Here is a 61,067-nt window from a genome sequence, read left to right as displayed (position 1 = left end):
TTTATTCTTAACCAGTACCAGACTGTTTTATATGATCACTGCTATATAATATAGTTTCATTAATTTTCTTGATATTCTTAACCTTTTGTCCTTCCAGATGATATTCATTATCTATTTTTTCTAGTTCTTTCTAAACATTTAGTAGTTTTGATTGATATGGTGCTGAATAAGTAAATTAATTTAGGGTAGAATAGTCATTTTTTATTGTATTAGCTCAGCCTTTGTAGCATACAAGGCATATTAGCATCTTGGAAGTATGGTTGATGTATTGATATTGTCTCCTGTATATTCATTTACCAGACACATGGTCAGATCACTTAATGTTCATTGTTGGAAAGGACAGTCCAAAGGACTAGCGCAAAGGACTAGCAAATTCCCGGGCTGGGCGTTGACAGCCCACAGTGTCCTGGCTCGGACTACATTCCCTTACAAAGCTCGAGTTGTATTAATCTCTTCCTCTTTGAATCAATCATTGTCAATTCTACCAATGTAAAAACCTATATCATGTCACATATTCATTAATCACCTCCCAACTTGACATTCCTATGGTCCCCAATAAAGACTGGGGAACATATGCGAGCCTTCTCTCCTCTTACACCTCTTGCTCTCACAGCCCTTGCTCTTGCTCTTGCTCCTTGCACCTCTTAATCTTGCTGTGGCCTATAATGGCCTCTTCATGTCTGACTGACTTATGCAGCACAGCTGCCCTGCACATCTCCCATTAATCTCTTGACCACCTGGTCCAAGGGATGTCCCGGAGTTCTCAACTCAATGCATGTGCTCTTGTTTCTCATTCTTATAATTTTGCCACTCATTATCTTCCACTAGAGAGGTATCAACGGAGGAGCTCGCAACTCCCCAGGTGTTTTAACTTGTGGTCTCTGAGTCTTTATTCCTGCGTCTCTTCCTCTGACTGCCTTATCTATCTTACATCCATATTCCTCTAGCTTCCAATTTCCTTCTCAGGTCACCCCCACAGATAAATTATATAGGAATGGCTGGCAGATCCTATAGCCTTCCCGTAAGTAATTAATATTTTCCCAGTTTTTTAGATCTGCCTTTTTTGTGCATGAAAAAGTGTTTTATAATTTTGTTCATAAAATTCCAATATTTGTCTTGGCAAGTAGATTCCCAAGTATTTTATGTTGTCTAGAGTTATTTTATTTTATTTTTATAAAACCAAGTAAGAAATTTTATTAGTATTTTCTTATTATTAGCTTAGAATCATCTTTTCTCTTGCCTGATCTATAATGTCCTTTGTAGCTAAATTAGAATACTTTCCACCTTTTAAATGGCATTATATTTTTCTTATAAAATGCATTGTCTGATTTTCTTATCTATTTGCTTCAAGGAAACCCATGTGTATAATATGCTTCCTTGAAGTTTGGCCCATACTAATGGATATTTAATACAAATATCTGGACTGCAAATTGAGCTGCTCCCTTAGGTGAAAGTAGAGTTGAATAGCCAAGACCCCGGAGGTATTGAAGTGAGGACCATACATCTTGAGCTCTCCAATCAACTGACTACTGGACATGCAACATTACCAGTCATCACTGATCCCAAACTATGGCTTGTGCCAGCTACTGCCACAAACACAGTAGGAACACCATCTTCTTCACTCCCTCTTTAATCTTTTGGGTTTCATCTAATGTGCAGATGCTACTTGAAGTTCACAGGAAATTCCATCACTTCCACAAACCTTCTTAATTTTTTCCTAATGACCAAGGTCAGAAGTAGAGCCCATCAATACCACAACACTGCATGTTCTTTCTATTTTCTAAAGTAACTCCACTCTTTCTGTAACCCATTCAAAGGTTTTCCTCATCATCTGGAGACCTTCAGAAGGATTCACTGCCTTAAGGTTCCAAACTGATTGTTGTCTTCCTGTTGGACTCAGTCACCAGATGGATGGCCAGAGCCTCCAGGAATCACTATCAATAACATTAGCAAATACAATTTCTTTTGTAGTTACATCAATTCTAAATTCCATCTTCATGTCAACCAGTGTACAGTTCTGAGGTAACCAGGACTTTTCCAGCATTTCAAAAATAGCGTGTGTAGAATGGTTCATGATGTCCATTTCAGTCTGACCTCTGCTGATGTCCATTTCAGTCTGACCTCTGCTAAGTCCAATCAAGCACCGTTTTGCAGCAATGAGCTGTTCTTCAGACCACTGTGCACCATTGTCAGCATCATCCTTGAAATAAAAGGTTCTCTTTAGGTAGATAGAACTTATATCCTTCTTTGAGACCAGGATGTCTTTTGAGAAAAGAACCAGTCATAAATTTTCTACATATCCATTCAATTGGCATCATTTTGCACTGAGGTGCAATGAAGTTGCCTCACCACATTTTTTGGTGAAAGCAGTTTTGATACCTGCTTCCTGTAACAATGGAAATTCTGCTTGAGATTGCAGATTTTCCTTCTTTTTCTACCTGTGCTGTTTGCTTACAGTAATCTGGTCTTTAGACTGCAAGAGAACTTTTACAGGACTATCCAACATTCCAGACTTCTTTTGTTGTACTCTCATAGAGTTTCTTATCAATCTGTGGTACTTCTGCAGTTACCATTTCCCTGGCCATGTTGGGAGCATTGACAGATAATGCAAGGACTGCAGAAGGGGGAGTGTCTACAATAATTTTAAGTGAAATTTCTCCTTCTATCTCCTATAGAAGGAATCTCCTTGTATTTTTGCTGTTGAACTTTGTTAGTAATATTCCTTTTTGCACTCAGGTTTTCTTTCTCTGTATTTCCAACTCTGTTTCCTGTACCATATTTTAAAGGTTGTTTTAAGCTGATGTTTTGTGTGGGTTTATTTTGTATACTGCAACTTTGCTAAACTATTATTTCACTTATTAAATTTAGTAATTAAAATATTTATTAAATATTTCATTATTTCAATTAGTTTTTTGGTTGATTTTCTAGGATTCTCTAAGTCTACTATCATATCAACTGCAAAGAGTAATAGTTTAGTCTCCTCATTGCCTACTTTAATTCCCTTCAATTTCTTTTTCTTCTCTAATTGCTAAAGCTAGCATTTCTAGTACAATATGAAATAATAGTGATGATAATGGGCATCCTTGTTTCACTCTTGATTTTATTGGGAAGGCTTCTAACTTTAAAGATGATTCTTGCTGATAGTTTTAGGTAGATATTACTTATCATTTTAAGGAATGGCCCATTTGTTCCTATGCTTTCTAATATGTTTTGTTAAAACCCTTACCTTCCACCTTAGAATCAATACTATATATTGGTTCTAAGGCAGAATAGTGGTAAAGGCTAGGCAATGGGAGTTAAATGACTGGCCCAGGATCACAAAGCTAGGAAGTGTCTGAGGGCAGATTTGAACCCAGGATCTCTCATCTCTAGGCCTGCTTTCTAATGTGTTTTTTGTTTGGTTGTTTGTTTTTTATAAAACCCCTTACCTTCTGTCTTGGAGTCAATACTGTGTATTGGTTCCAAGGCAGAAGAATGGTAAGGGCTAGGCAATGGGGGTCAAGTGACTTGCCCAGGGTCACACAGCTGGGAAGTGTCTGAGGTGAGATTTGAACCTAGGACATCTCTAGGCCTGACTCTCAATCCACTGAGCCACTCAGCTGCCCCCTCTAACATTTTTAAAATAGGAATGGGATTGTATTGTGAGGAAGGCTTTTCTGTAGGATCTGTGATTTTCAATGAGGGCACTTCTGCCACAGATTCAGCCAGTTCCCATTTTCTTTCTCTTCCTATTGCTTTCCTCTCTTCCATCTGTCCATCCATCCTCTTCTTCCTTTTATCATCTTCCATTCTTCCATCTATCAATCCATCCATCCATTCATTCATCCTCTTCTACCCATTGTCTCCCATTCTCCCATCATCTATGCATTCATCTATCCTCTTTCTCCTATTGTCCTCCACTCTCCATCTATCATCCCTCCTCTCTTTCTTCCTCTTCCTCTTTTTATTCACATAAATTCATCAAGTTATAAGGGACATTAGAGGCTATCTAATATATTTTTTTTTCATTTTGCAAATGAGGAAACTGAGGCCCAGGAAGTTTAAATAATTTGTCTGATGTTATTCAAGCAGTAAGCATCAGAGATAGGATATAATAATAATAATAACTAGTATTTATTTGGGGCTTTAAGATTTGCAAAGCACTTTGCAAATATTACATTTTACACTCATAATGACCCTAAGAGGAAGGTAATAATATTATGATCACTTTACAAGTGAGGAAACTAAGGTAGGCAGCAGTTAAGTGTCTTATTCAGGACCACACAGCTAAGAAGAGTCCAAGGTGGGATATGAAATTTGGTCCTCCTGATGCCTGATCCTACCTTCTACTCACTGCACCGAGTTACCTATTTGCACTCAGGTTTTCTTTCTCTATACTTCCAACTCCTTTTCCTGTATCCTTTAAACATTTCTCAAAATGTTTTACATATATTAACTCATTTTACTGTCACTGCTTCCAAGTGATGCAGTGATACTTCAGGTATTATTATTTTCACTTCATAACTGAAAAAACTGAAGATTTCTTCCCCAGAAAGAATCTGGGCATCTAGGCTGAAATCCTTTATTAATTGCTGTGAGAACTTCAGCAAGTCACTTAACCTCTCTATTTGCAAAATGAAAGGGTTGGACTAAGCAACTAAGGTTGCTCACTTGTGGAGATGCTGTAGGAATGATGGATGGAAATTATAGAGAGACAGATTTAGGTTTTATATAAGGGGAAGATGTTCTAACAATGAGAGCTATTAAATTTTTGAATTTTGAAATGGCTGCCTTAAGAGGTAATGGATTCCGCAGCACTAGAGTCTTGGATGACCACTTACTGATGATATTGTTGGCTTCTACAATTCCTTCTATCTCTAAGTCCTATGTGTTATAAAGAATCCAAAGAGGACTTAGAAAGAGTCACAAAATGCAAAATAAATAATCTGGAATACATCAAATTAAAAAGGTTTTGTACAAACCAAACCAATGTAACTAAAATCAGAAGGGAAGCAACAAATTGGGAAACAATCTTCATAAAAACTTCTGACAAAGGTTTAATTACTCAAATATACAAAGAACTAAATCAATTGTACAAAAAATCAAGCCATTCTCCAAATGATAAATGGGCAAGGGACACGAACAGGCAGTTCTCAGCCAAAGAAATCAAAACTATTAATAAGCACATGAAAAAGTGCTCTACATCTCTTATAATCAGAGAGATGCAAATCAAAACAACTCTGAGGTATCACCTCACACCTAGCAGATTGGCTAACATGACAGCTATGGAAAGTAATGAATGCTGGAGGGGATGTGGCAAAGTGGGGACACTAATTCATTGCTGGTGGAGTTGTGAATTGATCCAGCCATTCTGGAGGGCAATTTGGAACTATGCCCAAAGGGTGATAAAAGACTGTCTGCCCTTTGATCTAGCCATAGCACTGCTGGGTCTGTATCCCAAAGAGATAATAAGGAAAAAGACATATACTAGAATATTCATAGCTGCACTCTTTGTGGTGGCCAAAAATTGGAAAATGAGGGGATGCCCTCCAATTGGGGAATGGCTGAACAAATTGTGGTATATGTTGGTGATGGAATACTATTGTGCTAAAAGGAATAATAAAGTGGAGGAATTCCATGGAGACTGGAACAACCTCCAGGAAGTGATGCAGAGCGAGAGGAGCAGAACCAGGAGAACATTGTACACAGAGACTGATACACTGTGGTACAATCGAAGGTGATGGACTTCTCCATTAGTGGCAATGCAATGTCCCTGAACAATCTGCAGGGATCTAAAAAACACTATCCACAAGTAGAGGACAAACTATGGGAGTAAAAACACCGAGGAAAAGCAACTGCTTGACTAATGGGGGGAGGGGATACGACTGAGGAGAGACTCTAAATGAACACTCTAATGCAAATACCAACAACATGGAAATGGGTTCGAACCAAGAACACATGTGATAACCAGTGGAATTGTGTGTGGGCTATGGGAGAGGTGGTGGGAAGGGGAGGGGAGGAAAAGAAAATGATCTTTGTTTCCAATGAATAATGTTTGGAAATGACCAAATAAAATAATGTTTAAAGTGAAAAAAAAAGAATCCAAAGAGGATAAGAATTTCCTGTTGATTGTAAGGTCAATTATATTTTCCTGGTTTCAGATAAATAGTGCTGATTGCATTGAGTCTATGAATCATACAGGACAACTCAATAATATCCTGGACTGCTCAAGAAAGATCATTCTCACCTAACACTGCTCTTAAAAAAAAACAGATGGATGAAGAATGCATATTGGCTGAGTCTATATCATGTAGTTGGATGGGAGATATCTCTTTATATATCTGTATTTATCTTTGCCTCTATATCTATCTCTCTATCTCTATGGCTATCAATTTATCTCAAAATCTTTATCTCTATATCTTTATATAGATATCTCTATCTTTATATACATAGATATCTATATTTATATAGAAAGAGATCTATCTATCTATCTATCTATCTATCTATCTATCTATCTCTCTCTCTCTCTCTCTCTCTCTATCTATCTATCTATCCATCCATCATCCATCCATCCATCCATCCATCTATCCATCCATCCATCCATCTATCTATCTATCTATCTATTTATCTATCTATCTGTCTGTCTGTCTGTCTGTCTGTCTCTGTCTGTCTGTCTGTCTATCCATCCATCCATCTATCTATCTATCTATCTATCTATCTATCTATCTATCTATCTATCTATCTATCTATCTATCTATCTGTCTGTCTATCTTTCTCTTATCTCCTGTATCTAGTGCAGTGATTGACATATGATAGGTGTTTAATAAATATCTGTTGATTGAGATTTCCAAGTCTTTTAAAGGAAACTTTCGATCTAGCTTCAGAATAGCTGTGTGACCCTGGACCTAGGACAATGGCCTCCTCCTTACTGCTCTCCTGCCTTGGAGTCAATACTTAGTGTAAATTTTAAGACAGAAAGTAAAGGTTTAAGAAAAAAAAGGAAACTTGCATAACCTGGGAATTCTGGCACTCTAACAGATATGCTCACTTGACTTAAAAAAATGGGAGATATGGCAATGGTCACTGCATCCTGTAGATGTGTTGGTTTAAAAGTTGGTCAAGGGGCAGCTTGGTAGCTCAGTGCATAGAGAGCCAGGCCTGGAGATGGAAAATCCTGGGTTCAAATCTAGCCTCAGACCCTTCATTGAAAGTAATTTAACCCCAATTGTCTTGCCCTTACTCTTCTTCTGCCTTGGAACTGATACTTTTTATAGATTCCAAGACAGAAGTTAGGGTTTATAAAAAAAGATTTTGTCAAAAACCTCTTTAATGGACTAAAGAAATGAAACAAGCACTTATCAAGTACCTTCTATGTGCCAGGAATGGCCAAATGCTTTACAAATATTATCTCATTTGATCACCATAATAGCCTGAGAAGGAGGTGCCATTATTATTCTCATTTTACAACTGAGGAAATTGAAGCAAATAAAAGTTAAGTGACTTTTCTGGGGTTACCCAATTAGTAAGTGTCTGAGACCAGATTTGAAATCAGATCTTTCTGACTCCAGACCCAGAGTTCTATCCATACTATCACCTTCACTGCCTCTCCTAATAACAGTATCCTAGTCCTCAAGTAGGCAGCTAAGTGGCACAGTAGATAGAATGCCAAGTCTGGAGTCAGTTTCCCCATCTGTAAAATGACCTGGAGAAGAACATAGTAAACCACTCCATTATCCTTGCTGAGAAAATAGTTTTCTCACAAAGAGTCAGACACAACTGAAATGAAATGAATGAAGTATCAGCAGATGTGCTACGGTGGAAAACACAGCACTTAGTAGGTTATTGTCCTGGTTTTTCCAGGCTACTTACTGGCTATGTCCTTGAGCCAGTGACTGGAGCTTTTGTTTCCTTATGTAGAAGATGAAGGCATCAGACTAGATGATCATTAAGCCCCAAGTCTCTCCCACCTATGAGATCTTGGAAGCCAATGAGGAAGGGGGAAGGTGGATTCTGGCCAGCCCCTTCTAACCCTTCCTTTTTATAAAGGAGTTCTAATCTTTTCCCCTGATCTTTCTTAAAAGTCAGTTTGGGGAGTGGGTGGTGGAGGGTTAGTCATTATAGAAATTTTTGTGTCACTCCTGCCTAATTATTATGTAGAATAAGCAAAACAAACACTATAATTAGATCTTTATATATCTTTATGATTATATCTATAATTTTATTTTTTTAGAGGAAGGGTTATTTATTGGGAAGTGACAATGATGTTGAAAAAGAAAATTTAATTTTTAAAATTTAAGTGGGGAGGGGCAACTGGGTGGCTCAGTGGATTGAGAGCCAGGCCCTGGCCCAGAGGGGAGGTCCTGGGATCAAATCTGGCCTCAGATACTTCCTAGCTGTGTGACCCTGGACAAGTTACTTAATCCCCATTGCCTAGCCTTTACAACTCTTCTGCCTTGGAACCAATATATAGTATTGATTCTAAGGTGGAAGGTAAGGGTTTTTAAAAAAATTAAGTGGTGATTATGATTACTGGAAACTGAGGTGCTTGGCTGCACCTACTTGTAGTGGTAATATCATTACACCAATTTTCATGATCATAGAGAATACTCAATTCTTTATCTGTCCATTGGAAGGACCTGCATATGGAAAATCACATTGGAATATACCAAAGTTATCAGAATAGTTTCTCAGTAGGATTCATATTTATCTTAGCATCAGACTCTCTTCTTTTCTTTTCTTCCATTTTGTCTTCAATTAATTTATTATTCACAAAGCCTGGTTTTTCTCAGAATCAGAGTCTTAGAATCACTGACTCATAGTCTTGCCATAGTGGAGAGAGGATTGGTTTGGAAGCCAGGAAGTCCCTAACATCCTGGGCAAGTCATTTAAACTCTCAGTGCCTTTGGAAACTAAGAGTAGAACATGTATTTTTAAGTCTATGGGAGAAGCATAGGGATTTCCTTGGTAGATATTTCTTACCCAGAGTTCCCTGTATCAATGAAATCAAAGGGCTAGTCCCTATTCCACAGACTCTTAGAACTAGAAAGATCCTTAGAGATACAATAAAGTATTGAACTTAGAGTCAGAAGGTCCTAGGTTAATATATAGTCTTAGAAACTTATTAGTTGTGCAATCCTAGATGAGTCACTTAATCTCTTATTGCCTTAGTTTCCTCATTTGTAAAATGAGGATAATAATAGCACTACTTTGGAGAGTTGTTATGAGGATAAAATGAGCTAATATTTGTAAAGTGCTTTGGAACTCGTAATGTGCTATATAGATGATATTATTATTGCTACTATTATTATTACTATCATCTCAAATAAGGACTACATTGGACAAGGCATTTGTTTTGTAGTTATCTAAAACAAGGATAAATTGCTTGCCTTCTCAATGAGGTTGGGAGGAGAGAGAATGAGGGGGATAATTAAAACTCAAAATTTGAAAAAAGAATTTTAAATATTGTTTTTACATGTAATTGGGGAAAATAAAATATTTAATTTAAATGCAAACACATAAGGAATGGCCTGGATGGGAAATGGGGTGCATTCACACTGGGACTGGCTTGGTCAAAGAATGAAAAAGTAATTGGTGTCTTTGTACTCTTCCCTAGTCAGATAGCATCTGGAATATTGGGTCTGGTTCTGAACATGACATTTTAAGAAGAGAGACCCCCAAAAGTGAAAGGTCTTGAGTTCTTGCTACACTAAGGTTGGCTGAAGCAACTGGGAATATTTGACTTGGAAAAGAGAAGATAAAGGGAAGACATGATAGATGGGTTCAAATACGTGAAAGCTGATGATCATGGGGCAGATATATTAGATTTGCTTCCCCTGATGCTAGAGGGGAGAATAGAAAAGTAATGGAGAAGTTATAGAAAGGCAGATCTGGGGTTAATGTCAGCAAAAAACTTCCTAACAATTAGACTGTTACCAGAAGGAAGAATGAGCTGCCTTAGTAGACAGGGGAATCCTCCTCAGGAGAGGTCTTCAAGCAAAGCACCAACTATGTGCCAGATACTATACAAATATTTTCTTATTTGATCATAACAACTACCCTTTAATGTAGGTGTTATTATTACCCCCATTTTACAGCTGAGGCAAACAAATTAAGTGATTTGCTCAAGGTCAAAGAATATCTGAAGCCAGATTTGAGGCCAGTTTTTTTTACTCCACCTTTCTGCCTAGTTGCCACATCTACATTAGCTGAAGTAACTGAAAATATTTAGTATATCAGCTTGGGGAAAGGATAGCAGGAAATGGTAGTTGTCTTTAAGTACTGAAGAGCTGTCTCATGGGAAAATGATTCGATTTGTTTTGTTTGGTCCCAGAGAGCAGAACTTCAAGCAAATCAAAATTGCAGAAAAGATAATTTTGGTTTGATATAAGGAAATATTCTATAATAATTAGAATTATCCAAAAGTGAAATAAGGTTCCTTTAAGGGGTGGTAGATTTTCCTTCACTGGAAGTCCCTGGATAACTATTTTCTGGACAGGATATAGAGAGGATTTTCTTTATTGTAATAATAAAAATAAATGTAATATGTAATAATTAAAATGCTACATGTAATATTTAGAAATTGGTTTTGTTAAATAATGGTAATAAAATAAATTGTTGTGGTCGCCATTTGCAAAATTAACTCTTAAGTCATGAGGATGATAGTAGATTTTAACAATTTAATATTAATATAGTATAAGAAAGAAATAAGGAAGTAGAAAATTATTTCCTAGCCTACCACTCCAATGTCTGATTCATAGAATTCCAGCTCGCTCCCTGACAAGGTTCTGATCTCCACTTAGAAGTCTCTTCAGAGCAAGAGTCCTACCAGCCCATGAGGGTGTCTTCTGCCTGAGCCACCAATGCCGAATGGAGTAGAAGAATCAATCCTAGAAAACTCATGCCCAAGACCTCCATCTCCTCTATGCTCTCATCTTTTATAGCCCTTTTCTCCACATCCCTTCCTGTCTTTCTGAATTCTATCTCATCTCAGGAACCAATCAAAGTGTTTCTGACCCAGACTCATAACCCTTAGTTCCAGGTCATGTTCCTAGCCTCACTAATGAGATGGGTTGGATGAGAAGAAAGTTCAGGACCCTGGGAGGAAGGGGTTCCCTTTACATGTTGTTAAGACTTGACTTAAACTAAATAATTTCTTATATTCCACCTAACTGTAATGCTGTGAAAAATCTGATGCTAATTAGAGTCTATTTGTGGATGGGGATGAGGAACCAAGGAACAGCTCTGGACTGATCAGGCTTCTAGGAGTTCTGGCTGCTGTGGGGAACCAACCCCAGACTGAGATTCCTTGTTTTTTGTCCACATATGTATGTGGCTTTGGGGTTTCTCCTCTCTCTGCCATCAGCAGTGGAAAAGTGTCCTTTAGAACACTCAAAATAGGAAGCTAATTGGCCAGTTGTATGGAATGTCCATAATAGGAAGTTGGCCTTGGTCACTTCTAAGATTCTTTTCCATTCTAAGAGTGTCTGGGGTGGGAAGTGGTTTTGAGACCCACAACCATGGAACAAAGAAACAGAGACCACAGAACATTGATGTTCATCACTTTATTGCACGTTTCTGGGGATAACTTGGGGGACCTTCAACTCTCTAATTCATGCCCAGTCACAGCAAGAGCAAGAAGCATCAAAGACAAGGCCTGCCTGGCAGTGTTCCTGATAGGTCCTTCCATTCACACAGTTGTAGAAGGCATTCTTGTCGGTGGGGTCAGGATACAGGCCACTAGCCCTGGAGGCACAGAACCCAGTGCCGCTGGGACTGCCACCAGAGCTGCTGCCACTGCTGCCACTGCCGCTGCTGCCACTGTCACCACTTCCTTTACTAGGAGCTTCAGTGATGGGAGCAATGGGCTCAGGAGGGGCCTTGCAACCTGGAAGGGAAGGAATGAGGTCATTAGTCTTCTCTACTCATGGTCCAAGACGCCCGAGGTAGGGGGACTCCCTCTAAGGTGCTGCTCCGGGTCATTCCCCACTGGCCTGGGCATCCTCTCCTCATGGCCCCATCCTGGATTGGCTGATCTGTCTCTGACACATTCTCTAAAACATGTTCAGTTCCCATCTCTCCCTGAAGCCTTCCTTTACTACTCTAACCTTTATTGACTTCCCCCTTCTACAAACTTACAGAATTTATAGTTCAAACCACATATTCACCATTTAATCATATATCACCAAAAGCAAAACTACCTGTACTGTTATTTAAATTTTTTATTTAAATATTTAAATTTAAAAGTTATTTAAATTTTAATGTATGTATGTGATATCTCAACTGGTCTGGAAATTAACTGAAGGCAGGGATTATACAGTTCATGCCTCTTGGTATCTACTAGTGACCTTCACATTTTTTCCCCTTTAGGGTACAGGGATTGTTTGTTTGTTTTTTCCCCAGGGCACACTCCTGGAGAATCAGGGGCTTCATGTGATTGCTAATGTACATCCCCCCCAAATTCCTTCAAGATCTGACCGACCAGGCTTAATCTGGGAGAATCACTTCTCTGTAGTATCTAGTAGAATGCTGGGCACTTAGTGTTTATGTTCATATTCATTCAAAGAATGAATAAATGGATTAATGTTGGATGACACAAGGCTGGATCCCTAATTAGCTACGCTGACCCACCATTTGATGACTAGCCATTCAGGGCTTTCCCTTAATTCGAATTGAACAAAGACTCCAAAGATCCTAATTTGGCCAGATTCCATCATATCCAGTGGTACTGTGGCACTTCTCTGGTGGAACGCAATTAAATGTTAAGAGCATTTGTTTGAGTTCCTCTCCCTCCCTTCACTCCCAGATTCCAGGGATTGGAAGTCCTTCCTTGTTCAGTGCTCTTATTGCCCTTCAAATATTGAGGAAGGGGAGGGGAAATGGAGAGGGCACACCCGCAGTTCTACTCACTTGCACTCTCCAGACCCAGAGTTTTCTTCAGGGTGTTGATCAGGGGGAATTTTCCCTGGTTACAGAAAGTCCCAGTGAAGTCATCCAGATCAATGGCCCAGACCATGGCACCTCCAAAGTTATTCTTCTTCAGCCACTCAGCCTGTGGGGACAGGACAGATGTTTGCTCCAGGCACAATCTTGGGCTCTCCCAAGGCTTTGGACCACAAATAAAGATGAACTGGCTCAGGGGAGCCCAGAGAAATACTCTACCTTGATTTGGAAGCTCTTGGGATTGTCATAGCCAACCCACTCATTGCCTTTATAAGCATAGGGGACATCCTCAGAAGCCTCCCACACCTCAGTAGCACCATTTTTCAGGAAGGGGCAGATCTGAGAAAAGAAAATGATGAGATTAAGAGGCTGACAAGTTTTTGGGAAAGATATCACTCGATATCTTAAACTTAATATCTAAATTATTGATATCTAAATATCTATAAATATAGATTAAAATATCTAAACTTAAAAACATTAACTTTTTTTATTATTATAATGGAAATAGGTTTTGAGTAATATAATACATGTATAACCCAATGGAATTGCTTGTCAGCTCCAGGAGTGGGGAAGGAAGAGGAGAGGGAGAGAACATGAATCATGTAACCATGGAAAAATATTTTAAAAATAAAATTATATTAAAATTTTAAATTATAAACTTTATAAACATAAACATGAGAATTTCCATTTATATAATAGTACAGTCATTCAGTCAATCAACACCCTTCCTGTGTACCCACTAGGTGCTATAGATTTAGGGTAAAAGAAAGGTAAAGGCTAGTCTTTGCTCTCTAGGAGCTTATAAAACCCAAATAAGAGCCCAACTTAAACAAGCACACATACTTCTTACCTTCAACCAGAAACATCATTTCTTTATTTCAAGGATCCTCAATTTCACTTATACAAGTACTTCTTCTGATACAGATGAGAACCCTTGCATGCCTTAAACAGATCGTTTCAGGAACTGCTCTGGCCAAAAGTCATCATTGCTCAGTGGCCAGCTCTTTGCTGAAGAGACTCTGAGAATTTCAGTATTTAGCCAAGATAATTTTCTTGGGTCCACTCTAAAAGTTTTTCTAGATTAGCAGAGCTTGCCAAAGTTTGCTCTCTACTGACATGGTTTGGAGAGCTCCGTATCACCATCATATCATGACATCAGATCAGGCTAGGACTTTGGTTGAAACCCTCCCTTCTGTGAATAATCCCTTTGCAATATCAATTTTTTAAAGCTCCAAATACTAATCAAGTGAGATGAAGAAGAAAAAAAAGTGAACTTTGCATTTTGATCGACAAATGGAGAGTCACAAATAACCTTTTATCATCTTTATAAAACTTTCTAGCTACATACCTCATAGTAAGCCCAGAAACCAGACTGCCTGGTGTAGGGTCCAGCAGGGCCAGGGCCAGTGGTGGGTGCACCGATGCCGTGGTTAGCGGGGTTGCTCAGCATGAAAGTATGTCCATAGGCTGGGAATCCAACAATGAGCTTCTCAAGGGCTGCTCCATGATCTTTCCAGTAGTTCATGACATAATCCTGGAAGAGAGGCACATTAGAGAGATCTGGGCTCATTGTCCAGTAAGTACCTTCTGCCTTTTGTCCTCCCTCTATCCCCACTGCCCCAGTGTGTAAGAGATCTTGCTCTCACTTGGTCTTATGACACCATGTATTTCTGTTATGCACTTAATAATTTCTACTTATTGTTATTCATGTCTATGGCTTGTCTTTGAACAGAGAGATGATGCAGTGGATAGAATCAGGAAGACCTGAGTTCAAATACAGCCTCAGATGCTTACTAGCTGTGTTACCTTGGAAAAAAAAATCACCTAACCCTATTTGCCTCAGTTTCCTTATCTATAAAATGAGCTGGAGAAGGAAATGGCAAACCATTGTAGTATCTTTACAAAAAAAAAAGAGAATCCCAATGGAGTCATGAAGAGTCAAACTTGACTAAAGAACAACAAATGCCTTGTCTTTCCTGTTAGACAGTGGAGACCATACCACGACTTAGCCATCTTTGTATCTTCCATAGTACTCAACCCACTGTATTGCCTTTGAATGTTTGAATCCCATTTGCTAAAATAGAATGGAATGCATGGCCATGTACTAATCAATAGGTCCTCCCATGAATTAAATTGGTCCCTAGGTATCTTTCTCTTGTCCTAACTGATAAGGATGTCATAGTATTTTTAATTATTTGTGTATTGATCATTTTCCTACTAGAAGTAGTGAAGAGAGCACCAGACCTGGAGTCAGGAAGCCTGAGTTCAAATTCAGACAATAGATATTTTCTAACTGTGTCCTGTTGTCCTGATTTTATCTCAGCACTATCTCTTGCTTATTCTCTGTTCTCTATGCACTCTTCCTGAACCACCCTAGCTCATACCTGTACCCTTCTAATTAGTCTTGTCTTCTACACTCAGCCCTCTCTAATATATTATTTTATTAAAATCCAAATCTTACCTTCTTTCTTAGAATCAATATAGGTATTGGTTCCAAGGCAGAAGAGAGGTAAAGGTTAGGCAGTGGGGGTTAAGTGACTTGCCCAGGGTCATATAGCTAGGATGTGCCTGAGGCCAGATTTAAACCCAGGATCTCTGGTCTTCAGGCTTGACTCTCCATCTACTGAGCCATCTTGCTGCTACCTATAGTACTTATTTTTAAACCTTGTTGTGTGATTCTGCAAACAATATGGCAACTAAGTGGTGTGCTGGGCTTGGCAGAAGGAAGACTTGAGTTCCAGTCTCCCTTCAGATATTTGCTAATTGTGAGACCTTAGGTAGGACTCACAATCTTTTTGATAATCAGTTTCCACACTGGTAAATTGAGGATAATAATAGTATTTAATGCACAAGGATAGTATAAGGATCAAATGAGAAAATTTCTGTAAAACTTTGTAAACCTTAATGTGCTTATATAAATGTTAACTACTCTTATTTATTATTATTATTACTGTTATTATCATCAGCTCCTCAAAGGTATTTTTTCACATCTCAACCCCAAGACACCAGTAAAGTTCCTTATACATAGTAAACAATAAATGTGTGTTGAATGTAATTAAACTTTCTCTCAGCTATTTGCTCCCTTGATGTATTTTGGAACCCTAATTGATGAGCCCATTTTTCTCTAGTTCTCATGGCATGCTGGGGACTCACTTACCACATTGAGGTAGGCATTGCTGCCGGTGTCACTGGGGTTTTTGTACAGGGGGCTGTTCTCTCCGGTGTAGCTCTCCCAAGAGCCATGGAGATCGTAGGTCATGACATGGATGAAGTCCAGATACCTGGGAAGGAGAACAGGATTGGAATTGAGTCCTAGCCAGTGCTTTCTCCCTAATTCTGGAGTCTCTTCACCAAGGGTTCTGAGCAGCATGGTGGATTGAGGATTGGCTTTCCCAGCACAAATGGCAGCCGATGCCTAGAGACATTTGAAGGATAAATCGTGGTACTCACTGGGAGAGCTGAGGGATGTCATAGCCAGACTCGATGTTGGAGATGCCGGCAGCCACAGCAGCAGTGATCATCAGCCTGGGTTTGTTGATCTGTTTAGCTTCCTGCTCAAAGGCTTCAAGCATTTCCTGTGGGTGAACACAAGAGGGAGAATGGACCGCAGCCCAAAGTTAGATTTCTTTGGCAGTTCCCTGGACTCAACTAGCCTCTTCCATTGATGACCTTCAGGGTGCATCACCAATTCAATTGAGTTCATAGGATCATGGGAGCATAGATTCTTCCTTGGTACCCAGCATGATAATAAGTTGAAGCCAGATTGTGAAGGGATTTAAATGCTAAATAGAAGAGGTAGTATTGTTTGTCTAGAGATAATAGGGAACCACTGAAGTTTATTGAGTAGAGGACTAATGTGGTGAGACTCATTCTTTAGAAATAACCATTTGGCAGTTGTGTGGATAATGGTTTCAGAAGGGAAACTTGGGGGATCAATTAAGAGACTATTGCAGGAGTTGCCAGGCAGCTCAGTGGATTGAAAGCCAGGCCTAGAGATAGGAGGTCTTGGTTTCAAATTTGGTCTCAGATACTTCCTAGATGTGTGACCCTGGGCAAGTCACTTAACCCCCACTGCCTAGCTCTTACCATTCTTCTGCCTTGGAACCAATGCCCAATACTGATTCCAAGATGGAAGGCAAGTTTTTTTTTTATGTGTTTTTTTAAAGAGCATATTACAGGGACAACTATGTGGTTGAGTAGTTAGAGAACCAGGCCTAGAGGCAGGAGATCCTGGATTCAATCTGATGTCAATCACTTCTTAGCTGCATAACCCTGGGAAAGCCACTTAACCCCCAGTGCCTAGCCCTCACTGCTCATCTGCCTTATAACCAATATTCAGTATTGATTCTAAGACAGAAGAAGACAAAAAGAGAAGTATGGGTAAAGGGGAGAGATGAAAGATATGTTATAGAGGTGAGATCAAGAAGACTTGGAAGATGAATGATTCAATTAGGGGTTTCTATTTTGACTACTGGAAAGGTCAGTTTCAATTTAGAGTCAAAATCAGTTTAGAAGATTGCTCAAGGCACCTCAGTTCTCTGCTTTGCCTCAGTGGCATTGGCTTCTTACTTCTCAACCACACTCAGATATGTCCAGCTCACCTTGATCAGGACGGTGAAGAGGTTCTTGTCCTGAGGAGGGCTGCCACGAGACCCAGGGTATTCCCAGTCAAAGTCAATCCCATCAAACTCATACTGGCGCAGGAATTTGATGACTGACTTGATGAAAGTCTGGCGGTTCTCAGGAGTGGAGACCATGGTAGTGAATCTGAAAGAGACAGAAAGAAGATGGAGTGAGGAGATTCACATGCAGATGGCACAACTCTGTGTACCTTTTCACCTTTCTAAGTAGGTTATCAATTATGACACTAATCTTAAGGAAAGACTTACGGGGCAGTTCCAAAGTTCCAGCCTCCAATTGCCAGGAGAGTCTTCAGCTCACTGTTCCTATGGAGAGAATAAAGAGAGAATGTTAAATACTGCATGCTATTACTAGTTTGCAATGCCTTCATAGTGACAGAGATTGGCTGGGTAGTTCAATAGGAAGATCTGTTGAGACACTGAAGGACTTTTTTTTAGGTTGTTATACTCCATTTATTTATACATTTCTGGTGCAATTAACAAGGTCAGTGTTCTCTGGCCTCTTGGTAATATATGAACACAAGGATATAAAATTTCCCCTAATTATTGCTTTGGCTACATCCCATAGATTTTGAAAGGATGTCTCATCATTGTCATTTTCTTCAATGAAATTATTAATTGTTTCTCTGATTTGTTCCTTAACTGACCAATTTTGGTCAGTTAAGAATTATATTAGTTAATTTCCAATTAATTTTTTATTTCTCTCTCCAGGTACCCTTGCTAATTATTATTTTTATTGCATGGTGATCTGAGAATGTTGCATTTATTATTTCTGCTCTTTTGCACTTATTTGCAATGCTTTTATGCCCTAGTACATGGTCAATCTTTGTGAATATACCACATGCTGCTGAAAAGAAAGTGTGTTCCTTTTTGTCCTCTCTGGCCTCTTGGGACCACTACTATGATGTTTTCATTCTCAAAAACACCAGGCACCGTCAGCATCTTTTGAATACTTGCTAAGCACCTACTTTACAAACATTTGTTGTTGTTTGATTGTTTCAGCCATATCTGACTCTTTGTGACTTCATTTGGGGTTTTCTTGGCAAAGGCACTAGATTGGTTTGCCATGTCCTTCTCTAGCTTATTTGACAGATAAGGAAATGGAAGCAAACAGGGTGAAGTGATTTGCCCAGGGTCACACATGAGGCCAGATTTGAACTTGGGAAGATGAATATCCCTGACTCCAGGCCAGACACTCAATCCACTGTGCTACCTGGCTGGCTATTGCAAATATAACTGTCATTATAAGGGGATGTGGCTTTGTTCCACCAGAGGAAATTGCAAATCTTGGTGTGGATAGGGACTTTAATGGTTCTCTACTTCAACCACACCCCATTCATTTTTGGAACAGAGAAACTCTTAGGTTCAGTGATTTCCTCTTTCATCTGCGTAAGTTGGAATTATGAGTCATACGAATGGAATTTACTTTCTCATGGCATTTGTAGGTAAAAGGGACCTTTGCAATCAACTGATCCAACTACTTTGGGCAGCTAGGTAGTGCTGCACCTGGAGTCAGGAAGACTCATCTTCCTGAGTTCAAATCTGGCCTCAGACACTTCTAGCTGGGTGACCCTGGGCAAGTCATAACTCTATGAGACAGGGAGTATACATATTATTTATTATCATCATTTTACAAATGAAGGAGTGGTTCAATGACTTGTCCACAGCCACACATAGCTATTAAGTGTCCAAGGCAGTTTTCCTGCTTCTCCCTACCATCCTCTTTCCATTACAGCGGACTACCTCTTATTGTACCAAGCTGAAATTCCAGTAGCTGTCACCAAAAAATTATTTAAAAATACACTTCTTTAAAACTTCCAAAGAAGACAAATGGTGCTTTAGAAATATTTGCTGGCTTTCTAGCTGCATGGCCCTGGGCAAGTCACTTAACGCCCATTGCCTAGCCCTTACCTCTCTTTTGCCTTGGAACCAATTCACAGCATTGATTCTGAGATGGAAGGTAAGGCTTAACAAAAAAAAAAAAAGAAATATTTGCTGGGCTGGATGGGATGCCTTTATGGGATGACCAGTGAATATGGGCAGTTCTCTGATGTTCTAAAGATAAAGTGAACTCCTAGAGGTCACTCTCCATGCTAGCCTCAAAACTACAAGAATATATAAAAAATCCGCCTCAGATACTTCTTATCCTAAATAGTAAATAAACTGGGTTTATTATGTTTAGTATGGAAATGGTGTTGTGGAGTCTGGTTTGACCTCCCTCATTTGAGTCTAAGCTCTTCCAAGGAAGGATCTGTCTTTTGCTTCTTTTTTGTAACCCCAGCACTTAATATAGTACCTGGCACATAGTCAGTACTTAATGTTCATTGATTATATTGGTTGATTGGTCTTCATTTGATTAGTTTGAGGAATTCTAGCCCAGGGTCAATACACTAGCCTTTCCCCCCTCCTTACTTGTTTTTCAGACCATTGAAGGATTTGTAGAGGGTGACATCATTCCATTCGATGGTAGAGATCTCATTGTTCCTCATCCCAGCAAAAGCATAGATCAAGTGAGTACAGAGGCAGGGGTCGATGTTCTCTGGCTTGAAGCGCCCCAGCCCTGGTCTGTACTGGGCCCAGTTGGTGAAGTAGCATGTCAGGTGGTAGGCAGAGCCTGTTGGCAGCAAGGAGCAAAAGTCATAATGAGTGATATCAGAAGAGCCTCCTCAATCATTCATTCAAGAAACATTTGTTAAGTACTTACTATGTGCCAGACACTGGCAATACAAGGACAAAAATGAAACTGTCCCTGCCACTAAGAAGCTTGCATTCAGGGCAGCCTGGTGGATTCAGAACCAAGCCTGGAGATGGAAGGTCCAGGGTTCAAATCAAGCCTCAGATACTTCCTAGCTGTGTGACCCTAGGCAAGTTACTTAACCTCCATTACTTGGCCCTTGAATCTTCTGCCTTGGAACTGATACTAGTATTGATTCTAAGATAGATGGTAAGGGTTTTGTTGTTTGTTTATTTTTTTAAAGAAGCTTACATTTAACTGGGGAAATAAATGAATATAGGTAAATATAAATTGTATGTACCAACTAGATATAAGGGAATTTGATATAAGGGGTAGAGGAGAACACTAAGAAGTGGGAGTAAGAGAGTAGAGAGGATCAGGATAGATCTTTAAGATGGAGAACTTAAGCTGAGTTAAAAAAAGAAAAAAATATAGCATTTATAGATCATTTGAGGTTTATAAAACATCTTTCCCATGCATTATCTTATCTGATCCTTATAACAACCCTGGGCAATAGGCACTATTATCTATCTATCTATATTCCACTATATATTATTTTGGTTGGGCAAACTGAGGTAAGTGACTTGTCCACAGTCATAAGTTAGTAAATGTTTCAGGCAGGAGTTGAATTCAGATCTTCATAACTCAAAGGCCTATGTTTCATATGTCCTCCCCATCAAACTGCTTATTATAGTAGCTGGAGGTGAGAAGGAAGAGCATTTGGAGCATGTGCCAAGATAGACAGAGATGGGAGATAGAGCGCCATATTTGAGGAACAGTCAACTTGTCTCAAACAGAACATGTATACAGGGGAATAACCTGTAACAAACCTAACAAGGTAGGCTGGAGCTGAACTGTAGATAGTTCTGTCACCAATTCCCAGTATGGCTTTGAGAAAGTCAGTATCTTCATATTTCCACTTCATGGTGTTTGGGGATGTGACTGGTAGTGCTAATCATCTTTCTTTTTTAAATTCTTACCTTCAGTCTTAGGATCAGTACTATGTATTGGTCCCAAGACAGAAGAACTGTAAGGGCTAGGCTTGACTAAGAGTTACAAATGATCTGAGGTCAGATTTGAATCCAGGATTTCCCATATCTAGATATTACTCTCAATTCACTGAGTTACCTAGCTGCCTCCATGCCAATAGTTTTACAGAGAAGTTCAAATATCTATACTTGTATACTTTGCAACCAACTAAAGAAATGTCCATTAGCCCACTTCTTTATAAAATAGAATTGCTTTGGACTGTCAATCTGGAATCTGGGGGAAGATCTGAGCTCTTATTCTCTTTTGGAAAAAAAAGCTGAAAGAGCAGGCTCCCAGAAACCTAATAATGCTCAGTAGGGAATGTGTGATAGCCTTGGATGATCCGACAGAGGGCAGCTTTTGTGGGGATAATCCCCAAGTCTTTTCCATTTGACTTTGGGATTTGAATAGTAGAGTAACTTCTCTGAGTCAGGTATCTTCAGCTACTCCAGCAAGTTGTCCTTCTCTGAGCTCATGTGATATAATAAGCAAAGAAATGATCTGTACTTGGATACTGGAGAAGGTGAAGAGGACAATGAAGATACTGTAAAATGAGATGAGTCAGGGGCAAAAGCAGGAGCCTATGACTTACCCAGTTGGGCAAACAGCACCAGGGCCAGACCTAGAGAAGAAAAAAAATCAAAATAAAACATTTACCAATAGATATTTATTAAGAACTTTACTAGGTACCAGGGATACATCAGAAGCTAAATATTCCTGCCCTCCAGGAACTCATGTTCTATTAGAGAATGTTCTAGTTGATCCCAATAGTTTTCGTGCCCTATTTTGTGACTTAAGGTCCAATTTATCTCAGAATATGATGTTTTAAGTGGGTTTTCAGGGAAACTTAAGATATTTCATGGCAAAAAGTGAACCTTAAAATTAATATATCTGTCAAGGTGGTAAACTCTCCTTCATGCAGTAGGTTGCTATCCCACAAAAGCACAGAACTCCAAAGTTGAAGGGTCCTCAGAGACCATCAAGTCTAACCCATTCATGAATAAGAATTTTCTCTATAAGATCCTTGACAAATGGTCATATAGCTTCTGTCAGGAGAATCACAGGAAAGAAGATCCTACAATTTTAGCTAGATAGAGCAGTAGATAGAATATTGGACTTGGGATCAGGAAGATCTGAGTTCTAATTCTGCCTCAGATATATGCACACACATATATATGCATGTTTTTATATATACCCAGATATGTATCTATGTATGTATATGTATGCATCTATGTTTCTCTCTCTCTCTCTCTCTCTCTCTCTCTCTCTCTCTCTCTCTTTCTCTCTCTCTCTTTCTCTCTCTCTCTCTCTCTCTCTTTCTACCTTTCTCAAGAAAGATATGAGTTCTGTGACTCTGGGTGAGAGAGAAACTTAACCTATCTTCAGACCAAGCTTGCTCCTCTGTAAAATGGGGATAATAATAGCACCTACCTGTCCAGATTGTTGATATAACATCTATAAAGGGCTTTACGAACCATAAATCATTATTAAAAAGCTTGCTATTTTTTTTTCCTGAGATAGCTTATACCGCTTTGGAGCAGCTCAAATTACTAAGAAATTTTTGCTCAAAATGAGTCAGTCTACCTCTCTGCAATTTCTATCTTTGGTACCTAGTTGTGCCCTCTGAGGTCAAGCTGAACAGGATTAATCCTTCTTCTACAAAACATTGACATAACTGAAGACTGCTCTCTGTTTCCTTCCTAGCACAGAGCACAGCAGGAACATCCCCTGCAAGCTTTAGATTCTGTCTTCCCAGAGCAGAAACAGACTCTTTAGGAGCCAAGAGGTCAGACCTAGAAGGGCAAGAAGCTTGTTATCTATGAGAGAGCTTTGGTACAGGCTTCCCCAGGATATTGTCTAGAGACCACCCAGAGGGTCTGTCTGCAGAGTGGTCCCTCCCCTCTGCTCATCATCTACCTTGGCCTGGGACCAGTCATCCAGCTGATTAGTATCAGATCCTATTGATCCTAGGAGAATGTGCAAAAGGGGCCTTTCCAGTGAATGCTAGAACAGTGTCAATTCCATGGTGCATGCAACCAAATGAGTTGGAATAGTATGTAAAAGAGAAGTCAATTCTGGGAAAAAAAGTGTATGTGGGAGCAGCTAGGTGGTACAGTTTAGAGTAACAAGCTGGAGACAGGAGGTCCTGGGTTCAAATCTGGTCTCAGACACTTCCTATCTGTGTGACCCTGGCCAAGTCACATAACCCCAATTGCCTAGCCCTTACAGCTCTTCTACCTTGGAGCCGATACTTAGTATCAAGTCTAAAACAAAAGGTAAAATTTTTTAAAAAGTGGCATGTGTGTATGTGCATGCACGTGCGTGGAAATCATTGACTTGCTCTCTCTGTCCTGCTTTCACTTCCATAAAGGATATATCATACACAGCCGAGCTACTGAATCATCCTGGACCCTCCTTCTCTACTACACATACTTTTTTTTCTTTTTTAGATTTTCTTTTCTTCTCCCTGTTAATTTAATTGAGTTGGCAAATAAAATCAATAGGAATCAAATGGATGTACCAAAGGTGGTAACTGGAAAAATAGGAAAAAACCTAGTGGGGAGGTAAAGAAGGAGGTAGGAGCATGGATGAGGCCAGCACATGATTGCAGAATATGGCCATGCCAATGTCAGGACCAAAGAGAGAAGAGGTCTTGAGACAAGTACGGAAAGCCAGTCATGGGACCACGAAAACCAGAAGTTGAATGAGCAGGACATTTTAGGACCCCGACTGTCATTCATTTCAATTCAACAAGCATTTTTTAAAACCCTGTATCTTTTTCTCCATATTAATTCTAAGACAGAAGTGCAGCCAGGGCTAGGCAAATGGAGGCCACATTAACAAGCATTTATTAACTGCCTACAATAACCCCTTGTGCAAATAGTAAGAGTCACCATTTGTGTAGCACTTTAAGGTTTGCAAATCATTTTACAAATATCATTTCATACTGTCTTCAACAACTCTAGGAGATGAGTACTATTATTATACCCATTTTACAGATGAGGAAACTGAAGCAAGAGAAATTAAGATATCCGCACAGAGTCATATAGCTAATAAGTTTCTGAGGTCAGATTTAAACTTAGGGCTTCCTGACCCCAGGTCCATGCTGTACCCACTGTACTATCCAGCTGCAGAAACGATTTCATTTTTCTCTCTATTCCCTTCAGCTTACACAGTGGTTCCTAACATTTTTTGGTTTTTGAACCCCTTTCAATAACAACAATATTGTGAACACTCAGGGCAATTGAATAGACTGCTCATAATATTCTTATTACATACTGTTCAAGGCACCATTGAAGAATTTTTAGCACAAACTCCTTGGATCATCGTCATACCCCCCTCCCCCCAGTACAATGTCTGGCACAAATAAGGGGCACTTAATAAATAATTGAATCCAAGATACTGTGCTAAATGTTGAGGATATAGATACAATGAAGCAGATGTTACCTTGGAGGAGCTTACGTTCTAGAATACAAATAATTAGCGTTTTTGTCTCATGGATTTCTTTAGCCATCTGGTGAAACATATAGACTTTTCCTTAAAATATTTTAAATGCAAAAATGTCAAAACATCATTTTTTAAAAAAGTCATGGAACCCAGGTTAAGAATTTCTGTTCTACATGAATCTTATAATCATAGAAAAATATTCTTAATTAATTAATTTAATTAAAAAAAGAATTTTCATTCTAGAAGGATGAAATCATAGAATCATAGAGCTAGGGCTGGAAGTGACTTCATAAACCATTTAGTCCAGTTCCTTTCCTGCATTTTACAGATAAAGAAACTGAGGCCCAAAGGAGGTTATATCCCCTAGTAATAATAATTATTATAACATAATAAAAATTATAATTAATCCCCTAGAAGTAAAGGCATCAGAAGTACAGTAGAAGAATGGAGAGTATAATGAGATTAAAATAGGAAGAAATGGAGGTATGGGTAGGAACTGAGCTTGGAGATGAGAAGACTGGGTTCAAATCCCACCTCAGACACTAGGGAACTTGGATGAGTCACCTAACCACCCTATGTTGCACTTTTCTCATCTCTAAAAATAAAGCACTACTCTCTTTATGTCTCTAAATCTCTGAGTTAGTTCTCGTATCCAATGATTCTCTACAAAGGTCTCAGAAAGAAAAGGGAAGGAAAAAAGTCACCGGAGATTGAGTTTCTCCTAAGAGCACTGACTCAGCAGCAAGGAGGATGAGCTTTGCCATGGCTGCAATCTGTACTGGTCTGCAGCAGTTGTGCTCTGACTTTTATACCCCCTGACCCAAGTCTTTGTCAGGAGGGTTCCTAGGTAGGGGCATCTAACTGGGAAGTTCACAGGGCTAATCAGTAAATCAACAGATGTCCCTCCAATTCTACATAGTAAAGGGAATATAATGAAGTGACCCCATCCAAAGGACAGTGATGATGGCTCCATGGGAGAACCAACTTAATAGCTCTTTGGGTGGTTTCCAGAGCTGATAAGGCTTTGGAGAGGGAGGCTAGTTGGGTTTGGGGCTCTGGATTCAAAGTGTGTTTGTGCAATATAGAAATATCTGAGTCTTTGAAAAGTAATCACTAGATTAATAAATGAATTCTCTATGTGCAATTATTTAGCCTGAGTTAGTCTAACTCCTCCAGGAGGTAACTATTGATTTCTATGCACTATAGACACATCTATTCTTTGGAATTAACTTCAAATCATGATTTTGTGATAAAGCTATCTAAAGATAACTAGTTCTCAAAGTTCTCTGAGTGTTCCATCTAGAACAGAAACGAAATACTCATGTGTTCTTCCTTTTTTTAACCCTTACCTTCCTTCTTAGAATCAGTACGGTGTATTGGTTCTAAGGCAGAAGAGTGGTGAGGGCTAGGCAATGGGGGTTAAGTGACTGGCCCAGGGTCACAAGGCTAAATTTGAACCCAGGACCTCCTGTTTTTCAAGCCTGGCTCTCAATCCACTGAGCCATCTAGCTTCCCCCTATGTATACACCTCCAATAAATACTGGTTGATAGCAATGAAAATTATAGTCTCTTTTGTTGCTTTTTACAATTTGATGAGGTCATTTTTTGTGCCTGACTTGAATTTCTTCCTTCTTGCCTCCCCAAACTGACCCCTTAGAACTCTTTCCTTTCAGGACCATAATTAGGACAAGGGCTTTGTCCCAAGATACCCCAAATTTAGAACACCCTGCGTGCTGCTTTACTTTCTAGAAACAACTTATTGTTGTTGATAATGGGAGATTTCCCAGACTGTATAACTAATGCCAACCATTTGTCCTGATAGACTTACCCACTCAAAAGAAGAAAGATATTGAACGAGAAAGGCTTTTTTTGGTTGAGCAAAGAACCAGGAAAAAAGGAGACTGAGTGTTGTTAAAAGTGAATTTTTTTTGTTATCTATTCCACAGACACCATTTAGAAGAGTTGTATGGATAAATAAAACCAGAGAGGTGGAGAATTTTAGGTCTGTTCCTCTTTGAAATGATGGACTAAGATCTAGAATAAGACTTTTTTTTGGACATAGCCAGTATTTAAATATAACTTGCTTAACTATATATATTTGTCACAAGCATTTTTCTTGCTTTTTTCACTGGGGTTGGGGATAAGAGGAGGGACAGAGATAACACAGTTTTTGTTCATTGAAAAAAAGATATAATCATTTAAAAAAAGAGTAAATCTTAGCACAGTAACCAGAAGCAGGTTTAAAAGTCTTCCAGTGTATTTTGAGAGGATAAGCAGACATTAAGATCTCTTAGGACCTTGGGGGCTTGTTTCTTAATACTATCAAACTTTCTATATTCTCTGGAGACACTGCCCTACTCAAATGACAAGACTTTTGAAATAAAGATGAAGAAGACACTCATTTGGAACCTTATTCCTCCCTTAGAATCTGGTCTCCATGAGGCTAGGGGAGACTGCCCTTCCAAGAATATGGTTTCCCAGAAGGCTCAAATTAATTGTTAAAGGGATATTCCATGGGAAAAGTATTTTCTCCTGGGGAGGTCCCTAGGTCCCCCCTCCAAACTCAATACACTTCTTGACTTACTATCCTTCCTTGCCCAGGTTCATGGACTTACTGGCAGTGATGGGTCAAGGAGGGTACCTGAATCTAATCATGTCAACCTATCAGTGTCAAGCAAGAGTATAGCTTTGAAGAGATAGATTGATTCTGACATAGAGATGGCTTTCCAGCACTTCCTATATCATAGGACAAAGAGGGTCCAGATAGGAGCAGAGTCTCAAGGTAGGACTCCCCTCCCCTTACACTGTGGAAGTGGGAACTACAATGTTTCCATGATTTTTCCAGGCTGAATAACCTCATGGAATTTAGCTCCAGCTATAAGGTGGGAAGCAAGTTAAATGAAGAAATTAGCAGGAAAATCAGAAGAGTAAAAAACTTAAAAATTCTGGATGGTCACTTACCAATGAGGAGAGTGAGTTTAGCCATCTTTGCCTCCTTGGTGAATGAATGCTTGCTTCACCTGTCTTTTATACACCATCCTTCCTCCCCGTGACCTCCTTGAGTTCTTTTTTTTGTCACACCTAGCTCCAAGGTAAATGTTGATATTTGTGACTATTACAATACTCAGTTCTGTTTAAGAATCCATTCTTGATACGGAAACAACACATCACAGTGTTCACTTTCCAAGAAGAAAGGACTGTGCTCAGAAAGTGATGGCAACACTGATAAGTACTATTATTATGCAACAGTTTATGTAACCACAATTTATGATACTGAGGAGATTATATACATCTGTGTTTGGGTAGTTCTGTAGCTAACTGGACTTTGTTCCTCTTATTCATCCTTTGAGATTTTCAAAAGCATTGGTCCAATGGACCTTCACTGTGATTATTCATTCTGGACAAAAATTGGACTCCAGGACTGTGATAACTCTTGGGTAATCATAGGCTCAGATTTTAAAGAATCATAAAATCTTGGAAAAATCACTGATAGGTTGCTCTCTGAACTAATGGGTAGAGTATCCTCCTTGAAGAAATCATGGGCCTATTAAAGTATTATGAAGCATAGAGTTGGAAACTGATGACTCTAGAGTGAGATCCTCAAAGTGTGGTCTTAGAAACAATATGTGACTCTGAAACTCTTTTAGAGGGTACATGAGTTCAAAATGTTTATTAATAAGATATTTTAGCTTTAATATAGTAAATATTTATAGACATCACTCACATAAAACAAAAGCTCTGGGAGGAGTCCTTGATACTCTCTAAAAAGCAAAGAGGTTCTGAGACCAATAAATTTGAAAACTGCTCATTTAAAGGATTGATGAATATTAAAATTTTAGAATCCTTTCTACAAGATCATCTATTCTCAACTTCAAGACCAGTTGACCACTAATGGTGACAAGAGGAAGCTAGCCCAGTCCACTATTGGTGATTTTAATTGTTGGGAAATTGTTGACTAAATGGAGTCAAAACTTGTCTTTTTTATAACTTGCCCTTTGGTCTTTATCCCCAAGACCAAAGAGAACAACTTTGATATCTTCTCCTTGTGATGATATTTCAAATTTCTGAAGGCAACTCTTACTTGCTTTCTAAATCTTCCTTTCTAGAAGGTGGCAGGTCTTTCTCTCAGCCCATCCTCATATGGCACATTTCCCAGGACTCTCTTCATTCTGGCTGGTATAGATCTACTTCGGCTTGTCATTGACTCTTCTAAAATATGTCATTTGGAACTGATTGCTGTATTCCATATGGGACCTAAGTGAAATGGGGATGGTTGAATTACTCTTATAAATATGATGATAGGTGTGTGTGTATGTGTGTGAGATATTTTAAAGGTGTGGCTTACTATGTGTGTTTAGAGTGAATGAAATAGTGAATAAGTGAACAAAAAGTCATTTATTATGTTCTTTGCTATGTGCCAGGCATTGTGCTAAGTGCTGGGTAGACAAATAAAAAGAGAAATCATTCCCACTCCAAAGAGCTTACCTTCTAATAAAAGGAGCCAAATTGGTGATCAGGGAGGAATGTCTCAGTTTGGGAAGTAACAGACCTGCGGTGCAAATGACATTCTGTTCCAGAAATAATGGAAAGAGGGGAATAAATATTTGTATAACACCTATTATGTGCCAGGCCTTCTGCTAAGCACTTTACAAATATTATCTCATTTGATCCTCAGAACAACTTTGTGAAGTAGGTGCTATTATTATCTCCATTTTTACAGTTGAGGAAATTGGGTCAAATGGATGATAAGTGATTTGTCCAGGACCACACAGCTAGTAAGTGTCTGAGGCTGGATTTGAACTCAGGTTTTTTTGACTTGATGCCCACTGCTATATCTGCTTTACCACTTAGTATTGGAGAGGAGGAAGAGACTGGAAGCAGGGAGACCATTGGGAGGCTATTGCCATAGTCCAAGTGAGAGCTAACAAAAATCCTGACCTAGAATGTTCTTGATATGAGTGTAGACAAAGAGACAGATGAGAGAGTAGTTGGGGGTGTAACCAGTAAATCTTGGCAACTTCTTAGATATGTAGAGTAAATGAGAATAAAAAGTTGAGAGTAACTTCTAGGTTGATTACCTGGGTGAGTGGAAAAATGAATGGTAATGCCCTCCAAAGAAATAAATTTAGGAGAGAAGGGAATGAGTTTTAATTTGGACATGTTGAGTTTGATGTTACTTTAGTATATCCAAGTGAAGATGTCCAACAGGCAGTCAGAAATGTGGGACTATAGCACAGGAGAGAGATATGGGCTGGATGTGTATGTCTGGGAGTCACCTGCATAGGGATAGATGAGATCACCAAGAAAGAAAAAAGAGGGAAAAGAGGTAGATCAGGCACAGAGCCCTTGGGTGCATCTGAGAACAATTGGTCAGACAGGTAGGAGAAGAGAAATTAATGGCATAAAAACTCAGGAAAGAGAGAAAACTCAATGTCAACATTATTGAATACTGCAAAGGAATCAAGAAGAATGAACTTTGGAAAGGTCAATGGATTTATCAATAAAGATTTCATGGTGGAAGGCAGATAGATGGCTCAGTGGATTGAGAGTCAGGTCAAGAGATGGGAGATTCAGATCTGGCCTCAGATACTTCCTAACTGTGTGGCTCTGGGCAACACTTAACTTGCCCAGGCCTTACCATTCATCTGCCTTGGAACCAAGACATCGTTTCAATTCAAAGATGGAAAGTAAGGGTTTAAAAAAAAGAGGTCATTGATGAGTTGGAAATTTTCACTTAAATAGTTTGAATAGAAGTAAGACTGAAAGATTTTGAGAAGTGAGTTGGAGGTAAGAAAGTTGAGAAGATGAATAGAGACAGATTTTTCTAGGAGTATAACTATGGAAGGGAACAGAGATAGAGGAGGACAGTCTGAAGGGATGGCAAGATCAAATGAAGGTATTCTTGACTGGGACATAGGGGATTTGAGAATGTTGGTGTCTAGGAAAATACAGTGGATAAGGAAATGTTGAAAATAGGGAGAAGAAATGATTAAAGAGGAAATCTGCCATGTAGCATCTGAAGCAACACACTAGATGAGGGGATGAGAGGAAAGGGATGAAAGGCACAAGCAGAAAGATAGATGCCAGTAAGATCAAAGTTCTATCTTATCCACCAAGACTAGCAAAAAGGAGGCAAGAAGGAGAGGTGACATTGAGGTGATTAGAAATGTGAAGTTGGTAAAGAGAGGAAACTTGTGATAAATGGACTCATTTGTCAGTCAGGTATCAGGAGAGGGCTTCTCTTGAGAAAGAGAGGGAATGGGTTAAAATAGGTGATTTGCATAGAGAAGAGGAAGTTTGAAAAGAGTCTCTGGAGAGAGAGTATATCTGGAAAAAGTATCCTGGGCAATCCCAAGTGAGGTAGAAAGCGTAAACTTGTGGTAGATCTCCTAGCATGGTTGTGTGGCAAGGAACCTTAAATCTTGATCTTTTAAAGATTTCCTTTATTCTTTCCACCATATTGCTCACTAAACCTCCATCAATTTTGGCTTTCCCAGTTAGGAATAACTCAAAGAAACATGGATTTCTCTAAATACTTCAAAGGAGTTTGCATAACTCCAGCAAGCACCTGCAAAGAGCATATTTGCTCTGTAAACAAATTAAATCTAATTTACACTCTGAATATAGATCTTTGTACATGCTTAGTCATATACCTTCCTCCTGACACACAAAAACATTGACTTTTCCCTGGTCCTTTTATTTTTTAAACTCTTACTTCTCTCTTAGAATTGATACTGAGCATCAATTCCAAGGCAGAAGAGGAGTAAGTGGTAGACAATTGGGCTTAAGTGACTTGCCCAGGATCGCACAGCTAGGATGAGTCTGAGGTTACATTTGAACCTCCAACCTCTCGTCTCTATCCACTGAGTCACTTGGTTGCCCCACTGTTCCTTCTTAATTATTGCTGAAATACAAATCCCATATACTGCTGTTTGCAGTCCTCATAAGATCATTGGAACTTAGGATATTCTTGATTGTGTTTAGTCTAAGCTCTTGCCTGAGATTTCCTTTATTGTCCAACTTTTCTGTATAGGTGATTTGGCTTATCTTAGGTTTAGCTTGGCTTAGAATCTACTCAATCTTTCTTCCTGTGGTTTTCTGTCACCTGTCTTGCTCCTTTTGTCATCCATCCAATGAACCTTGTTGTGTCTGTCCCAGGATAAAGGACCCCCTTTCCTCTCTTCCACCCATCTCTGTGTGGTAATAGGTTTAGAATGACATAGTCTTATAAAGCCAATAAAATTATGCATCAACATTGAGAAGACTTCTTTCAATTTCACAGTTAAAAAGATGGGAAAAGCATGATTACGCAGCAGTTTAACTGGAAAAGATCTGGGAGTTTTAATGAACTTCTAGTTAGTCAGGAATGTCATGTGATTGACAAAAAAAATCTAACTCAATCTTGGAATTCATTAAGACCATCAGACAGTTTCCAGGAATAAAGGGGGAGATGGTCCTTCCATACCTTCCCTTGGTCAGACTACATTTATTTAACTCTGTTCAATTGTGGGTGCCATATTTTAGAAAGGACTTTGACAAGCCAGAAAGTGTACACAGGATGGCAAATAGCCTTAAGTTCATGCTATAACAGCATCTTAAACACATGCTATAATAGGATTAGTCCAACAGTTCAGCCCTAGGGATGTTTAAGGGGAAAAAAAGCCTTTGGGAAGAGGTCAAAAAAGACAAAATGGAAATTTTCATGTATTTGAAGGGCTAAGAGGTAGGAAAAGAATTTGACGTTTTCTGTTTGATCCCTGAAGACAGAGGTAGGGAAAATCTATGGAAGCTGTAAAGAGGCTAATTTATGTCTGATGTCAGGAAGCGCTTCATTATGACATTCCACTGATATTCTAATCACATTGACCGTCCTAATCACATTCCCAACGACAGCCCATAACAGTCATAGGTTGCCTGCAGAAGTGGGGAATTCTCCCTCCTTGGAAGTCAGAGAGGCTGCAGTGGAAATTTCTTTGGGAGCATATGTTGCTTTAGATGACTGCTCAGCTCTCATCCAGCGTGAAATGTCTGTAGTTCTATGAGTCTTTATGGTTCTATGACAACAGCCTTTGGTCAGGCTTCCTGGGCTACAATTCATAACCATTTTATTCCTTTGTCTGCTGTAACACAGCATCCTATGGATGCTAATCAGGGTCCTATTGGTATAAACCACTCCATGGCTCTTCCTAGCCAAGGGCAAGAGCAGGAGTTTGGTGTTAAAAGACCACAGTGCTACCTCTGCTGCTTACAACTGGTGTGACCTCAGACAAGTACTTTAACTTTCCTGGGCCTCAGTTTCCTTATCTATAAAATGTGGGAGGTTGGACTAAATGGCTTCTAAAATTCTTTTTTTTTTTAACTCTGGGTGTTAAGTCCTCTGAGCTGAAAAATTAGAAGTTTGGACTAGACCAGAGTTCTTAATCTGGGATCAACAAACCCCTCAATTGATCCATAGATATGTTTCAGAGGAACCATGACTTGAATGGGTTCCCATAAAGGTTTCCCCTTCTCTCTTTCCCCCCTCATCAGAGGGAGGAAGGAAGAAGAGCTCTGGTGAATTCTTGCTAGTTCAACATGGGAGATTATTCCTTATTTTGAAAACCTCTGAGCTCCATTGCCTGAGGCCTCAAGAAAGCATGGATGGCTGATCCTACCCAATTTGTGTTTTGTTTGTTCCAGAGGAAGCTTTCAATGGCAGTGATGAGGAAGGACATTTGTTCTCCATCATGGAACAGAGCCAGATAGCCACAGCAGTGGAAAAATACAGGTTCAAGTCATACTACTGTGCTTGAACTTAGGATAGGGGGAAAGAGCTCTGGATATGGGGTCAAGAGTTCTGAATTCTAGTTCCAGAGGCTTCACAAACTCATCTGTGTGAACTTGGAAACTATATTTCTATTCTCAGACCTTCAGTTTCCTTAACTGTCAGATGAGGAGAGGGGTACTAGATCCCTCATTTTTTCTTGCTCCAATTAGCAATGTATCTAGGACAAGTGACAAACTCTCAATCTCAATATCCTCATTTATCAGATTAAGAAGTTGGATTTTCTGGTCTCTAAAGTCACTCTGGGGGCACCTAGGTAGTGATAGAGCACTGGGCTTGGAATCAGGAAGACTCACCTTCATAAATTTAAATCCAGCCTCAGACACTTACTAGCTGTGAGGTCTTGGACACAACCCTATTTGCCTCAGTTCCTTATCTGTAAAATGAACTGGAGAAGGAAATGGCAAACTACTCCAATATCTTTGCCAAAAAAACCCCTCTAAAATGGGATCACAAAGAGTAGGACATGACTGAAATGGCTGAACAGCAATAAAAAGTCCTTTCAAGTTCTAGGAGTCTAATTGAAATATTAGTGGGAATGGAAATCTTTGAAGCTGTGGAGTCCTCCCAGAAGCCAGTGCAACTTTTTTTTTAAACCCTTACCTTCCATCTTGGAATCAGCACTGTGTATTGTTTCTAAGGCAGAAGAGCAGTAATAGCAAGGCAATGAGGGGTTAAGTGACTTGCCCAGAGTCACCCATCTAGGAAGTGTCTGAGTTCAGATTTGAACTGTGAACTTTAGATTACTCCATCCTACTTAGTCTAACAAAATCAAGAATGTCTACACCCATATTTAAGGATTAAGAATCAGAGGATGGCCTTTGATAGCCATGTGCTAGCAAATGACAAATCAGAAACAGCTGACAGACTCCTGGGCTGTCCTAAGTTAAGCTTAAGCTACCATTGGTACAGATGAGATGCAGGAACGTGATGTAAAATCATCTATATTTTTGGCATCACTTCCTCTCTTGGGGTTCTTTCCCCGGAGAGGTGGCTCTGGCTGGCAGTGTGCTGAGCGTTTTGGCATCTTGATGTGGTGGCTGCTATTGTCCAGTTTGGTGGTGAGTTTCCCTTGATACTATACTGGGAGAAGCTGAGTAGCTAGTTCAGGTTCAGGCATCTTAGCTGAGCTCTCTTGGAGTTCAGGCTGATTCTTTCTCCTTTACCTTCCAAACACTATCCTTTTAGAGAAAGCATCTAATCTTCCCCCTGGCACAGGCCAGACAGGAGAAATCTTACACCTTTTCTCTCTCCCTTCTCCTTAATTTCTTTCCTCTAGTAGTAGTCTCTCAGTAACCGAGGATGACGATTGTCTTTGTGTGTTTTCATCTATGGTGTATGGGGTTAGGATAGATGAGTGTGCGCAAAGACACTTGTGCATGAAGGATATTTAAGTGGAAAAGTCGATGCACAGAGACAGTCCCACTCTCTTGGCGTTAGAAGCCTGGGTCCAGTGGTACGAAAAGTTGTTACACCTGGAGACTTCCTCAGCCACATTGGATGGCTGTGTTGTCTTTTGTGCTCCAACACGTCCTAAGCGCTCCACAGTGCTTTGCTGTGTCGCCATCTCAGCCGTTGAACCTTCTTATTGGTTTTTTCCATCTGTTCAGCCGAAGCAGTCTTCACATGCTGGGTGAGCAAAGCCCTGGTTCACCAGGGGTCAATGACCCGATGGCTACCCTCACAAGGTTTAGCCAGCCAGTTGAAGTCGTTGCCCAGGGTGTGGCCTCTGCCACATGCTAGCAGCTACTGGGAGCCACAAGTGAGAGCTGGGTGTCAGGTGGGGGTCAGAGACTGGAGAGCTGCCCTAGAAGGGCACGACAAGCCCTCCATACCAGAGATACTGCTCCTCCCTGAACACCCCATACACCCCTATATGGAATAGGATATTCCAAAAAACAAAGTAATACAGTTTGCAACCCAAATAACATCTTGAAAAGCTGTGGCTAATCATCAATTTTAAAAAACCCAAATGAACAGTAGATAAGGGGCAGATAGGTGGTTTAGTGGATAGAGAGCAAAGTCTAAGGATGGGAGGTCCTGGGTTCAAATCTGACCTCAGACACTTCTTGTATGTGCAACTCTGGGCAAGTCACTTAAGCTGTATTTCCTAATGCTAGGTAGGGTTTGTTTGTTTTTTAAGATAAATTATCAAAGAGAGATTTGAGGCATTCCTTGAAAGAGAATCCTCATAGGTAAGCAGGACATTTGACTAATAAACATTCCAAATGAGAAGTGCAAGAAAGTAAACAAAAGGAAAAGTATTATTTAAAACTAAGCAATGAAATGAATTCTTTCATATTTATAGCCTACTGGTTTTTTTAATCCCTTACCTTCTATCTTAGAATAAATACTGTATATTGGTTCTAAGGCAGAAGAGTATTAAGGGCTAGGCAATGGGGGTCAACTGACTTGCCCCGGATCACACATTTAGGAAGTGTCTGAGGCCAAATTTGAACCCAGCACCTCCTATCTGTAGTCCTGGCTCTCAATTCACTGAGTATCTACCCACACCCTAAACTATCATTTTTTAAAAAGAGAAATTGGACTTAGGAAAAAGAGAAAAGACAAAGAGGACATATTTTAGGGACAAAAAGGAATCTAAGGCACTAAAGATTTAAAATCATAAAAAATTATGAGATGGGAAAGAAGAGTCAAATAAATATACTGTGACTCAAATGCCAAGTAAATATATTCTAATCAATGAATATATATGTGTATAAATGAGAGATAAATAAATATAGAATATATAGTGTGCACATATCTATGTCTCTACATATTTATATCTTTATGTGTGTATTACATATAACAATACTATCTAGACCCATACATGTATGTACATATATGCACATGAAATATGCACATATATTATGTATGTCTATGGTATATGTTAGGTGTTATTTTGTGTTTGTCTTTGTATCTTATAACTAGCATGTTTACTTGTACATACAGTTACTTAATACTTGTGGAATTGTGTTGAATCAGACATTTTGATAGCCCTTTATAGCTTTTGGAGGGATTTCACAAATATTTTCTCATTTGATCACTATTATATAATGATGTGATATGTGAGGCAGATATCAACTTTTTCCCCAATGTGTCAGGTATTAATATTCCCATTGGGATATGAGAAAACTGAGGCTCAAACAGTTTAGTGACTCACTCAAAACCATATAGCCATTGAAAGACAGAGATGATTTGAGTTCCAACCATCTAACTCTTAAATTCAATGTTCTATCTACTATTGATGCTAAGGAATGGAACGATATATTTTCCTCCTCGCTCCCCATTTTAAAATCCTAATGGAGAAATGGTTTAAAAGGTACCCATCAGATGGCAGTGAATATTAATAAAAAGGGTTGCATTGTGTATCTTGACAGAACATTATGTGGAAAGAATTGCTATGAGCAGTAAGACTTCCAGGATACTTCTGTTCTTATAGGGTTATCTGGTATCAGTCAAGAGAACGAACAGGGAATTTCACCAATCACAGGATAACCACAGAGCCTGACTGGGGAATCCCTCAACCACAAACCATTGACTGTGTCCATATTTAGTTCTCTATGGCCAGCATGGTGCCCACTCTCATTCTGGTTGAATCCCAGACAACCTTTTCCCAGAGAAATTATAGGATAACCAAAAGGACAGAAAATAAATAACAGCTGAAACAACTATTGTGGGATAGCAATTTGAGGTAGAAAAAAATACCAAAGAAAGTATGGTGCATCACAATGGAAAAGACATCAAGGCTGTGACAGTTCCTTGAGATCACTGTTCGGAAAAATTCTCGGTATTATGGCATGGTATTTGCTTCTGTCATTTTTTAAATTTTTATTTTTTTATTTTTTTTTTAATTTTAAACATTATTTTATTTGGTCATTTCCAAACATTATTCACTGGAAACAAAGATCATTTTCTTTTCCTCCCCGCCCTCCCTCCCACCACCTTTCCCTCTCCCATAGCCGACACACGATTCCACTGGTTATCACATGTGCTCTTGACTCGAACCCATTTCCATGTTGTTGGTATTTGCATTAGAGTGTTCATTTAGAGTCTCTCCTCAGTCATATCCCCTCAACCCCTGTAGTCAAGCAGTTGCTTTTCATCAGTGTTTTTACTCCCACAGTTTATCCTCTGCTTGTGGATAGTGTTTTTTAGATCCCTGCAGATTGTTCAGGGACATTGCATTGCCACTAATGGAGAAGTCCATTACCTTCGATTGTACCACAGTGTATCAGTCTCTGTGTACAATGTTTTCCTGGTTCTGCTCCTTTCACTCTGCATCACTTCCTGGAGGTCATTCCAGTCTCCATGGAATTCCTCCACTTTATTATTCCTTTTAGCACAATAGTATTCCATCACCAACATATACCACAATTTGTTCAGCCATTCCCCAATTGATGGGCATCCCCTCGTTTTCCAATTTTTGACCACCACAGAGCGCAGCTATGAATATTCTTGTACAAGTCTTTTTGTCCATTATCTCTTTGGGGTACAAAACGAGTAGTGCTATAGCTGGATCAAAGGGCAGACAGTCTTTTATCACCCTTTGGGCATAGTTCCAAATTGCCCTCCAGAATGGCTGGATCAATTCACAACTCCACCAGCAATGAATTAATGTCCCTACTTTGCCACATCCCCTCCAGCATTCATTACTTTCCTTCGCTGTCATGTTAGCCAATCTGCTAGGTGTGAGGTGATACCTCAGAGTTGTTTTGATTTGCATCTCTCTGATTATAAGAGATGTAGAACACTTTTTCATGTGCTTATTAATAGTTTTGATTTCTTTGGCTGAGAACTGCCTGTTCATGTCCCTTGCCCATTTATCAATTGGAGAATGGCTTGATTTTTTGTACAATTGATTTAGCTCTTTGTAAATTTGAGTAATTAAATCTTTATCAGAGGTTTTTATGAAGATTTTTTCCCAATTTGTTGCTATCCTTCTGATTTTGGTTACATTGGTTTTGTTTGTACAAAAACTTTTTAATTTGATGTATTCCAGATTATTTATTTTGTATTTTATAACTCTTTCTAAGTCTTGCTTGGTTTTGAAGTCTTTCCCTTCCCAAAGGTCTGACATGTATGCTATTCTGTGTTCGCCTAATTTTCTTATAGTTTCCTTCTTTATGTTCAAGTCATTCACCCATTTTGAATTTATCTTGGTGAAGGGTGTGAGGTGTTGATCTAAACCTAATCTTTCCCACACTGTCCTCCAATTTTCCCAGCAGTTTTTATGAAATAGTGGATTTTTGCCCCCAAAGCTGGGATCTTTGGGTTTATCATATACTGTCTTGCTGAGGTTGCTTGCCCCCAGTCTATTCCACTGATCGTCCTTTTTGTCTCTTAGCCAGTACCAAATTGTTTTGATGACCGCTGCTTTATACTATAGTCTGAGATCTGGGACTGCAAGGCCCCCTTCCTTTGTGTTTTTTTTTCATTATTTCCCTGGATATTCTTGATCTTTTGTTCTTCCAAATGAACTTTGTTATGGTTTTTTCTAAGTCAGTAAAAATTTTTTTGGAAGTTCCATGGGTATGGCACTAATTAGATAGATGAGTTTGGGTAGGATGGTCATTTTTATTATATTGGCTCATCCTACCCATGAGCAGTTAATGTTCTTCCAATTGTTCAAGTCTAGTTTTAGTTGTGTGGAAAGTGTTTTGTAGTTGTGTTCATATAGTTCCTGTGTGCTTCTGTCATTTTTGCTGCGTCAAATGGGCAATAAGGATGTGTACTGGGCTCTCTTTCTTCCCTCTCCTCTCCTCTCCTCTCCTCTCCTCTCCTCTCCTCTCCTCTCCTCTCCTCTCCTCTCCTCTCCTCTCCTCTCCTCTCCTCTCCTCTCCTCTCCTCTCCTCTTCTCCCTTCCCATACTGTAATAAGGAAATTAAGAAATATATTGATTAAGTATTGATAAGATAAGAACTTTAGGAAAGGGGTCTCTGAGGCTGCAGGCATGGCAGAGTGCTGTTTGTGAGATCAGAACTTGGAAGGAGGGAAACAGGAAAGGTTCTGACAGTTGGTCAGGGCATCTGGGAGTTATTCTTTCTCTCTCTGGCTTCTGGTGAAGAAGACAGAATTCAGACCTTGCTCTTTGCTATATATAGGGGAGAGAGAACTCTAAACCATCTGAAGAGGTTTTTCCTACCTTCCTTACTGTGAGAAATCATCATGGAGAAGAATCTATAATATCTGCTTTGTTGGAGAAAGATTTTTTAAAATTCATTTTTATTTTTTATTTGAAATATTTTATTTAATTAATTGATTTAGAATATTTTTCCATGATTCCATGATTCATATTCTTTCCCTTCCCTCCTCCCACCCCACTCCCGTAAGCAGTTCCACTGGTTTTTACATGTGTCCTTAATCAAGACCTGTTTCCATATTATTGATATTTGCACTAGGGTGATGGTTTAGAGTCTATGTTCCTCAATCATATCCCCATTGATCCATGTGATTGAGCAGTTACTTTTCTTCTGTGTTTCTACTCCCACAGCTCTTTCTCTAGATGTGGATAGCATTCTTTCTCATAGGTCCCTCATAAATATCTTGGATCATTGCATTGCTGCTAGTAGAGAAGTCCATTATGTTCAATAGTACCACAGTGTTTCAGTCTCTGTATACAATGTTCTCCTGTTCTGTTCCTTTTTTCTCAGCATCAATTCCTGGAGGTCGTTCCAGTTCAAATGGAAAGATCAAAGGCCTGTTTGCTTGCACTCTGGGCCATTTCAGAGTTACCCTCTAGTCAGCCAGACTCTGCCATATTGGGCTGACTGACTCCATATTTATTTGGAGACATTTTTGACAATATTAAGTTAATTTTAATAAAGATTATAGTTAGGTTTTAGTCAGATAGCATTTTGGAATTTTTAAATAAGTACTAAGCAGTTTCAGAGTAGCATGAAGAAACAGAAGAGTTTGCCATGAGGCAAACATAGAAAAGTGGGTGGATATAGTTCCCTTTTAGTGTTAAAGCTTTCCTTGTTACTAATTCTTATACATATATCTGTTAAATATAAATAAATAGATTTTTAAATAAATATATAGTCTCCAAGTAAGTTACATACTAGCCTGGTGAAGGGAAGTCACTACTGACTCCTTCTGAGGGGAGAGCTAAAAGATACTTTTGTGGACATCAACAAAGCATTTTACCACAGCATCCTCCTCAATAACATCAATAATAATCTCCAATATTTCAATATCCTCCCTCTATTCTCTTCCCTTTCCTTCCCCTTCCTTCCCTCCCCTCCTTTTCCTTCCTCTTCTCTTCTCTTCTCTTCTCTTCTCTTCTCTTCTCTTCTCTTCTCTTCTCTTCTCTTCTCTTCTCTTCTCTTCTCTTCTCTTCTCTTCTCTTCTCTTCTCTTCTCTTCTCTTCTCTTCTCTTCTCTTCTCTTCTCTCTCCTCTTATCCTTCTTTCTGTTATGATTTCATCAGCTTCCTGTGCATCAATTTATTGCGTCTAAGCAAATGACTACATGACTTCTTCAGAGTTTAATTTTTCTCCTGAGGTCTAATGCCACATCACCAATTTTGGAAATGTTCATTGGTATTTCAAGTGCACTATGACCTAAAGAGAACTCATTACCTACCATCAGCTACCATTCTTTCAGTCACTCTATGTATTGCAACCAAGGGCTCACTCTTGACTTTCTTCTCTTCCCCATTCTCAATATGCAATCGATGGCCAGGTCTCATCAAGGCTACTTCTAGAATGTCTCTGATTCATTCTGCTTTCTATTTCCATTTTGGAGGTGAATTAATCTTATTTGCCTTCAAAGTTATAGATACTAGTTGAATATTTACATCCATTCTATTTCTCTATAATCACTCTAGAACTTCTTGCCTTCTTTCTACTCACATGGTCACTCTGGACTCTTATTATTTCTATCAGTTAAACCTTTCATATTATAGATGAAGAAACCAAAACCTAGAGGTTAAATGATTCAACCAGGTCACTCATTGGAATGCTGAAATTTGATCCTAAGTGTTCTGATTTCCATCATGCCACAGATGCTATCTAGTAATACATTCAAAAGCCAAATAGAAATTATTTTTTGTGTAATCTATCATTTGAATTATCCAAATCAAGGCTCACCTTTTATTTAATCGATTAAGAGGAGAGCTCCTGAAAATGGACTTTCCTAACCCCCAAAAGAAGATTAGCCAGGGAAATTATAGCATTCCTTCAGAAGCAGAAAAGTTTATAGAGGACATCCCTTAACTCTATCCTCTTATATAAAATAGGGAGGGCTTTTATTTCCTGAGCAGCATGTACCCAAAATCTAGCATTCTACCTAAAGCAAGGAGCTTTCTTGTATAAATCTCACCTTAGATGTTGCCTTGTTGGGTAACCAACCCAAGTTCCTTCAACCAGGTGGGGCAAATCATTGGGCTACTAGACAGAATTGTCAGAAGTTCAGCTCATCACTATTACTTTGGAAAGAGGCAAAGTATATATAGTCTCTGATCTAACTTCTGCTACTCAGAGCACTGCATGGGTGACTAAGTGCTATGAGGAAAAGCCTTAGCACTCTAGAGGCATAAATAGGGATTAAATTCTCTCTAAAGAGGCAGCTAGGTGGCTTAGTGGGTAAGAATTAGACCTGGAGTCAGGACAACTTGAATTTAAATCTAGACTGAGACATCTACTAGCTGTATGAACTTGGGCAAGTCACTTAATCTCTATCTGACTCCGTTTCTTCATCAGTAAAGTGAAGATGACATCTATCTTCCAGAGGTACGATGAAAATAAAATAAAATAATGTTTATAAAGTGCTTTGCAGACCTTAAATATATATATATATATATATATATATATGTGTGTGTGTGTGTGTGTGTGTGTGTGTGTGTGTGTGTGTGTGTATATATATATAAATGCTAGCTATTATTAAGGACAAAAGGGGATTTACTTTCCAGTGTACTTATTGGAAGAAAGAAAGTTCATTCATAAAGTTCCTATAACTTAAGGATTAATATGGGAGAAAGGGACTACAAGAGATCATGACCATGCCACTACCACCATTATTATAGTGGCTTGCTTGAATATTCCATGTCTAATGGGAAGGTTGTCAACTATCCAATAGCCCTCAAATATTCTTCTATTGTGGTGGGGGGACTTAAATTACTGGAGGTACTATAAGTGTGGGAGGTACTGTATAGATCGGAATGTTGCCATAGGGGAAAGTCAAGATCAGAGAAACTACTGAGACTGCTTTACATGTTTTACATTCTTTGTTGTTGTTATTATTGATAATGATGATAATGGCTTCCTATAAATTCTTTGCCCCACTTATATTTTCTGTGGCATGAAATAAGTACTGCCTTCTACTGGTATGCACTTTTATTTATTTATTTATTTATTTATTTATTTATTTATTTATTTATTTATTTATTTATTTATTTATTTATTTATTTATTTATTTATTTTTGAAACCCTTACCTTCCATCTTGGAGTCAGAAGAATGGTAAGGGCTAGGCAATGGGGGTCAAGTGACTTGCCCAGGGTCACACAACTGGGAAGTGTCTGAGGCCAGATTTGAACCTAGGACCTCCCGTCTCTAGGCCTAGCTCTCAATCCACTGAGCCACCCAGCTGCCCCCTGGTATGCATTTTTACCTTAGATGTTTCTTTTTTTTTTTTTAATATATTTTATTTGATCATTTCCAAGCATTATTCGTTAAAGATCATTTTCTTTTCCTCCCCCCCACACCCCATAGCCGACGCGTAAGTCCACTGGGCATTAGATGTTTTCTTGATTTGAACCCATTGCTTTGTTGATAGTATTTGCATTAGAGTGTTCATTTAGAGTCTATCCTCTGTCATGTCCCCTCAACCTCTGTATTCAGGCAGTTGCTTTTCCTCGGTGTTTCCACTCCCATAGTTTATCCTTTGCTTATGAATGGTGTTTTTTTCTCCTGGATCCCTGCAAGTTGTTCAGGGACATTACACCACTACCAATGGAGAAGTCCATTACGTTCGATTATACCACAGTGTATTAGTCTCTGTGTACAATGTTCTCCTGGTTCTGCTCCTCTCGCTCTGCATCACTTCCTGGAGGTTGTTCCAGTCTCCATGGAACTTCTCCACTTTATTATTCCTTTTAGCACAATAGTATTCCATCACCAACATATACCACAGTTTGTTCAGCCATTCCCCAATTGATGGGCATCCCCTCGTTTTCCAGTTTTGGGCCACCACAAAGAGCGCAGCTATGAATATTTTTGTACAAGTCTTTGTGTCCATTATCTCTTTGGGGTACAGACCCAGCAGTGCTATGGCTGGGTCAAAGGGTAGATATTCTTTTGTCTCCCTTTGGGCATAGCTCCAAATTGCCCTCCAGAATGGTTGGATCAATTCACAACTCCACCAGCAATGAATTAATGTCCCTGCTTTGCCACATCCCCTCCAGCATTCATTACTTTCCTTTGCTGTTATGTTAGCCAATCTGCTAGGTGTGAGGTGATACCTCAGAGTTGTTTTGATTTGCATCTCTCTGATTATAAGAGATGTAGAACACTTCTTCATGTGCTTGTTAATAGTTTTGATTTCTTTATCTGAGAACTGCCTATCCATTTCCCTTGCCCATTTATCAATTGGAGAATGGCTTGATTTTTTGTACAATTGATTTAGCTCATTATAAATATGAGTAATTAAACCTTTGTCAGAGGTTTCTATGAAGATTTTTTCCCAATTTGTTGTTTCCCTTCTGATTTTAGTTATATTGGTTTTGTTTGTACAAAAGCTTTTTAGTTTGATGTAGTCAAAATTATTTATTTTACATTTTGTGATTCTTTCTATATCTTGCTTGGTTTTAAAGCCTTTCCCCTCCCAAAGGTCTGACATGTATACTATTCTGTGTTTACCCAATTTACTTATGGTTTCCTTCTTTATGTTTAATTCACTCACCCATTTTGAATTTATCTTGGTGTAGGGTGTGAGGTGTTGATCTATTCCTAGTCTCTCCCACACTGTCTTCCAATTTTCCCAGCAGTTTTTATAGAATAGTGGATTTTTGTCCCAAAAGCTGGGATCTTTGGGTTTATCGTATACTGTCTTGCTGAGGTCGCTTTCCCCCAGTCTATTCCACTGATCTTCCTTTCTGTTTCTTAGCCAGTAACAAATTGTTTTGATGACTGCTGCTTTGTAATATAGTTTTAGGTCAGGGACTGCAAGGCCCCCATTGTATGTGTTTTTTTTCATAATTTCCCTGGATATCCTTGATCTTTTGTTCTTCCAAATGAACTTTGTTATGGTTTTTTCTAAATCAGTGAAGAAGTATTTTGGTAGTTCAATGGGTATGGCACTAAATAGATAAATAAGTTTGGGTAGGATGGTCATTTTTATTATATTGGCTCGTCCTATCCATGAGCAGTTAATGTTTTTCCATTTGTTCAGGTCTAGTTTTAGTTGTGTGGCGAGTGTTTTGTAGTTGTGTTCATATAGTTCCTGTGTTTGTCTTGGGAGGTAGATTCCTAGGTATTTTATTTTGTCTAAGGTGATTTTGAATGGGATTTCTCTTTCTAGTTCTTGCTGCTGAGCTGTGTTGGAGATATATAGAAAAGCTGATGATTTATGTGGGTTTATTTTGTATCCTGCAACTTTGCTAAAGTTGTTGATTATTTCAATTAGCTTTTTGGTTGAATCTCTAGGATTCTTTAAGTAGACCATCATGTCATCGGCAAAGAGTGATAACTTGGTCTCCTCCTTGCCTATTTTGATGCCTTCAATTCCTTTATCTTCTCTAATTGCTACTGCTAGTGTTTCTAGTACAATGTCAAATAGTAGAGGTGATAATGGGCATCCTTGTTTCACTCCTGATCTTATTGGGAATGCATCTAGTTTATCCCCATTGCAGATGATATTAGCTGTTGGTTTTAGATATATACTGTTTATTATTTTTAGGAATGACCCTTCTATTCCTATGCTTTCTAGTGTTTTTAATAGGAATGGGTGTTGTATTTTATCAAAGGCTTTTTCTGCATCTATTGAGATAATCATGTGGTTCTTGCTAGTTTGCTTGTTGATGTGGTCAATTATGTGGATGGTTTTCCTAATGTTGAACCAGCCCTGCATCCCTGGTATGAATCCTACTTGATCATGGTGAATGATCCTTCTGATCACTTGCTGGAGTCTTTTTGCTAGTATCCTATTTAAGATTTTTGCATCTATATTCATTAGGGAGATTGGCCTATAGTTTTCTTTCTCTGTTTTTGACCTGCCTAGTTTTGGAATCAGTACCATGTTTGTGTCGTAAAAGGAGTTTGGTAGAACTCCCTCTTTGCTTATTATGTCAAATAGTTTGTATAGTATTGGGATTAACTGTTCTCTGAATGTTTGATAGAATTCACAGGTGAATCCATCAGGCCCTGGGGATTTTTTCTTAGGAAGTTCTTTGATGGCTTGATGGATTTCAATTTCTGATATGGGATTATTTAAGAATTCTATTTCCTCTTCTGTTAGTCTAGGCAGTTTGTATTTTTGTATATATTCATCCATTTCTCCTAAGTTGGTGTATTTATTGCCATATAATTGGGCAAAGTAATTTCTAATGATTGCCTTAATTTCCTCCTCATTGGAGGTGCTGTCCCCCTTTTCATCTTTAATGCTGTGAATTTGCTTTTCTTCCTTCCTTTTTTTAATTAGATTGACCAGTACTTTGTCTATTTTGTTTGTTTTTTCAAAGTACCAGCTTCTTGTCTTATTTATTAAATCAATAGTTCTATCACTTTCGATTTTATTAATTTCTCCCTTAATTTTTAGGATTTCTAATTTGGTGTTCTGCTGGGGGTTTTTAATTTGATCGCTTTCGAGTTTTTTCAATTGCATTTCCAATTGATTGATCTCTGCTCTCCCTTGTTTGTTAATATAAGCTTTCAGGGATATGAATTTGCCTCTGATTACCGCTTTGGCTGCATCCCAAAAGGTTTGAAAGGATGTTTCGCCATTGTCATTTTCCTTGATGAAATTATTAATTGTTTCTATGATTTCTTCTTTAACTAAACGGTTTTGGAGTATCATATTGTTTAATTTCCAATTGGTTTTAGATTTGGTTTTCCATGTACCATTACTAATCATTATTTTTATTGCCTTGTGATCTGAGAAGGCTGCATTCATTATTTCTGCTTTTTTGCATTTGTGTGTTATGTTTCTGTGACCTAATGTATGGTCAATTTTTGTGAATGTGCCATGTGGTGCTGAGAAGAAGGTGTATTCCTTTTTATCCCTATTTATTTTTCTCCATATGTCTATTAATTCTAATTTTTCTAAGATTTCATTCACTTCTTTTACCTCTTTCTTATTTATTTTTTGATTTGATTTATCTAAATTTGATAATGGTTGGTTTAAGTCTCCCACTAGTATGGTTTTATTGTCTATTTCTTCCTTCAATTCTCCTAGTTTCTCCATTAGAAATTTGGGTGCTATATTATTTGGTGCATACATGTTGATTAATGATATTTCCTCGTTGTCTAGAGTCCCTTTTAACAAAATATAATTACCTTCCCTATCCCTTTTGATCAGGTCTATTTTTGCATTGGCTTTATCAGATATCATGATTACCACTCCTGCCTTCTTTCTATCATTTGAGGCCCAGAAGGTCTTACTCCATCCTTTAATTCTGACCTTGTGGGTGTCAACCCGCCTCATGTGTGTTTCTTGAAGACAACATATGGTAGGGTTTTGGATTCTAATCCATTCTGCTATTCGTCTACATTTTATGGGTGAGTTCATCCCATTCACGTTCAAAGTTATGATTGTCATTTGTGGACTCCCTGGCATTTTGATTGCCTTCCCTAATTCTAACCTTTTCTTCTTCGGCTCTACCTTTTAGTCCAGTGATTTACTTTGAATCAGTGCCCCTTGTCCCCTCCCTTGATGTTTCCCTTTTTAGTCCCTCCCTTTTTCTTCCCTCCCCCTCCCCCCTCTCTTTCCCTCCCTTTTTGTTCTCCCTCTCCCCCTCCCCCCCTTGGTTTTCCCTTCTCCTTACCCTTGTTGGGTAAGATAGAATTCAAGATCCCAATGGATCTGGATGTTTTTCCCTCTCAGAGTTGATTTCCCTGAGATTGAGGTTTAAGTAACCCCCCCCCTTCCTCTCCTTCTTATAGGAGTTTTCTTCCCCTCCCCTTCCCATGTGAATCTTTGTGTGAGAACGATTATTCTATTTGGTCTTTCTTTACCCCCTATTTATACATTACATTTTCCCCACATATTAGCATACATAGATTGATATAAATGTAGTCCTTATAGAAGAGAGTTTGAGTAAAAGAAGAAGATAACATTTTTCCCCTTTCCTTAATATTTACCTTTTCAGGTATTCCTTGCTCTTTGATTTTCGGTATCAAACTTTCCACAGAGCTCTGGTCTTTTCTTTGCAAAAAGTTGGAAGTCTTCTATTTTGTTGAATGCCCATACTTTCCCCTGGAAGTATATAGTCAGTTTTGCTGGGTAGCTGATTCTTGGTTGGAGACCCAGCTCTCTTGCCTTTCTGAAGATCATGTTCCATGCCTTACGATCATTCAGAGTAGAACGTGCAAGGTCTTGTGTGACCCTGATTGGCATTCCTTTATATCTAAATTGTCTTTTTCTGGCTTCCTGTAGGATTTTTTCTTTTGTTTGAGAGCTTTGGAATTTGGCAATTACATTCCTGGGAGTTGTCTTTTGGGGGTTTAGTGTAGAAGGTGTTCTGTGAGCTCTGTCAGTGGCTGTATTGCCCCCTTGTTCTAGAATCTCTGGGCAATTTTCTTTGATTATATCTTGTATCACCATGTCCAGTTTGGTGTTTATTTCTGGCTTTTCTGGGAGTCCAATTATTCTTAAATTTTCTCTTCTCCCTCTATTTTCCAGATCTATCACCTTGTCGGTGAGATATTTTATGTTCTCTTCTAATTTCTTGGTGTTTTGGCTTTGCTTTATTAGTTCTTGCTTTAAAGCCTGGTTTTCTTTTACAGTTTGGTCAAACTGGTTTTGTAGATGCATGAATTTCTTTTGCATTATTTCCCACTTTTCCTCCCAGAGGGCTTCCATCTTTTTGGTCATTTCTGATTCAAATTCTTCATGGGTTTGTGGAGAGTTTCTATTTCCTTTGGAAGATTTTGGAGAATTTTCTTGTATATCTTCTTCTATCTGCTCTGTATTTTGTATTTTGGCTCCATAGAATGTGTCCAAAGTCGCCCCTTTCTTCTTATTTTTCTTGGTATTTTGGGGCTTCTGTGCTTCTGTGGAGTTTGTCATCTCTGAATGTGGAGGATTAGCTTTTCTTATCTCTGGTGATCCGAGGCTTTAGTCCTGGGCAGATGTTGGTTCTATGAGCTTTCCCTGGGTTAAACTGAATATGCCTCACTGGAACTGGAATGGAAGGGTCAGACCACGAGGCCACACTCTCCCCCCAGCTCGCTTTCAGGAAGTTGCCTTCAGAATCGCTGGCCGTGAGGCTGTTTCGTAGGCCTGCGGGGGGGATGGGCTGCAGCTTTCCCAAGCTCTAGGGCAAGGACTTTCACTGAGACTTGGATAGCAGGATCCAGCCCGTGAGGCTGTCTTGCCCGCCCTGAGGGTTGCTGTTGTTTAGACCAGCTCTCTGCAGCGGAAGCCCCAGGCAGTAACTTTCACCGGACTGTTTGGGTAGAAGGCCCTGAGGGTTGTTGTTCGGAGAACCCTGCTCTCTGAGCCCGGCCGGGCTGCGGCTTCCGGGAGCCTTGGACTCTGCGCTCCTACCCCTGAGGTCCGAGTGATCTTGGGTTCTGTCTTTTGAGGGGAGCCGTACCTTTTGAACCGGGTCCAGGTCCAGGAGGAGGGTTCCCAGGGTCAGTGCTGTTGATCGTTTTGAATTTCAGCGCCTTAGGAGCTTATAGTTTGAGATCCGTCGGGAAGGGTTTTCCGGAGATCTGAGCTTTAGCTTTCTCTAAGCCGCCATCTTAACCGGAAGTCCACCTTAGATGTTTCTATAAGAACTAAGGCCTCTTTTTTTTTTTTACCTAAATCTGTTTAAACTTAGATATGAAATATATTAATATATTTTCCCAGAGTGAATTCTAGGCCCCAAGTTAATTTAGCCAAAGGGAAGATGATCCATCTGGGTCAGTTCCAGGATGAAAACCAGTCCATGTGAACCCAGAGTCTGGAGAGGGCCCTGGAATATGGGTTTACATTTTGCATGTATTCTGTATTCACTTCTCTATGCAAATCTTCTCCAGTGGAATGTAAGCTCTTTGTGGGCAAGAATTAGTTTGGTTTTGCCTCAGTGTCTGGAGCATAGCAAGTGATTAATAAATACTTGCTGTATAGGATTAAAACTCCATGGGAGAACAATCATTTTTCCAGTGGTGTGGAACTCTTTGTGACTCTTTTGGGTTTTACTTGGCAAAGATACTGAAGTGTTTGCCATTTCAATCTCCAACTTATTTTACTCATGGAGGCAAACAGTGCTAAGTGACTTGCCCAGGATTATAAACTGAGACCAGATTTCAGCCTAGGAAAATGAGTCCTCCTGACTTCAAGTCCAGGAATAGTAGAAAAAATAGAAGTTCTAGCGGCAAATGCAACTCCTACTTTCTGATCTTGGACAAGTCTTGTAATCTCCCTGTGACTCAGTTTCTCCATTTAAAAATGAATGGATTGGACTAAATGGCTTCTGAATCTCCTTCCAACTTTAAAGCTATGATGCCCCATAGAACACATAAGTGAAAGTGGATTATATATGCTAAAATTTGATTCAAATGTGTTCCTTATCCCAACCAGGTGGAGAAAATGCTTTGGCCAATGGGCAGAGCCTTCAGAGTATCAAGCCATTGCAGATATCTTAGAAAAAGGTCAAAAAATAAGTTCTCATCTACCCCCTTCTGCCAAGGGTGACAAAGTGCCATGGGGTGGTGGGGGAGAAGTCTTAAATCCTTAGCTAGGAATTTTGTCACCCAAGATAAAAATAATTTGATATGAGGGTTGGAGCCACCAGGTGGTTGGTTGGGCACTTACACAAAGGATTTTACAAGGATGATGTATTTGGGCTGAGAGAAGGAAATTTGCCCCTCACCTCTATAAACATTAGAAGGAAATATGTGATGTCCCAGAGAAAAAGACAGAAGGTGAAGGATGGGGGATAGGGATTACTATGGAAAGAAAGTCTTCATCTCTCTCTAACTTTCCCCTCCAAAATGTCGGTTTCTGAAGGCAAAGCCCTATTTTGTGTTATGGTAATTATTATAGTGTCCACTGCCATCCCCTGATGTTGCGGGTCACTAATGCCCAGACACCTAATTCAGCAAGACAGACAATTTGGGAATCAGTTGCAAAGTATATCTTTAATGATAATTTCTTCATGAAAGCTTATGACCAGTTACAACATGAACAGCTTGTGTCAAAGACTAGACCAGCCTGGCAAGCCTCTTCATAGGTCACTCCATTCACACAGTTGTAGAAAGCATTCTTGCTCTTGGGGTTTGCATAAAGACCATTGGACTTGCCAGCACAGAACCCACTGCCTCCTGAACTACCACCACCAGGGGCTGCTGTGACAATGGGAGCAATACTGGTGCCCAAGGTAGAGGTTGGCACTCGGCAACCTAAGGAAATAAGCATTTATTAAACATCTACTAAGAATCCAAATCCTTTACAAACATTATCTCATTTAATCAACACAATGACCTTGTGAGATAGGTGCTATTTTTAACCCTATTTTAAGGCTAGTAAATGTCTAAGACTGGATTTGAACTCAGGTCTTCCTAACTACAGGACCAGTGCTCTGGGCACTATGGTTCCACCTAGCTTCCTAAAGTGAGTAGATGGAGGCATTACCCCTACGTTCTCCAGGGGGTTCCTGACCAAGCATCAATCAGTAAACCCTCCCAAAGGCTTATGGTCCTTTGTAACTTGGTCTACATTCAGGGAGCTGTCCAGCAGAAGCAAGGCTCCATCATTCTAGATCCTCTCCTTGAGAATTAGTTTTCTCCCATAGCTTTCTGACACTTATTACTGTCATCTTGCTTAGCCTAGAAACTGATTCAACCAGCTTAATTCTATCCCTTACTTCCTGAGCAGCTACAAACTGATCTAGAGGGCCCATACTGCTTCCCCTTCCCTAAACTTCTCTGCTTTGTTCTAATCTTATCATCCCCCTTTTCTCTCTCTTTGATTTTTCTTGTCTCCTCATCAATTCCAGTGGTCAGTGGCTGAATTGGAAGCAATTAAAGTGTAAGGGGAATGATTTTTTCCCCATTTCTCTACCTCAGATCCTATATCTGCTTGCCCTATTTTGTTGAAGCCCATTTACCCATCTCTGCTAGAGGAGAACATTCACCCAACAAGCTTCAATCTTATAAGACTTCCTTGGTCTTCTGTTGACAGTTCCAGGATGGATATGCTTGGGTAAGTATAAAATGGGATAAAGTCTTTAAAATAAAATCAAGGTGAGAAGAGTTTCATATTGATATTTTTCCTCATTAACAACCTCTCTGCTGTGGAGTTTCCTGAATGATAGAAATGGAATAGGATCACTACTTACTGGGAGTGGAGACACCCAAGGCAGATTTGATGGCATTCATGAGTGGGTATTTGCCTTGTCCACAGAAAGTGCCAGTGAAGTCATCCAAGTCAATGGCCCAGACCATGGCTCCACCAAAATTGTTCTTCAGCAACCAGTCGGCCTGTTAGGGGAACCAGAGACATGTAGAGGGTATAGTCGATGGAGATTTCTCAACAGTCAAAGCCTTCGGGGTTACTATCTTAAGAGATGTGAACTGAAAAATGAGAAAAGAGAGTGGAGCTGAAAGATAAAGGTAGAGGCTAAGCCAGTGAGGTGCCATAATGGATAGAGTATGAGTTTGGAATCAGGAAGTCCTAAATTCAAATCTTGTCTCAGACGATTATGTGATCTTGGACAAATAACATGGTTGAATTTCAAGCTTAATTTTGTCATTTGTAAAATGAGGGAGTTTGGCTCAATGACCTGTAAGGTACCCTCTAAGTTTATAATTTTGTGAGTTAGAGAATTTATCTCCCTATACCTCCAGGTTCAAAACAGAGAGAGATAGTTTGAGGGCAAGTGAAGAGAAGAATGCATGAAGAGAAGAATCCAACTTTAAATGGATTAATGGAGATTTTTAAAACAAGAAAGTCTTGCCAAGGAAGAAAAGGAGGAAATCCTGTATCTAAAAGCAGAAATTTATTTCTTAACTCTGACCTGTTATTGAGAATGTTCTCTGAATGACTCCTATGGGCCCTGGGATTCCTGGTGGGATTATACTATGAGAGAACTAGAGTATCTACCACAAGGTGAAGGTAGAGAGTAAGGGTGAGAATTATGCAACCCAAAGAGTAGAAAATGGAGCTGAACTTGCCTCTTTTTGGGATCTTGGCAAATATACAACAAGATTAATAGGCAGTGCTCACCCTATATTTTATCATACCTGGGACCCTAAAGAGCTTTCTCTTCTCTTCTTTTTTTTTTTTGTTATCTTGGGGTATGAGGGAAAGATTTTCTCTAGTGAAGGGGTTCTTAATTTGGAGTCCATGGACTCACAATACATCTGGGTGTAGATTTTAGGACACCGGTGAGAACTTGAATGGGGAAAATGACATTTTTATTTTAATATAATCGATTTCTATTATCATCCAAAGTCCTTTATTTTCTGCATTTAAAGGCATGATTCTGCAAAGGGATCCTGAATCGTCACCAAATTCCAACAAAAAAAAAACAAGATTAAGAACACCCAATTTAGAACTAACATGCCAGGGAGGACCTTTTGAACAACAGAAGACACAAGAGGATACACAGCTTCTTTAAAAAAATCATTGAGGGGGTAGCTGGGTAGCTCAGTGGATTGAGAGCCAGACCTAGAGATGGGAGGTCCTAGGTTCAAATCTAGCCTCAGACACTTCCCAGCTGTGTGACCCTGGGCAAGTCACTTAACCCCCATTGCCTAGCCCTTACCACTCTTCTGCCTTGGAGCCAATACATAGTATTGACTCCAAGACAGAAGGTAAGGGTTTAAAAAAAATCATTGAACAAAGCCCAGATCACTTAGGATTCAGTTTCTTTGGTTCTGGGCATGCCAGTAAAGCTAGCTGATAACAATGAATCATTAAGACCAAGGAAAGAAGAGCAAGAGAAAAAACACATTGAAATGTTTGAGAGAGGGATAGAAGAATGTAGCACAGATGGAGGGATGGTAGAATGCCACTAGTGATTATTGTGGGTATTAAATCTGTGGGTCTTCCACCTTTGTTCCAAACTGTATGGGGTAAAGAAGCAGGACACACCTTGATAGTGAAACTCTTGGGGTTGTCATAGCCAATCCATTGGTTTCCTTTGTAGGCATAGGGAACCTCTTGAGGGGCATTCCACACTTCAGTGGCACCTTTCAGGAAGCCACAGACCTAGAACAGAAAATGAGAAATTTGGCTCATGCTGTTGTAGTAATCTTGAGTAAATCACTTCTCTCTGGACTTTGGTTTCCTCATCTGTGAAATGGGGCTGGATTAAATAACCTTTTAGTCTCCTTTCAGCTGTAACAACCTGGGACAACAGATTTCAGGAGCTAGAACATTCTTCTGCTCTGTCTATTTCTCCATTAAATCTGGCTGCCATTTTCCTTTCCTGGGAGAATGTACTGCCCTCTAATTTCCTGGAGTATCAATAGGACTAAAAGATATCTAAAGCTTCAATCTCAACTTAATTCTCTTACTTTCATTTTAGATTAAATGCCTTATAGCTTCATAAAAAATTCACTAAATTCAAGCCTGAAGGTCTGGGATCTAGTCCTGATTGTGCTACTAATGAGCTGTGTGACCTTAGGTAAATCACTTTTTCTTACTGGACTTCAGTTCCTTTAAGTACATAATATAATTTGCCTCATGCACATGGAAGGATAGTGAGGACACTTACATTGGGGATAGATATGATAATCCTTGGGAAAGTTCAAATTGAAGGTACTAGGGGCAGTTAGATGGCACAGTGCATAGACACCAAGCCTAGAATCAGAAGGACCTGGATTCAAATCTGGGCTCACACATTTCCTAGCTGTGTGACCCTGGGCAAGTCATTTAACCCCCATTGGCTAGCCCTTTCCACTCTTCTGCCTTAGAACCAATACACAGTATTGATTCTAAGATGGAAGATAAGGGTTAAAAAAAACCCCAGGGATTATAATATCTGTCAGGAGTCCCTATTTTGAAGGTAGGGACACTTTCAGTCTTTTTTTGTTTTTACATTCTTTTCAATGTTTTATGCACATATTTTTGGTACCTAATAAATTTAAAAGTTGAATAAAATTTTAGAATTATATTGAACAGCCTTATCCTGACCCATCTCTGTGCCCATGAATCCAGCTCCACCCAAATCAGCAACTTAGTGCTCTAGGATACAGAGTAGAGCCTCTCATCTGTGTTTACCCAGATGAGCAGATGTTATAGACATCCCTGTGGATCCACCAACCTCGATGTGGACCTCACCTCAAAATAGGCGAGAGTGCCAGCTTCCTGAGTGTAGGGTCCAGCAGCACCAGGGCCAGAGGTGGGAGCATCCAAGCCGTGGTTGGAGGGGTTGGTGAGGGTGAAGGTCCGGGCATAGGCACCAAACCCAACCATCAGCTTTTCAGCAGGAGCCCCTTGGTTCTTCCAGTAGTTCATGGCATAGTCCTTAGGGACAAAGTAGGGGAGGCAGTTAGAAAGCCGCCATGCTGGGACAGCTGTAGGTATGTGCCCAGCCACTTGTGGAGTAATCTACCCTGTCTGTATTTCTCCATGCCAACATTGTTATCTTTGGGTACTGCTCCGACACAAGACAACCTGGCAAAAAACGTAAGAGGGAAGCAAGAAGCTTCCCGCAAGGGGACCATTTCCCCAAGTATAGAGGATCATTATTGTCTCATTTCATACTAGTCAATCAGTCAATAACACTTATTAAGTGCCTACTACTAGGTGCCAGGCATTGTGCTAAGTGCTACAGATACAAAGAAATACAAAAGAGGGTACCTGCCCTCGAGGAGCTCATAATCTAACGGGGAGCTCACAGTCTAGACTGGAGGCTTTCTGAGAGCAAGGGACCATGTCTTCTTTATCACTGTATCCTTCCTAGTACCTAATAAAGATCAGGCTCCTATGAGGTATTTAACAGGTACGGTTATTAAGAAAATGACTTGGAAAAACAAATGTTCTCAATTTCTTATCTCCCTCTTTTCCCTCTAAAATTCTCAATTGAGGAACAACTCAGTCCCCAAATGCCCCCATTTCTTTTCTCTTTTGCTGATCTAAGAGATTTTACCAACCACTCTCCATTATCTATGTTGAAGCTACTACTTTCAGAATGCCCATTTTAAAATTCCAGACTAACTTCTCATGCATCATCAGCACCAATGAGAATTTTAAAAGATTTTCCTCATTGGGTGAGAATCATATCTTTGTCTTGGAATAAAGAGAAAGGATTTGGGGATTCTTTTATATTATTGCTGTTCATGCCACTATTCCCCTCATTTAAGCACAAAGAGTGGAAAGGTGAGGGCAGCTGATTTTGAATTGGAGGGCAGGGGTAGGAAAAGAGGAAACAGGGGAAGAAGAGGGACTGTGGAAAGCACCCTAGGCTTAGAATCAAAGGAGCTCTACTATTTACTCTATAAGAGACCTTGAGCAATTTTTTAAAGCCTCCACATCTATCTCTTCTCTCAAACAAAAGTGCTAGACCTAAATGAACTCTCCCAGCTTTCCATCTGTGATATGTGACCTATTCCCGCAGCCTTCTGCAACCTCCCAAAGACCCCATGGTACATTGCCTTCCCTTCACTACCCTTCCTGTCCAAAGGCTCAAGGTGGAAATCTTGTCTGAGCTTTCATGACAGAGCTTTCCTTACCACATTAAAGTAGATGTAGTCACCCTTGTCATTGGGTCCAGCAAACAGAGGACTATCCTCTCCAGTAAAGCCCTCCCAGGAGCCCCTCAAGTCATAAGTCATCACGTTGATAAGATCCATGTACCTTAGGTTGAGGAGGAAAAGAGAGAAGTAATCCAAGGAAAATCAGGCTCATCATCTCCACTCCATTCCCTATGTGGATCGTACCTCATTCCCTTTAATGTCTCTATTTCCTAGGTCTTGTCCAGCATGAAGTCTTTCCCCCCCCCCCAATACCATTCACTTGGGGCTCACTTGTCCATCCCTGGTCCCTTTCTATTGTGTTGTTTTGTAATTTTTGCTCAAATTTGTTTCATGTATTTGTATGTTGGCTTCTAAACAGGATACACAATGACTACAACAAGGTAAATGGGAAGAATAAGTATAAAACCATGGAAAATTAATGTTGTAAAATGATGAAGAGTGTTGGAGCTTAGCTCTAAAGAAGAGATAGGAAAAGATATCCCTGTTCTACCCCTTTGCTGAAGAGGTCCACAGGAATAATACAATGCACATATTTTCAAGCTTTTTCAATAGATGGGTCAGTTTTGCTGATTTTTCCCTTTTTAAAAAATGTATCTGATTTTATTTTGATTTTTGTTTTTTTCTTCCTTTAAAAATGTGAAGAAAGAAACATACAATGGAAAATTTAATAATGTTTAAAAAAGATATCAATAAAATTTTATTTTTAAAAAATGGCTACAAGGACCTCAAGGGAAGGAAATAGATAGAATCCATCTGCTACCAGAGTATACCTTGCAGATTATAGATACTTAGAGCTTATAGGGCTTGCTTGGAGTTTTGCAGATCACTTTCATGAAGGGGAGGAAAGTAAATAAATTTTTTTCTATGCTCAGGACATAGGAGAAATTTGGGGTAGTTGGTGATATGGAGGAGCCTCTTTTGCTCCAGAGAATTTTGCAAATAATTCTAACACTAAGATCAAAATTAGGTCTGTGAATGGAAACCCCTTCTAGATCGCCAGTCTCCTAGGGTTCTGACTTGCTTTCCCCTTGATGAAGTCTATGTGATCAGCTCCCCTCCCTCTGTGGCTCAGTTAAACCCCGACATGAGAACTTCCATGGAACTGGGCGACACTTACTTGGACATCTCAGGGATCTGGTAGGCTGTCTCAATGGTGCTTTTGCCAGCAGACACAGCAGCAGAAATCAGGAGCCGGGGCTTGTTGCTCTGAGTAGCCTCTTGCTCGAAAGCTTCATACATTTCCTGGAATAGAGAGGGCACAGACCTCATATTGTAAAGTCTCTTGTCTGTCTCTCTGTCTGTCTATCTGTCTGTCTGTCTCATCATAGTCTTTAAAGACAGAACTCAGAGACATTCAATTTTCCATATAATTACACACCCTCTTGCAATATCTGATTATCAGGGTCCTGAAACTGGAGAAGTATAGAGAAGAGAAAGAAGCCCAAGATAGAATAAAAAGTTTCACGCTTTGACTTAGAAGATCTGAGTTCAAGTTCCAGTATTGCCATTTTCTAATAATGTGACATTAGACAAGTCACAACCTTTTTGAACCTGTTTCTGTGCTATTTACACTAGATGATCTCTGAAATTCCTCAAAGCTTTAATTGTGTGTGTGCATGCATGCGTGTGTGTGCATGTGTGTGTGTGTGTGTGTGATTTTAAGCTCCACAAAGACAAGGACTGGGTATCCAAAGTCTCTTCAATTTGACAGGACCTGCTGGCATAACCTTTGAAAACCCATCCGAGGGGGCAGGTTGTTGACTCAGCGCATCAAGGGACAGGCTTAGAGGCAGGAAGGAGGAAGACTGGATTCAAATCTGGCCTCAGACACTTCCTAGCTGTCACTTAGCCCCCATTGTCTAGCCCTTACTGCTCTTCTGCCTTGGCACTAATACGCAGTATTGATTCTAAGATGAAAGGTAAGGGTTTAAAAAAGACAAAAGAAAACCATCTGATAATTTGATTGTATGTTATTAGATTAATCGAGGATGGGATCAAAATACACTTAAGTGAATGGTTGGGAGAGAATGAAAGGAATTCTAGAAAGTTGTTGGGAGATATAAATGGCCAAAGGAAAGCACAATTGTGGTTGGCAAGCTCACCCCATGGGGACATTCCATAAAGGCCACATAAAGGTAGACATTTGAATAGTGGGCTCATAGGTTAATGAGATATGCCCAGCCACTTCTGGGGATAAAGCCTCTAGGACACTCCCCAAAGGAGAGCTGTTAAGAGAAGACGGAAAGAGCTTCTGCCTATAAAACGTTATGAAGACCCCCTTTGGATAGCATATAAAAGAATTCATTTGAGTGGGGGGAGTGTGTCTTTTGGGCATCTACCATTCAAATGCCACCTCTTCAATGGCCCCAGAGCCAACGCCTAAAATATGCTACTAATTCCTGGCAGCAAGGAATAAGAACAGTGACTGGGTGGATACATGGGTGTATGTACAATATGTGCATGTGGATATGTTAGAATGTGTCAGTGGACATTTGTGACAGATAAAGTTTGTTGTTGTTGTTTTTTAACCCCTTACCTTCCACCTTGGAATTAATATTGTATATTGGTTCCAAGGCAGAAGAGCAGTAAGGGCTAGGCAGTAGGGGTTCAGTGACTTGCCCAGGGTCACACAGTTAGGAAGTGTCTGAGGTTAGATTTGAACCCAGGACCTCCTGTCTCTCTGGTCCTGGCTCTCAATCCACTGAGCCACCCAGCTGCCCCCTAAAATTTTAAAATGTCAGAATTTTGTTCCTATTAGTATGGGACCGTGGAAAGACTGCTGCTCTGGGAGTTTGAGAATCTGCCTTTGCTTCTCAGCTGTGCTGCTTACTGCCTGAAAGATCCTAAACAAGTCATGTCACTTAGTTCTAAAATTTCCTTATTTGTAAAATGTTTTTTCCAGTAGCTACGTATGGATGTGAGAGTTGGACTCTAAGGAAAACTGAGGACCTCAGGAGCAGACTTATTGAATTACGGTGCTGGAAAAGACTTTTGAGAGTCCCTTGAACAGCAAGGAGATCAAATCTGTTAAAGAAATGAAGTCAGACTATTCACTTCGGAGTCAAATATTGATGATGAAGATTAAATACTTTGACTACATAACAAGAAGGCAGAACCCATTGGAAGACACCCTTTTGTTGCAAAAGATCGAAGGTAAAAGGAGACTAAAAGTTGAGATGATTAAACAATGCCATGGAAACAATAAACATGAACTTGGAAAGACTTTGGGAGATAGCAGAAGACAGAAGGATCTGGCATGTTTGTGGGGTCACAAAGAGTCAGATACAATGGAATGAACAACAAATTTGTAAAATGAAGGGCTTGGACTAGATATCCTTTCGGGTTCCTTTCCAGCTCCAAATCTATGGTCCTATGTTCCTACGACATTTGAAGTCCCTTCCAGTTCTATCAACTTATATCTAAGTCATAGCCTTACCTGGTTTAGGGAATAATGACCCTCATCCACACTATTGTCTTGCCCAACTGACCCTGAATATGGAATATCTAAGATCTGGGGAAATCACTTAATCTTCCTAGAAATTATTTTCTTCATCTGTAAAATGAGTAAGGTAGAATTGGATGATTCCTACATTTCCTACCTCTAAGTCTTGTGGCATTATATGACCTAGCTTTCATTCCTCCTCCTCTTTCATCCCTCTTTCACTCATTTGGTTTACCTTCTCTCCTTCATACAGTTGCTTCTTCTCAGTGCCAATATCCACCCTTTTGAGAATTATTCCCTCGTATATCAATCTCTTTAGAGATTCCTCTGGGCTCTCTCTCTTCCTCTCCCTTCAAGTCTTAAGTTGATCAGAAAAAGCATCAATCCGCACCCCATTCAAGGAGTTCCTCTTTGGATAGGCAGCCCTGGGGCAGGGCTGGGGTTCTCCTATCTTTGGACAGTAGGGAGAGACCGTTACCTTCAATAGGACAGTAAAGAGCTGTTGGGTATCTGCTGGGCTGCCACGGTTACCAGGGTACTCCCAGTCAATGTCCAGCCCATCGAAGTTGTACTTCCTCAGAAACTGGATGGCTGACTGGATGAAGGTCTGGCGGTTTGCAGCAGTGGCAACCATGTCAGAGAACCTAGAATCAGCAACAACAAAGAAAATGATAGCAGCCTTAATTAAGCTCTCCTAGGAGTTGATAGAGAACCCATTCCTTGGTGGCTTGGTCTTCATTTACTTTCAAGGGACCAGAGTTTCTAGTGGTCAGGGATCTTGGGTACTTGTTGAGTTTGCCATAAGGATATTGCTCTGGTCTGACCCCAGACCCCCAATAGGATGCTAATGAGGAAATATCTAACTGCTTGACTGAAAATAGCTTTAGGCAGTAGCATCATGGGAACACTCACTTTAGAAAGACTCAGAGAGGTTTTTTTCTAGGTTTAGATTGGGAAGGGGAAGGGAACTGGAGGAAGAAATGAATTGGGGTGGGAGGGAAGAGTAGTTCTGCTTTAGCTACTGCTACTAAAATTCTTATGCTTTACCCCTGAGTTCCAAAATTCCAGCCTCCAACAGACAGCAGGGTTTTCAGCTCGGTGTTACTGTTGATAGAAAGTTACCTGGTTTATAGAAATGTCTCTGGCAAAGTAAACCAACCCTCCCATGGGCAAAACAGTA

General features: G+C 39.6%; 2 protein-coding genes and 1 pseudogene across 2 annotated transcripts in view; all 3 read right to left on the bottom strand.

Moving 5' to 3' along the window:
- Nucleotides 1–1,308: 1,308 nt before the first annotated feature.
- On the bottom strand, nucleotides 1,309–2,573 carry LOC100033111 (bifunctional phosphoribosylaminoimidazole carboxylase/phosphoribosylaminoimidazole succinocarboxamide synthetase-like; annotated as a pseudogene).
- An 8,958-nt stretch (nucleotides 2,574–11,531) lies between these two features.
- On the bottom strand, nucleotides 11,532–27,799 carry LOC100030396 (acidic mammalian chitinase-like). The gene is made up of 11 exons (XM_001372827.3): nucleotides 27,730–27,799; nucleotides 21,914–21,943; nucleotides 19,971–20,172; nucleotides 17,808–17,864; nucleotides 17,520–17,685; nucleotides 16,369–16,493; nucleotides 16,076–16,199; nucleotides 14,267–14,452; nucleotides 13,138–13,257; nucleotides 12,886–13,027; nucleotides 11,532–11,863 (listed from the first exon to the last, which is right to left on the bottom strand). Exons 1-11 carry the CDS (start codon nucleotides 27,752–27,754, stop codon nucleotides 11,589–11,591), a joined length of 1,452 nt encoding a protein of 483 aa, XP_001372864.2. The 5' UTR covers nucleotides 27,755–27,799; the 3' UTR covers nucleotides 11,532–11,588.
- A 23,066-nt stretch (nucleotides 27,800–50,865) lies between these two features.
- LOC100033109 (acidic mammalian chitinase-like) overlaps nucleotides 50,866–61,067 on the bottom strand; it is a 13,063-nt gene continuing 2,861 nt past the window's right edge. The window contains exons 4-11 of the mRNA XM_001381953.3: nucleotides 60,935–60,991; nucleotides 60,366–60,531; nucleotides 57,563–57,687; nucleotides 56,422–56,545; nucleotides 55,028–55,213; nucleotides 53,837–53,953; nucleotides 52,080–52,221; nucleotides 50,866–51,141 (exon numbers count right to left, since the gene is read on the bottom strand). Of these exons, the coding sequence (XP_001381990.1) occupies nucleotides 50,906–51,141; nucleotides 52,080–52,221; nucleotides 53,837–53,953; nucleotides 55,028–55,213; nucleotides 56,422–56,545; nucleotides 57,563–57,687; nucleotides 60,366–60,531; nucleotides 60,935–60,991 (1,153 nt within the window). The 3' untranslated portion in view covers nucleotides 50,866–50,905. The remainder of the gene's footprint in view (nucleotides 51,142–52,079; nucleotides 52,222–53,836; nucleotides 53,954–55,027; nucleotides 55,214–56,421; nucleotides 56,546–57,562; nucleotides 57,688–60,365; nucleotides 60,532–60,934; nucleotides 60,992–61,067) is intronic.

The sequence above is a fragment of the Monodelphis domestica genome, chromosome 2, assembly GCF_027887165.1.
Source record: "Monodelphis domestica isolate mMonDom1 chromosome 2, mMonDom1.pri, whole genome shotgun sequence".
NCBI lineage: Eukaryota > Metazoa > Chordata > Mammalia > Didelphimorphia > Didelphidae > Monodelphis > Monodelphis domestica.
This window is presented reverse-complemented; position numbering and strand designations above follow the sequence as displayed.

What these genes read in the sequence shown, in the direction of transcription:
- LOC100030396 (XM_001372827.3), bottom strand. Translation starts at nt 27,754, where the DNA reads ATGGCTAAACTCACTCTCCTCATTG. An exon ending in TGGAACTTTGGAACTGCCCC is followed by an intron (nt 17,686 to 17,807) that starts GTAAGTCTTTCC and finishes TGTCTCTTTCAG; the next exon opens with ATTCACTACCATGGTCTCCA. An exon ending in GCAATGCCTACCTCAATGTG is followed by an intron (nt 14,453 to 16,075) that starts GTAAGTGAGTCC and finishes CCTCTCTTCCAG; the next exon opens with GATTATGTCATGAACTACTG.